At 36.5% G+C, this 72089-nt stretch overlaps 4 protein-coding genes across 5 annotated transcripts in view; 3 read left to right on the top strand and 1 right to left on the bottom strand.

Moving 5' to 3' along the window:
* Window positions 1-184: 184 nt before the first annotated feature.
* On the top strand, window positions 185-7475 carry LOC121407713 (plasmanylethanolamine desaturase-like). The gene is made up of 4 exons (XM_041598903.1): window positions 185-362; window positions 4148-4267; window positions 5724-5815; window positions 6339-7475. Exons 1-4 carry the CDS (start codon window positions 203-205, stop codon window positions 6816-6818), a joined length of 852 nt encoding a protein of 283 aa, XP_041454837.1. The 5' UTR covers window positions 185-202; the 3' UTR covers window positions 6819-7475.
* Window positions 7476-12015: 4540 nt separating this feature from the next.
* On the top strand, window positions 12016-21296 carry LOC121407712 (pre-mRNA-splicing factor SPF27-like). Its single transcript, XM_041598902.1, has 6 exons — window positions 12016-12173; window positions 16242-16405; window positions 16756-16917; window positions 18009-18102; window positions 19727-19764; window positions 20811-21296. The coding sequence occupies exons 1-6, from the start codon at window positions 12099-12101 to the stop codon at window positions 21022-21024; spliced, it is 747 nt and encodes a 248-aa protein (XP_041454836.1). The 5' UTR covers window positions 12016-12098; the 3' UTR covers window positions 21025-21296.
* Window positions 21297-24197: 2901 nt separating this feature from the next.
* LOC121407711 (gamma-tubulin complex component 2-like) lies at window positions 24198-53986 on the top strand. The gene is made up of 19 exons (XM_041598901.1): window positions 24198-24247; window positions 27346-27437; window positions 27927-28094; window positions 29396-29558; window positions 30547-30643; window positions 39480-39649; window positions 40322-40552; window positions 40995-41194; window positions 41768-41882; window positions 42546-42720; window positions 44695-44845; window positions 46382-46561; window positions 47291-47364; window positions 48317-48423; window positions 48916-48986; window positions 49431-49605; window positions 51524-51667; window positions 52398-52520; window positions 53226-53986. Exons 2-19 carry the CDS (start codon window positions 27385-27387, stop codon window positions 53502-53504), a joined length of 2676 nt encoding a protein of 891 aa, XP_041454835.1. The 5' UTR covers window positions 24198-24247; window positions 27346-27384; the 3' UTR covers window positions 53505-53986.
* Window positions 53987-56768: 2782 nt separating this feature from the next.
* Window positions 56769-72089, bottom strand: part of LOC121407710 (probable tubulin polyglutamylase TTLL9) — a 15503-nt gene continuing 182 nt past the window's right edge. The window contains exons 2-13 of one of the 2 annotated variants that reach the window (XM_041598900.1): window positions 69135-69181; window positions 68660-68743; window positions 66794-66905; window positions 65340-65459; window positions 64330-64464; window positions 63479-63619; window positions 61975-62062; window positions 61047-61168; window positions 60388-60521; window positions 59181-59294; window positions 58391-58515; window positions 56769-57183 (exon numbers count right to left, since the gene is read on the bottom strand). In XM_041598900.1, coding sequence (XP_041454834.1) covers window positions 57113-57183; window positions 58391-58515; window positions 59181-59294; window positions 60388-60521; window positions 61047-61168; window positions 61975-62062; window positions 63479-63619; window positions 64330-64464; window positions 65340-65459; window positions 66794-66905; window positions 68660-68743; window positions 69135-69181 — 1293 coding nt within the window. In that variant the 3' untranslated portion in view covers window positions 56769-57112. Of the gene's footprint in view, window positions 57184-58390; window positions 58516-59180; window positions 59295-60387; window positions 60522-61046; window positions 61169-61974; window positions 62063-63478; window positions 63620-64329; window positions 64465-65339; window positions 65460-65881; window positions 65997-66793; window positions 66906-68659; window positions 68744-69134; window positions 69182-72089 lie in introns of both variants that reach the window. The other variant, XM_041598899.1, reaches the window with a different exon arrangement.

Below are 72089 nucleotides of genomic sequence, written 5' to 3'. Positions count from 1 at the left end.
TACAAGGTTTATCTGGTTCACAATGTTCATAATAAAAATAAAATTGAAAACAAATTAGATTTAAAAAATAATCTATTTCCTATTTCATACCAAATTTAAGAAACTTCTTCATATTATAAAACGTACTGTCAGCAAAGGTCTTTGCAAATAAGTTTTGGCGCCCTCTACGTCATTCTTCTTGCATGTTTTGTCTTATGCAACCATGGCGGTCGGGATAAAGGAGGAGAGCCAAATCGTCAGCCAAATTCCGGCTAATTCTATGCCGGAAGAGAGCAATGTTCTGCCACCTGTTAGAGATTCTAATCCACGATGGGGTCCAGGGCACGCAGGAGCCAAAGAATTAGCGAATTTGTACACTGCTGGTAAGAATTATCTGGGTTTTATAAACTTTGTAACGTGAAAGGTTTCCGCCCATTTCGAGAGACTGAGACAGCGAGCCACTGACCCGACGCCCCCGCGCCGGGCGGACTGACCCATGGCAATGCCATGAATGTTGTTACTAGTACGAAGCGAGAGAGCTCGAGAGTGGGCTGGCTGTGCATGATTAATAATATGGTATTGGTAAACCGAAGCTTGCCTTCATTTCATTGTATCAATTCATTGATGTTCCACTACGTGACGTCTCGTACCACTGCCACTACAAAGTACAATGACTAGCCAACACTGCATTGGCTTGACCACTCGTTCTGATTAGAGTCTTTAGACAGCTGTCTGTTTCGAGGTAAAAGTATGGTCAGTTCCCCCCTGCGCGATTTTAGTAAAAGAAGATACGCAACGAGCACAAGCTTTACATATGCAATACAGGTATTCATAAAAAAAAAATCTGACTCAAAGTGGTGGAAAAATTTCGGCAATCCTGTATTTTAGGGGTCTAAAATTATTTTAGGTTGCTAACTTCAGTTAGTATAGAATAACGGTATACCTAAAGCCGGCGGGGTGTCACGATCACGTCATGCACGTGACCCGGGACTAGTCATGGCCGGGAGGGTGGGGGGGTATGCAATGAAGAAATAATAAACGGCCTGCCATACCCGGCACGTACGTACGCACTACTGAACTACCGTTAACAGCGGTCGTGGAGCTGTTGCCTGAACTGAAGTTAGCAACCTAAAATAATTTAGACCCCTAAAATACAGGATTGCCAAAATTTCATTTCATGTTACGGCCTCCAAATCAAATGCAGCCTTTCTCATCAAAATCCCTGAATCGTGTGCAAAGTGAATGAGTGCGCAGACATGGTACCATTTGTTTTTCAATCTGAAAATGACTGCCCGAGGTTTTTTCAAGAAATTCTTTTCTTTCATTTTTTAATGAGAAATTTGGTACACTTACGCTTAATAACATAAGGAACACTATTAACCAAAAGATTTTGTGAAATAAGAAGAAATTCATGTTAAATCTTAACTCAAATTGTTAGGTGCGCAGACTTGGGGCCCACCATCATATTTTTTCTTTTAAATTTCTCCTCGTACACAGACGGCTCGCTATCGTGCACCCACCATTAGGGGACTTACAATGCAATTTCCCCCCGTCGGGGCTCTTCAGTTTTTGTCTTTAAAGTTTAATGAAGCAAACTTTGGAAAATGAGTGTGACCGAAATGCAAAGTAATATTCCCTCTTGGCATTGCTTACCCCAAAAACGGGGAAAAATCAAGTTAAAACTAAAAGGAACAAAAACAGTGACTTACGTCGGCTGCGTCGCAACTTCACTTCCTGTTTTATCCAAACTTAGTACATAAACATATGGCCATTGAGTCCCCTGTACAGATTGTGCTAGAACTTCGGTCTCTGTATTTGGTGAGTGAAGCCAACGGAGTTCAGCTGAACAACCAACCTAACAGAGACCGAAGCTTTTGGTCTAGGTTATGATATAACCTTGTTCTCAGTTACAGCTCCATGTGTGGCAAAATAAGGGTGGCAATGTTTGGCTTATTTTATCTTTTTCTATGGGACAAATGCTTGATTTTCTTACACTGTCATTTTCCATTACAGCTATTCATCATATAACTTCGCTCTTTATGTAAATTTAATTATTTAAATTATTTTTTCTTAATTATAAATAGAGATTGAAAAATGAAAATTTTCTTACCACATTACTTTCCACCAATAGAGGGTGTACACAAAAATATGCACAAAATTCAAGTTTTTGAGCACTCTGGTGAATACAAAAATTATTCCCAAGTTATCAATGAAAAAAATAAATTGCTACTGTATGGAAATTAGTAATATTGGTCACAAAAGTGATATTTTTTAAAGTGTGTGCTATGTTCAGCATTGTCATACCGTAGTCCTACCTGTAGATTCCCCACAGGCATACCCCTCGATCCGCATGTAACGGAAATACAATAGCGTCGACCCTTGAACCGCTTATGTATGACGTACTTCCGGCTAGCAATGCCGTTTTGTTGAACAATTTATAGATAAAAATTATTATTTCACAAACACTAAAATTTATTATGTGATTATAAATAATTATTAGTATTATAACAATTATTTATGATTATGTAATAAATTTTAATACGGTGACAAAGTTATTTGCAAGCCAGCATGTGCGTCAATCACCAGTCACACAAGATTAATAAATCCACTGGCACTGTTTTCTTCGGAGGATGTTTTCAACCTTTTCTGATTTTTTTGGTCCTCGTTATGGTGGAGTTTGAGTCCACTGCGCCTTCACATTAGACTAAGTATTAAACCACCCAAGTGTTCATTACATGCTGCCGCGCACAAGAAAAATCAAGTCATAGAAATCGTGTGTTGTGGAAACCAGAATTGAAATCCCAGCACGTGCGACCCACTAGTTAGAAATCCACTGCCAAAGGCGGTTCATGGTGCGAGGTTAGTATACTAATACTAACCTCGCAATACGTGTGAGTACTGAGTGGTATTAAACTAGGCCTACAAATACATAGTGTCTATGGAGAAAAGGGTGCGCTGGCGTACCCTCCTCGATTACTCCTAAATTTGGTGTGTATGATACTAGCATGGATCCCAGGAAGCCCATTGCTTTGAGGTCAAAAGGTCAAAGGTCATGGTCACAGTGATATGTTTTCATCTAACCCTTGCAGTCTTTGTAAATGCGATAACTTTAGGTTAACATTACCTAGGCTATTATAATATGGTGTATGTGATAATGGCATGTATCCAAGGAAGCCTATCAATTTTGAGGTCAAAAGGTCATGGTCACAGTGACATGTTTTCATCTTTCCCTTCTGCAGTCCTTGTAAACGCAATAACTTTAGTTTAACTTAACTTAGGCTAATATGATTTGATGTGTATGATACTAGCATGGATCCCAGGAAGCCTATCAATTTTGAGGTCAAAAGGTCAAAGGTCAAGATCACAGTGACATGTAAACTTTAGTTGAAATTTACCTAGGCTCATGATTTGATGTGTATGATACTACATGTAGCATAGATCTCAGCAAATCTAACGATTTCAAGTTCAGAAGGTCAAAGGTGAAGTCGCCACCTTCCACTTGCTTGACCAATAACTCCATTTTGCATGTTACAGGCGGGTGTATTGTGTGCTCGCCTTAGCGACACTCTTGTTAATATGATTATTCTTCTCGTAGATAAAGTCATTTAACACTATTTTTCAGGTCATTGAAGCCTCTGAAATATCCCATACGTAATGCGCGCGAACTGTTGGACTTGCCCCTATACTTGATTTTTTGTAATCATTTATGCTATTTCAAAATGAGTTATATGTTTTGTATTAATAATTGAATTGTGGAAAACAAATGAATGAATGTGATGGTGTGAAGTATGGTACATGAAGGTGGAGGTTCTTCTGCCAATGCAAATTATACAGAAGAATTTACATACTGTATCAAAGCAACTTAACACAGGAGGCGATCTAAGCCTACATATCAAATTGACCAAAAAATGCAAACATAATCATTTTGCAGCCAGATTTGAATTACCAATTAACAAATTCATGATGTCTTTACCATTTGACTGATGATGTTCAAAAAAGTTCTCTGAGTTTAATTTTTTTTCCTTGTAAGTTAAGTCTTCTCTACTCGGTTTTTACCTACCTCACAATTGTGTTCCTGCCTCCATTTGTAAGTGACATCCATTTTTATAATGGACTTTAATTTTATTTCCATTCCATTTAAATTTCATTTCAAATTTTGTATTTCCAGGAAAGCGAAGGCAAGAGATCGTATGTGTTATTCTCTGTATGACTTTGACTCTTATGGCTACTTGTCAGCTTATTTTTCACTTCAGAATGGATAATTGGATGGTTCCGTTCATAGCTGCAGGTAAGAATTGATCAGCAGTCCATGACACAAAACTTCATTAATTGTTCAATTCATTTGTATGTAACATCAAACTTGTGCAAAATTCAGCCGCACTTTGGAGCCTAGGTATTTGTTCCATTATAAAAGTATTTTTATACGCCCATCCTATCAAATTAAACATTATAGTGGATTTTGAACATATTTTAGAAATATGTCTTGTGTAATCACTTATTGAGTACTCATTACATGTTATCATAATCATCATCGTTATTGTTGTTTGACTGTTGTCATTGTCATTATGGGCATTTCAGAACATAATACAGATTTAGAGATACATGAACAAATAATTGAAAAGAACAATAATTATAGCAATGCAACAAGGAAAATAACACCTGGGTGATACATGTATGTAGTTATAGAGGCTGTCTGGGTGTAGAAGAGGTGAACTTAATGTTAAAGGTCAAGTCCACCTCAGAAAAATGTTGATTTGAATCAATAGAGAAAAATCAGACAAGCACAATGCTGAAAATTTAATCAAAATCGGATGTAAAATAAAAAAGTTGTGACATTTCAAAGTTTCGCTTATTTTGAACAAAATAGTTATATGAACGAGCCAGTTACATCCAAATGAGAGAGTCAATGATGTCACTCACTCACTATTTTTTTGTTTTTTATTGTTTGAATTATACAATATTTCAATTTTTACGAATTTGACGATTAGGACCTCCTTACCTGAAGCACAAAATGTTAAAATAATGGAATTCCACGTGTTCAGGAAGGAATGAAACTTCATTTCACATGACAATGACAAGAAAATAAAAATATTTCATATAATATTTTTGATAATCAATATTCCTTTGAGTAATATGGAATGTACACTTATTGTAAATTCATGGCGCAATTTAGTTTTAAAAAGTACCATGCCTGTATGTATTTTATATGTGATTTTGTATTAATAAAACCATTTATCTATCTAATAAAATACAAAAGAAATAGTTCCTCATTTGCATATAACTATTTTGTGAAATGAAGCGAAACTTTAAAATGCCATAACTTTCTTATTTTACATCTGATTTTGATGAAATTTTCACTGTTATGCTTGTTGAATTTTTCTCTTTTTATTCAAATCAAGTTTTTGTTGGGGTGGACTTGTCCTTTAATATTAGCTGGATGTATAATAAGGCGCCTTTTTCCTGAGAACACAAAGTGCTCCTATTATTATCCTGCCTTTAGCTTTGCTGCCCATATATGTAGGCGCTCAAGCGTCCAAAGAATTTTTTCCTACCGGTTACCCATTCACCTCACCTTGGTTGAGTGCAGCACAATGTGGGTAAATATCTTGCTGAAAGAAAACAGTCCTTGGCTGGGAATGGAACCTGTGACCTTCAGATTGAGGATAAGAGTCATTACCTCTGGACCAAAACACCCCGACATAACTTAGTCGTCCTGTTTTCTTTTCTTTGATTCTATTTTGCAGTTGGTGGTATATTAACAGCAGACTTCTTTTCTGGATTAGTGCATTGGGCAGCCGACTCGTGGGGATCAGTTGAAATACCTGTTTTTGGAAAGGTAAGTCAGCAATAAATTACCATTGTGGGAGCTGGATGTACATTCTATCTTTGTAAAGAAAGCTACATCCACCTTGCCTCAAAAGTGATCATCTAAAATCAACTATATAGGAAGACAGTGTTATTTATATTTCTCCACATAAAAGAACTTTGGCATGAAAACACCCACAAGTGGCAATTAACTTCTTTGTGCATTCACAGGTACTCAAAACAATTGATTCATTATGAATCTCTGGGCTATAGTGCATATTGTGAAAGGGGGACGGTAAATAGTAAACAAAAAGAAATGTGTTAAAAAATTATAAGTTTTTTTCTATAACACCTTTATTATTCTATTGAGAGACAAATTATGCCTTTTGGTCATCTTGAACCCTCCCCTCCCCCACCAATCAAACATATCCTGATGTTGCCCCTGACCATAATTGGTTGGAAAAAATAAATATCAGCTAGCACTAGCAAACAAATATGTATGGAATGGTACATTAAATTTTGCTTGATGATTTTGATTCAATGTTCCCCTACAGGCTTTCATCAGACCGTTCAGGGAACACCACATCGACCCTACAGCCATCACCAGGCATGACGTCATTGAAACCAACGGTGATAACTGCATGCTGTCTCTCATAGGCCTCATCCCCCAGACCTACCTCCTTTACACCAGTTCCACAGAGACCATCCACCAACACTACGCCTGGCATTGCTACTTTCTCCTGTTAGCCATCTTCGTCACACTCACAAACCAGTTCCACAAGTGGTCTCACACCTACTTTGGTCTTCCCGGATGGGTCCAGTTCTTGCAGCGTTACCATGTCATCCTGCCATGTCGTCATCATAGGATCCACCACGTCGCCCCCCATGAGACTTATTTTTGCATCACCACCGGCTGGCTCAACTACCCGATGGAAGCTGTAGGTTTCTGGACTGGGCTGGAATCTATAATCACCTCCTTAACTGGTGTCTCTCCTAGGTCGGATGATTTGAACTGGGCTAAGAAATCTAATTAATCATACAACATACAGATTTTTCATTTCCTTTTTTTTTCAATAAAATGTTGGAAAATGTACTTTGTCAGGGAATTATTTGAATCAGCATGTGTTCCGTATAGTATTTGAATTGTATTATTTTTTTTAACAGGGGAAAATTTGTAAATTTATGATTGCATCAGGAATTTAAATTATCAAAATTTTAATCATTATGATCATTATTATTTCAGGAAATGTGCATGAACTACATACATGTAGTTACCATATGTATGGAGCTACATGTAGTGTGGTGAGGAAAGAAATTGTTTTCATTTGATAATGTATGTAAATTTGCATTTAAAATGAAATAGATGTTATTTTTGCTACATGTATTGCAAGGTGGTGGAAATTGATGTGTAATATGCTAGAACGTGTGGAATACCATTATTTACATTTAACAACTGCTGTCCGATCCCCATGTTACATTGTAACCAATTTAGGGAAAAACGAAACGTTTCTTGTTAAATGAGACAAAATTGTACGCGTCTCACTGCAAGTATCTCAATATTTCTTTCAATTTTGGGGGGCCCCAAGCAAGATTTCAACAGATGAGCCTACGTTAATGATAATAGGCATTTATATAGCGCCATCTATCTAGAAATATTCTATTCCGAGGCGTGTTATTATTACCCCGGCTTAAGCTCGAGCTGCCTTTCAGCGCTCATGCATTCAAGGAATTAATCCTGCCTGGTACCCATTCACCTCATCTGGGTCGAGTGCAGCACAATGTGGATAAATTTCTTGCTGAAGGAAGTTACGCCATGGCTGGGATTCGAACCCACGACCCTCTGTTTCATAGTCAGAAGACTTATCCACTGGGCCACAACGCTCCATACGTTGAGGAGAAAACTTGGTATAAATTATTGTTTAACTTTGTAAAGGTAATACCCCATCATCTTGAGTTTGGCTTTAGATTTAAATGCATGAGAATGGCAGGACTAAGCCTTATGCTCTACCTGGGTCTCCAAGGTATGTGGGTGGCACGTCTTTTTAGTGATCAGTCAATATGCTTTAATTGTTAATGGATGCAGGCTGGGAAGCTAGACACAGCCTTGCGCTGTATTGTACCGCTATTTGCTACTGGTGGTTCTATCCAACTGTGTAAGGTAGGTATTTTGATACAGCAATGGAAACTATTTTGGTCTGTTAATCCATTTATTCATTGGCAAAAGATGGATTTTCAGTGTGTTGAAAGTTGAAAGCCTTACATGTTTTGTTACTTTCATATTTTGAGAAGTATAATGTATATTTTGAGTGTATTCGTTTTTGTATTTTAAAAGTGATGTACATGCTGTGTACTTCTATAGTGGAAACTTAATATTATTAATATTAATGGATGTGTTCATATTCAAAGTCAAGATATTTCAACTACCTTGTATTTGAATTGATTTTGAGTTTGGCATAGGGCTGCACAAGAGAATGATAGCTTTGATAAGAAGACGTAGATGATATTGCCCTAGACGACATCACTTCTCACGATAGTGCAAACTTCCAACTTTTTTCGGGTTCAGGGGCAAGGGTCATAGCAGTCTACCTAACACCTTTTTCCTTTCCTAACTACTATCTTCATGTGATAGTACATCAGAAAGATGGGACATAATTTGTACATCAATTACATGTATTTAATACAATATGTGAACGTTACTGCTGGTGAAAATGAAAACAAATTAGTTCTGAATAGACGTTTTTTTTTTAAATTGTTTTGCTGTTTTTGTAATAGGCTAGTTAGAAACATAAACTATTTTCATCTTTCTTAACTCTGAAAGATTGATTTTTTACATTTGTCGTTCATCATGTGAAAACAACACATGATATAAAATGTATATTACTTCAAACAGTTTTTTCGCTTACCCTTTGGTGTAAAATGTTTATTTCGATCATAGGCAGAATATGTCTGTTTATATTGTAATTTCAATATGAATCGTCCCAATAGTGATCACAAAGGTCTATTAATGCTTGCTACGAGGATTGTGAATCAAGAAATTTCTGTCAATTAAATTCAAGCTAAATTTAGGACCCCTAATCACAAGTCTTGTAATCAATCGCAAATTTGCAATTGATAACTTGCGTGAATCTTGCATCAATAAATATTAACTTGCTTTACTTCAAGTTGGTCTATCACTTGTAAATTTGCAACTGAAGTTTGCAATCAATATTTTGGTGAATTTCCCAGCAGCCCTGTTTATTTTTGTCATTGATATGATCAACACAATGCAGGATTAGCTTGTCTTAAACTCATAGTGACTTGCTTGCATTGTATTGGTTTTACAGAGATACCTTCAAACTGTAGATAAATACATGTTCTCTCTGAGAACGATGGCAGTTGAAACTGTAGAAATTCACCTTGTGTAACTCAATAACCTTTTCAGCAATTGCTGTTATCTGTTCTGTAAAAATATGGATTTAGTTTTTGTGTTTACAAGATAGCTTGCTGTTTATTATTTTTTTTATCTTTTAAGTCTATAACATTGTAAGATAAGATTAGGATTTCAAAGATTTATTGACTTTACTGATTCGATTCGTTTTCGTATTGTCTTGGTGGTTGAGGTTGTGTTTCCTAAAGTCCATTATGCTGAGATAAAGATTCCATATTTATCTCTGTATACAGTTTACATGTAATGTTGTGTTTCCACTGCCAGGTCTGGCAATTAGATCATGTCATTTTAAATATTCAAGCTCTAAACTTGCTATTTTTGTGAGGATGCTTATTGTAATGTTCTTAACAAATTTGCTCAAAAAAATGTTGGTATCCTAATATGGGGAAAGTAAAATCATTTAAACCCCAGTGGAGTGTTTCATAACAGAATTTGTCATCTATACCGTGAAATCTGTTTTATCCAATTGTAATCATAGTGACAGACAGCTAACCTTCTTAGCCAATCTTAATCCTGTAAAGTGATAGACCAGACAACATGTCATGTAACGAATCCTACTTTGAATTTTGTTTTGTAGACATGTCTTCTACTTCAGCATAATTATGGGATCTATCATCCTTATTCCTAATCCTAATCCTAAGAGTGGAGATTCAAAAGCTTACAGGCTCACAGTCACACTAATGGGGCATTGCAAGAAACTTGCGATCAATTTTTTTTGCAAGTCTATTTTCATTCCTGAAATCAAGCATATGCTGTGCAAAAAATTGCTAATTTGCGATTGATTGCTAATCTGCTCCATGAAAAAATGAGTGTAATCTTATTTGCTATACTTAAAATTGATCAATCATTTGTAAAATTGCAACAGAATATTTGCAATTGATTGCAAATATTTTCTTGCAACACCCCCTAAGTATGGTTCACAAACAAATGCAAAAGGTGCAATATGCATTAAGTTATATGGTTTGGCCATGAAAGTATGATTCAGCATCTTTAATCAAATGCTTAATATGCAGCTGATTATATGTGTTCATGAAGTAGTAGATATCTATAAAGTGGAAATTTGTAATTTTGACGTCACAGTACAAGGTTGAATCTCTTGGGATCACATAAATATGTTTGGCTTGGGAGAAAATTCAACTCAAAACTGGTAGATGATGTGTTTTGCAAGTTTTGAAGTGCTGCTTGAGACTGCTTCAAGCCTTCAACTGTTATTGTTGCTATAATTTCACGATTGGAATTACTCCAAACTGGATGGTATGTCATAAAGCTATTCATTTGTGTATTATAAAAGCTACGCATAACTGGAACATGTTCTTAGGTGCTCAGTCAGGTACATGTGATATACATGTATCATTTAGCCTAAGATAGGGTCACCAGTTATGTGTAAACAACTGCAGTCGTCCCAAGATTAATTGACAAAGTACATGTACATGCGCGTCTTCGATATATTCTAATGAATTGAATGAAATAAATACAAGTGTGATGATTATTGATGCATTGTGATTTACGCGTAGATGACAGAAAGTTCTGAAAATATTCATTATCACACTTTATGAAATATTATACTTCATGCATGACTGATCAGTCACAATTTTCAACTCGGTGAAAAACAAAGGCAATTATTATCTCTTTCATATAAAATCAATTAATTGTATTTTATGACAGCCAGGTTAGAAGTTTTTTACTTCCAGCATCTTCTCCTTTTACTGCGTTTAATATGTAGAGTGTACAAATAATTCCTGTATACACTGTATATGTCGTACATGTACATTGTAATCAAGCAGTGAGTGTGAAATTGTGTGTCTATGAATCATTTTCATTCTGGTCATTTGTCATGGTTTACTAAGGGATACCAGAAAAATTTACATGACATTATTATTAAAACTTAATTCTGATTCACATAAATTTGCAGGTGTACATGTTAGAGTTTAAGAATTATGTCTGTGAATCTTCATGGAATTACATATTTAGTTTACCTTGTATACTGTCACTTTTTTTATTGAAAGAGATATAATATGTATCTCTGTGGTGTCATTATTTATTGCGATAGATTCATAGCAAAGCACAGGGTGCATCTATATTGATTGTAAATGTACTGTTTGTGTTTCATATTGTGCAAAGCACTTCAGTCGGGGGATACTGGACGTCTTTTAAATAAAGACTGATCATAAGAAATACCTGATTTTCATTTATTTTTTGTTAAAGTATTTTGCCCATCTGAGCACCCCCCCCCCTTCCCCCAAAATGTGAACGTCACCATTCCAATTCATTAGATCATAATTTCCCAAAATGGTAATCATGTGAATCTAGCCAAACACAGAATATTTTTTTCCAGGAGGGGGGGGGACAAAGATGGATAATTTCTTGAAAGCACCCCAAAGCGAGGGGGCAAAGCAACCAATTAGCTGGTCTTTGGGGCACTTCCAATTTTTAAAAGTGATTTTGTGCACATTGTTGGTGAATTTTGTGATAACTTTGAGTAAAATTTGCAAGTTTTCGTTTGTTTTTTTTTGGGGGGGGGGAGGCAAACCATAAGAACCATGAGTGTCGAGTGACGGTTTGGAGCTAGTAGTAGGGCTTGCAGGGATTTTTGTGGACAAAATTGGAAAATCAGTTAACTATGGTAATTGAGGTAAAATTCCATGATCTCAGATGCATCTGAGGCTCACGATTTTTCAATTTTGTCTGAAAAATTGGTAAAGACCGCAGAATTATTATTTTTCTCTTCTTCAAATTTTGCCCAAAGAAAGCCCCCCCCCCCTCAAAATTATCCCTTTTGTAGCGCCCTCTATTCTAGTGTTCTGCGGCGATTACACATTTTGTAGTGCAAACGGAAAGTTGAAAGCTTAGTTTCGTCGGCTTTTTCGTGATTCTTATCTGAGAAAATATGGCGGGAGAAGTAATAGTGGATGCCTTGCCCTATGTAGACCAGGGATACGATGAACCAGGAGTCAGAGAAGCGGTTGGTATTTGTAATTATCTCTCTCTCTCTTTTTGTCGTCTTTGCCTTCGCAAAACTAGACTGCGAGCGAAAGTGACTTCGGTCCCAGGTATTAATTTTGGTGTTTAGTTTTCAATTCAAGCCACATCTGCTCCTGCGACAATCGCTCCGGTTTTGATATCTCAGAGGGCATGACTCAGGGAACAAGATAGATTTCCTAGGGAAATCCATCTTTGTTTTGGTCCTTCTTTTATGAGACTATGGAGAGATGACTCAAGACGTCAATGATGAAGATTCAAGAAGTATATGACCAAGGTGACCAGATTTCACAAAATGAAATACGGGACAATCGACAAAGATCAGTACTAAAGAACGCTTCACAGTGTTAGACTTATGAAAAAATACAAAGTATTGGAAGGGAGGGTGAACGAAAGCATAAAGGAGAGAAAGGAAAGAGATGATTGAGAAGGAATGAAAATGATGGAAAAAGTAAAAATAACAGAAAGTTACAATATAAGAAGGATGAAAGAAAGAATAAAAGAGAGAAAAAAAAGTTTTCCGTCATTCTTTGATATGAATATCGAAAGAAAGAAAAGGAAAGGTAGAGGAGATGAATAAATGTGTGTAAGACAAAATAAAAGAGAGAAAGGAGAAAGAAAGAATAAAAAGAAAAAATGTTTCCGTCATTCTTTGAAAGAAAGAAGAAAAACAGGAAGGAAGGGAGGAGATAATGAAAAAGAGAACATAATGGAAGGAGAGAAAGAATGAAAAACAGGAGAGGAAGGGAAAAGGAAGCAAAGAAAATTTTAAGGAAACGAAAGAGGAAATTGGAAAGAAGGAAAGAAAGGAAAATGAACACACAGACAGAGAAAGGTTTAAGAAAGAAAGATATGGAATAAAGATAGAACGAACAAAAATGGCAAGCAGGAAGGATAGGGTAGAAAATAAAGAGTAAAAAGTTCAAACTTCAAGCAAACCAAAAAAAATCCAATCATCTTACAGAAATCATAATGTTATTTAGGATTTTTTTAGATATGTTTTAAAAATTTTAAAAAGTAAAATGTTCTAGAAATGAATAAAATTTCAAAGTGAAACATTGTCAAACTTAAAAAGTAGATGATATATCGCGGCATGGTACACACCAAGACTCAAAACGAAAGCTGAAGGTAGATCTAAAAAGTTATGAAAACTCAATAATTGTTCCTCCGATTACATCTCCTAATCATTAATCTGATAATCCACAATATAATTTTAAGAATTTCCTGCCTATCTTCTGATTATTTTGGTGGAAAAACTTTCTCATGTGAGATTGTTTGCACCATTGAGAATTGCTCCGATCCCACATGCCTAGCTAGTAGCCTGCCACACACAGGCAGGAGGCCAGTTTGCTTGCAATGCATTGGGTGAACAAGAAAATTGCCGCAGGACTTTACAGAAAAATTTTATGCACAAGTTTACAGTTAACGATTTTAGTTTTGTCTCTGCTTCGTCATCTGTTGGTTATTTAATAAAAATTGGTCACTTGTAAATGTATTAACTACATTTTGTTGAATATTCTGAAATACGGGAAAAATAGGCGTCCCGGGAAGGGTTTGTCGGGACGCCGGGACAAAGGAGCCAAATACAGGACAATCCCGGGAAATACGGGACATCTGGTCACCCTGTATATGACAGTATGCAGTATACATGTACATGTACTTGTTTTTACTTGCACGCTGTAAGCATTTTTTTTTATTGGATACTAGTACTAGTAATGTACATACATACACTTGCACACTGCACTTCACCAGTATGACAATACACCAGACGGTGGACTGTACTGTTTCTAGAAGAAGAAGATATAAAAAAAATCATCATTGCGTCCTCAAGACTAGAATAGGATGCAACTTCATTTCTGAGCCATTGATTTTATTTTTAAACAAGAATTCATCAAAAAAATGAGAAAAATATCATGACAAGACGGAAGAGATTTGCCTGATGTTTACCCCGCCATCTTGTTTCCTATTGTTCTTCGCCAATGTTACAGAAGCGTGCGTCGCATAACGTAAATCATATGATTTTTACTCTCACTAAGCCGCCTGGCTAGTTGTGTGTCCGGACGATCAATTTTAGAAAGTCATTTGGAAAAATTCACAAGCAAAGTTTCAGCAATTTTTAGTACAAAATGCTAGGAAATAGAATATAGAGAACAAATACAAGATGACTACAAAGATTGATTTCATATTTAGTGTAATCCAAAGACAAAAAAGAACTAGTCTTGGTCTTAAGACTCTTAGACTAAGTTAGACTGAGAGAATGCAACTGAGTCGGTGCACTTTTGTTTTTCTTAAGAAGTGAAGTGCATGTGTGTGCATGCATGCGCGATCATTGGGCTTACTACAAATAAATCAAATGACTATGAATCTTTGGTAGTGTGACCTATGGTAAGATGGTAAGATAGATTACAGACATTGCAATATGCTTTTACAGCTAGAAGCATTAATAACTGGAATGCTTTGCCAGAGGAAGCAGTTTCTGGTACTAGTGTAAATGGATTTAAATCTGCAATCGAGAGGCACTGGAAATACTATCCATTAAAATATTCACCATACCAGAGACAACCCTTCATGACAAGGGGCAAATAAGCTTCCAGCTTTATGTCTCGACATCCAAGTAAATGATTGTAAATCCAAGTAAGTAAGGTGTCCTAAAGCAAGCTATGCACCACTCATTGCACATGCAACTTCAATGGCAAATTGTGCACTCTGTGTGTCTATGTGGAACTGTGACTGCAGTGTGACAAGTTCACTATTCCTGTTATACAGAGGCTGCAATAAAATCATTAAATGCAGAGAAAACTCGCAATTGTTCATAAGTTTGGAGCTGTTTCTATTCACTTTAATTTCATATTTTCCTATAATAAGGCACAGGCAATGCTATTTCCTTGCATGATAAATCTAGTGCGTAGCTTAAAGACCCCTTTCACCATCAGGCGGCGAAAACAAGATGTGAAAACTTGGCAGGATTTTGTTCTTGTGAGGTTATATATTTTCTTCTTGGGTTAAAGGGATGGTCCAAGCTGAAAGTATTTATGAATAGAGTAGAATTCACTGAGCAAAATGCTGAAAATTTCATCTAAATCAGATATGAAATTTTATAACAAAGTTATTGAATTTTAAAGTTTAGCTATAAAACAGTCATGAATATTAATTAGTTGGGCTGATGATGCCACCTCTCCACTTGTTCTTTTGTATTTTATTATATGAAATTAGGTTTATTCAAATTTTTTCCTCCAAGAACTAGAAAAATTGAACTGACAACTGATTTTAAATTACGGCTGCAACTTATTTCATTATAAGAGAAACATTACTCACACAAGTATGAAATAATGAAAAAATATGATATTATGTAATAACATAAGAAAACGGAAAGTGGAGATGTGACATCATCAGCCCATCTAATGAATATTCATGATGACTGTTTTCACAAAATATTGCTAAACTTTAGTTTAAACTTCAATAAATTTATTATTTATTATCTGATTTTGATGAAATTTTCAGCATTTTGCTCAGTGAATTCTAATCTATGTATTAAGATCTAAATATTTTCAGCCCAGATCATCCCTTTAATATTTACCACAAATTAGAGTTAGACAATGGCATTCATATATTAAATTTGCCATAATTTTTATCGTTTGTAAACAAAGTGCGTAGCTTTAGGTCCCCTATCATACAATTTACTGATTACTTTGCCGTTTGGAAAGGGCATTGACATTCTTACTTAAAAACGTTCAATTTCAAGAGGATAGCTTTCATATATAATATGTGACAGGATTTATTGACACTTTAATCTTATAAGATTTGTGTAGACTGAAGTATTAGGTTTGTATTTGCAAAATTAAGAATTAAAGAACGCTCATCATTGTTGATTGTGAACTAACACGGATGCATGTTATGCCATCGTGCTCTGCACATCAGGGGCTTATGTAAGGCATGCAAGTGTATCAAGATTGGAGCTTTGATTGCTACTAGATCTACCAGTTCTATGGCAATTGCTGATGCACAAACTGTTGTTTGAATTTTATTGGAATTGTGTCATTTCTCTTTGCAGGCTTATGCCCTTGTAGAGGAGGAGACCAGGAGATATCGTCCCACCAAGAACTACCTAGAGCATCTGCCAGCCATTGACAGCACTCCATTTGTCACTGAAGTTTTGAAGAATGAATTTGAAAGGATGGCCATGAGGCAGCCCATGGATATGTTAAGCATGAAAAGGTACGAGTATGGTGTTGGTAATGTTATGTACCAGCATGTACCAGGGTACATAATTTAAAGTAGGGAGCAAAATAATTTTTAGGAAGATTGTTAGTGGGGGGTTTTGCAGCCCTGGGTTATTGAAATCGAAAGTTTGTGTATGTTTAATTAGGTGTGGAAGTTTAATTGACAAAAAAAGCAGTTAAAGTCTAATATTTCCCATTTTATTAAAAAAAAATGATTTCAACAAATTGTGTATCATGTGGGTAATTAGATTTTCTTAATCTGCATCCAGTACATCTACCAGTGGTTCTGTGTGAAAGAGGTTTTTGAAACCATTTTCTAAACTTGCTTCGTATCTTCCTCTAAAGATATGAGTTGCCTCCCCCTCCCATCGGACGCCAGAATGACATCACAGCCTGGGCAGAGTGTGTCGAGAACTCCATGGCGCAGTTGGAACACCAAGCCGAAAGAGTGATCAACCTTGAACTTCTCCAAAATTATGGCAGCCATGCCTGGAGAGCACACAATGAGTAAGATCATGAACTTTTATTGATTTTGTTGCCTCCACGGTCAAAAGTAAACATAAACACTCTTACAAATTTTTTTAGCTGAAAGCACAATTTGTAATGACTTTGTACATGCAATCATATTTTCCAACAATTTTGGGTCTGAAATGCATACACTTAAAGTTGCATCAGGAATTTCGTAGTTTGTAACTGCATACCTGGGCATCACAAATTTGCTTCAAAAATTTTGCGAGATTTAAAAAATGTTGAGGAGGCCATTACACCCCCCCCCCCCCCCTTGTATCAAATATTTCATATCTTTTGCTAGCATGAAACTTAGTATGGTTAAAATCCTTTCACTCATTACATCTACATCATGCTAAAATCACTTTAAAACCAAGAACAATAGACTTTAAAATGACAGGATACGACAATTAGATATAGATATATTGTCTTGGGACTAGGTGAAAGTGCTTAAAGGACAAGTCCACCCTGACAAAAAGTTGATTTCAATAAAAAGAGAAATATCAAACAAGCATAACACTGAAAATTTCATCAAAATCGGATGTCATGTAAAGCAAGAAAGTTATGACATGTTAAAGTTTCGCTTAATTTTACAAAACACATCCTGGTCTGTATGCAAATGAGAAGACTGACGATGTCATCCACTCACTATTTCTTTTGTATTTTATTGTATGAAATATGAAATATTCTAATTTTCTCTTCATTGTCAAGTGATACAACCAATACAACAATAAATTCCTCCCTAAACATGTGGAATTAGCATTGTTTAATATTATATGGTTCAGTCAAGTTGGTCCTCATTGTCAAATCTGTAAAAAATGAAATATTGTATAATTCAAACAATAAAAAAACAAAGAAATAGTAAGTGAGGGACATCATCGACTGTCTCATTTGCATGTCACTAAGTTGTGCACATCACTGTCATGTGAAAAATAAGCGAAACTTTAGTCCTCCAAATGAAATTTTCAGTGCTATGCTGGTTTGATTTTTCTCTCTATATTCAAATAAACATTCTTCTGGGGTGGTACTCTTTTTTTTTCTATGTGTAATAATTTTTCGTCTGTCTGTTTTTTGTCTACATTTTTAACCAGCATCCTGGTGAAGATGGTAGAAAGTGCCCAGCATCAGCTACAAGACATCAAGAAACAAATCCAGGAGGTCAATTGGAAAAGAAAAAACAAACAGGTGTGCAAAACCTTTAAAAATAAAAGCATATTCTAAGAATAGTAGGAAAATGTGAAATTAACAATTGTCACACGGGTTGTGCATTCGCTGGTATTTAGCAGAAAGTGCACAAAATCTAATTTGATTATTCATTGTTTAAAGAACTGTCATATTTAGTCCATTTTAAAGATTGAATGTTGCATAGAGATGTTGTAGATCAGTGAATAAGTGTTTTCTTATCCACATGGGCCTTTTCACTTAGTAAAGGAATTCATTCACATGTGAGGTTTAATTAGTAACATTTAAAAAAATATTGTACATAGTTTTATGATAGTCACTACTGATGAGGAGGTTGCTGAAGGATAGTAAAATAGTGATAAAGGGCCATTCCACCCCAACCAAAAGTCGATTTGAATAAAAAGAGAAAATTCAAGCAAGCTGAACATTGAAAGTTTCATCAAGATCAGATTGTAAAAGAAGAAAGTTATGACATTTTAAGGTTTTGCTTTAATAATTTCACAAAATATTTGCATAGATTCTGGTTAGTATGCAACTGATATAAGTTATGACATGTTCCATTCAGTATTTTCTTTGTATTTTGTTACACAAATATGAAATACCTTGACCTTTTCCTCATTGTAATGTGAAATAATTGTTTGATTACTCCCTGAACTTGTGGAATACTGGAATTGCTCTTTTTTTGTATTCTGTGATTCCATGAAGAGTCCCCTTAATGCCAAAATATGCTAAAAATATGATAAAATTTATAATTCAAACAATACAAAAGAAATGGTGATGACATCCACTCTCTCATTTGCATATCACTGTGCTGTTCCGTGAAAAAATATGCAAAATTTTAAAATTCGATTTTTAGTATGCTTGTTTAATTTTTCTCTACTCATTCAAATCAACTTTTTGTTGAGGGTGGACTTGACCTTTACAGAGGTACATGTATTGTCAGCTGTGCATTGACATAACATTGTGAACACACGATGCATAGAATGACAGAAAATAAAGAATTCTGGTTTGATTTGGAATTACTAAAAAAATCCTTTTGTCTTACTTGAAGAAACAATATGTTTGTATATAACTTGATATTGAAGATTTCCTCTTAGTTATCTAATAGCTCAATTGTTTTCTTTTTTTCTTTCTCATTCCTTAGTTTATTTATGCTTATTTATGGACAAGTTTGTTTTGCTGCATATTAGCAGCATTTTTATTGAAATCACCCCCCCCCCAAAAAAAAAAAAAATCAATGCTAGGTAACCTGTTCCTTTGACAGTGCCCTGACACTCCTCAGCAGCAGCTATTGTAATCTGTATGCAATTCCTCATTAAGATACATCTAATTAGAGGGTGGTGACCAGCATTGTCTCAAAAGAAGACTGTTAATCTCTCAAAAATGTACATTGTAAAATCCAAGTTCAAGTGGTTCAAGTCCATTGTAGCATGTGCCTTTAGTCCCGGCCTTTAGTAAGATGTTGATACATTTGCTACTCTCCACCTAATTGGTTGACCCAGGTTCACTTATAGCTGAAATTATGTTTTATAGGGCCCCTTGATATTGGACAGATTATCTCACTCATTTGCTTATTTCCAAGTTGATGTCAGCATGAATTTTCTTAAATTTTTGCTTTATAATCCAGACTGCTTCAGGACCAGAACTCGGAAGATTGCAAGAAAGGTAATTATTTAATTTGTAAATCTTAATGACCATGCTGGTTGGATCAGTTAACAACGGCAAAACCAAACCTCTTGACATTTTTAAAAATTATATATCTTGGAAAATGATAGCTTAAATCTATGAAATCATTAAATACATAAAAATGTTTAATGAAATATTCATGGTCATCCTCAGTCCTGTTTTTTTTAAAAGAACCATTGAGTAGCATAGCTTCAACCTTTTTCCATTACTTGAGTAACTATCATGAGTATCATCAGAATAATTTTGGGGTATCGAGTGACCAAGGTCTTGAAATCAATACATAATGAATATCTTCTTACTCTACCCAAATAACCGTTTGAGGGTTCAATTTCAAACTTGGTTTATGTTGTGATAAGGATCTGATAAGTTTTGGGGGTCACAAGATAAATATCACACTGTTCATTCTTTGAAAATAAATCTATGTGTAATATTTTCTGATCTATTGGTGGCAGAGTCCGAGATGTGCCAGTCCAGTGCAAAGACCAGTGCACGGAATACAAATTATGCAAATTCATTGCTCTTATACTCCTGTGCCATTCCGTTTTGCTAAATAGAAAATGTGTCTGTCTCAACTTTTCTGCTGGGAAGAAAACATTGTAGCGCATTCCTCCAAAGCAGAAGGTCATTCTATGAAAATGTTTATTTTATGTGAGTTTTAATAGTAGACTTTAATTATATCAAAAAAGAAAAAAATGTAGATGTTGTCTAATAATACAAGGTTTATCCTAATAATTGCAAATATGATTTATAAGGATAAACCTTATATTATTTGATGAAATCAAGATTTTTTTTCTTTATGAATACATATACAGAAAATGCATTATTTATTTGTTCAACTGTCACCGTGTCTTTTGGGGGGGGGGGGGCACAATTACCTCTGGTTATTATTGACATGATAACTGGAAATGATATTGTCAGATTTTACACGTATACCCGCATATTTTGTTATTTTTTGTTAAAGTCCATTGAGCAGTACACCTATGCATATAATGCTAGGTAACATTTCTCCCTTTTTTTCTGTGTAGCTGGGCTGGTTTGGTGTCCAAGAACTACGAGATAGAGAGGGCATGTCTTGAGCTGGAATATGATACCAACAAACTCAAACACCAGGTGGATTCCTTGAAACCCAGTACTGACACACAATATGGACAAGCTAATCGCCAAAACGATGATGTTGATATGGAGGAAAGTGATGAGGATGAGGATGACGATGACGATGAGTATGCTGCTTCGAGATGATACTGTGGAAGGGATTCTTCCAATCTTTTGAAATATTTCAGTGTCATTGGACTTTTTGGAGAATGACAGAAGTAGCTATTTATTCCCTCCGTTGGAAACAGATATTCTGAGTGTTTATGAGGATAGATGTAAAAAGTTTATTTTGACTTTTAAAGATGAAATTTAATTCTGTCTGTGAAATGGAATAATGGACGACACTGTCTCAAAGTGATTGAGAAAGGCTGTTTGTAATACACCTATGAATTGGGGGCTTACTATAAGGCAATGGTATCGCCAAAACGATATATATTGACTCAATTCTTGTGAAGATAACATTCACTGCACTGCACTCAGATAAGCATGTATGGGACTAAACCAATATTGTTGGCCAGACACTTTCAGCATCATTCTATTATATTTTGAAATATTAAGGCAATTAAAAAGCAATCCATAACAATTATCACTTCATTCGTCTTTATCATGAAAATAATTGGATTGCTCACAAGGATTACTGGGTATTCCATCTTTCCAATAATTTTTGTTTATCTTTAACCTTTTCTAGATGGTTTTTTTTTAAACAATTTTTTTGCTGAGGAATCAGTAGGACCCAACCTCACCACCCCTGCTTCAGATCTCAGTTGGAAAAGGTCTGATCAACACAAATGTTTCAAAGAGACATGTTAAAGATAAATGCCTTTTGTGGTGACGATCTCGAAATGAGTTCGAACAGAATCCTATAAAATGACCACCCCGGTGTTTGAATGTATAAATAAAAAAAAATTGTGCCAAGTAGCTCTTGAAGAAAATACATGTATGTATTTATGAAAAATGAGCAAAATAAGCATGGAATTCCATAACACATTGAGTCTTTTTCCCAAAATATTAATGCACTGTCCCACATACATGTATGCTTTTATGTGTTAGTGATCATCAGAATTATTTGTTTTTGGCCAAGATTGGATGATTTCACAAAGATAGTGTACGTTAATGTACTAAAACAATAGATCTGATTTAAAAGACTCTCATGAATTAATTTTCTGCTGCAACTATTTTTTGCAGCATCATTTTTTTGTAATCTATGTATTATGTTTTATGTATATTATGTGCATGTACTTTCATTTCAATATCATCTTATTAAGAATGAGGTGTTTTCATGGCATATTTATTGCAAATGCAATTTCAAAATAGCCTGGGCTATAAAGATCTAAGTAGCCTTAAATGTTAAAGACCCAGACTGGACCCAAAAGTGAAATTCACAAATATACATTACCATATACATCATATACATTACCAATCGAAAGCTCATATACTATTTACACAGCAATGCAAGCTTTATTCATCTTTATCATTTACCAGCTGAGTATTCTATTTCAGAATAGCTCTAATAATTACCAGGCTTCAAAAATATGCTTTCTTATGCTTTCACTGGCCTCAAAACCGTGACGCCATGCAGTGTTAGAAGCGTTGTGATTCCATAGGTTTGTATGCCGAAAAAGTGGCTGATTTTTCTGCTTTTCAGATTATGCATTCTATTATCCTTACTTCTATCACATAGAGATATCTTTACCTGCAAACTTGGACTGATCAAATCTACAGTTGTAGTTGATTTTTTGACCATATTTATTTCCCGCTTATTTTGCGCAGCTTTCTATATGCATTCAGATTAGATTACACATAACAATTTTTCCTGACGTAGCATTTTTCAATTATGTCCAATAAGAGCCAATCAAAGAAATTACAAAGTGCTTTGTGAAGACTGAAGAGTTGTATGTTTCCATTCATTTGAGCACAGAATAGTTGTTAGTGCCATTTTCCTCTGCAAATTGAATTAAAAATCATATAATCTGGAAAAAAATATATATATTTTCTTCGTACAAACCTATGGAATCACAACCCTCCTGACTTAATGTGACTTACATAGTTCAATGTTTTTTGTTTATTATTTGATTGCATATTGAGATATTTTGAAAGGAAATACCGGTATGTGTATATGTCAATCATTTTTGTTGAGAACTAGCTTCATTTGGATTAGTTGTAATGAATCCAGTCCTGCTGTAAAAGACTCATTTTTATGCTGTAAATAAATTTTGTATGAAACTGAATCATTGCAATGTTTAACTGTTTTGTCTTTTTTCATTTCACTGATCACTATTTTTATGGTGATCACAGTCAGAGCTACATGTAAAGGGGAATTTCACCCGAACAACAAAAAGAAAAATAGAGAATAATACTGGTTTTATTTTGTGACATCACAAACAAGTAGCTCCTCCAGTAATCTGAGTCCCCCAATATGTCATTCTCTCAAAAAATTGGAAATGATTTTTACGGTGGATGAATTATCACACACATTCCATACCCAAATCTGTAAGAAAAATATTTGTATTCATATGTTAAAAAATATGGAATGTATGGAATTTGAAGATTCAGTCTATGAAAGGATTTGGATGATTATTGCCTATATCACATATTTGCTCACCTGTTTTATCATGGTCGTCACCCAACGGTAACTTCCATGGAATCTTTGATTCTGATAGGCTGCTGTTGAGCACTGCTGTTATCGTATGATTGTGACCGGTCGATGGTAAAGATATCAAACAGGAACTTTTTATTAAACAGGGACCTGTAATTAATTACAAAATAAGTTGTTAGGAATTAGTGTTCTTTATGGCTTGACCTTGTGTGATAATACGATCAGACTTTAAATTTAATACAAATCAAAAATTGATTGCATGGCACGGGGTTGCACCTCGATCCGCACCCCCCCCCCCCTCCCCGTATTAACTATAGTAACAGATGCTTGGTGCTTCTTGGCCAATCAAAATCTTGGAAAGATTTTGTATCAGACAGTGGCATATAAAGATCACCAAAAATACTGAGGAGGCATGCAGGGGAAAATTTAAAAATCAAACATGTTTTTGACTTTTAAAATTCTATTTTGATGGATTTTGACATAATATGAAGAAAATAGCTTTCCCTTTCATTTTCTCTTTTTTCTCCTTTATTTGAATGGTCATTTCGGGTCCAAGAACCCCCCCCCTTCTAAATAAAAGAAACAAAAAAGGAATACATACTGAAACTATCCTTTTAAAAATAAATAAATGGTAATTTGCGAAAAAAATAGTGGCCATGCATTGCATCACGAATCAACCACAACAATTTTACGTTAAAAAAAACCCCGACAATACATGTATGTGAACGAGGATACTCTTCTAATTTGATGTTTCGCCGCGAATACTTTCATCTCGTAAGTCAAATTTGTTTTGTTTTTGAAGTTTGAATTAGGGGCTAATCAGGATTTCGTTTCACATGTAACCATTTTTAAGTTTCATAATGAAGTTCAGAACATGGATTTTAAACCTTTGTATCGAATGCATTGAAATATAGGATTTACAACGGCCGAAATTGCATGTTTATTGCATAGGCGTAGTAGCAAATAAAGTAACTAACGTGAAAAGTGGTTTATGGGACCGTAGGCGTAGACTGGGAAGTCTTGTCAGTCTGTCGGGCGTTATTCCCCGCGCGAGCTGGGCGGCTCTGCTCTGCCGGCCGAGGCTGTGCTTGAGGCGAAAGCTTCGATCGATCTCTATACGTTGGCTTCACTCACCAATAAGAGAGACCATGGAGACCGAAGTTCTATCTCGATCTGTATAGTTATTCTATTCGCATTATCATGATTATGAAGCGATGTTAACCAACAACTCTAAAAATTCATCCCGTAAACACGTTCGTAGACGTAGTGCATAGTCATTGTGGACGTTAGTGAGGTAAAACCGATCGTTTAGAATGGGATTGGGATGGCGGGGCGTGTTAGCGATGGCACAATACAGACACAATGTACGGGACGACCGAGTGGTTAATTAATACAGGAACGACACTGACAAGGATTTATCACTCACGAATGGGTTACTTCGACGGTACAATACAGTGACAACCTAATACTCACTAACCCAGGGCCAGGGAACTGGGCGGGAGCCCAGGATCTTATGATGTGTAAAGGCATACTCACCTGACAAGCGTGAAGCTTGAAGTATGGTCAAAATAATTCTCCAAATAAATAGTTATTAAACAGAAATCAAGCACCACGATTATATGGATGAAGGTCTAACGAGTGGCAGTTTTTCTGACAACTGGGCACAGACTGGAACCTCAAAAAACGAAAAGTTCTCTCCTACCCCCGTCTCGATCGGCCATTTTTGTTATGGAAACAAAAACGGGGGTAGAAGGAGAGAACTTTTCGTTTTTTGAGGTTCCAGTCTGTGCCCAGATGTCAGAAAAACTGCCACTCGTTAGACCATCATCCATATAATCGTGGTAAGTGCTTGATTTCTGTTTTAAATTTTAACTATTTATTTGGAGAATTATTTTGACCATACTTCACGCTTGTCAGGTGAGTATGCCAAATTGCACGTAAGATCCTGGGCTCCCGCCCGCGTTGCGGGCGGGAGTTCCCTGGGTTAAATACTCACCTGACACTTGCACAGACGATGCGATGCCACACGGTAGAGACCACTCACACAACTAATGATTTCTTTTTAATAGTTTTAGTTTTTAAAAAAAAAATGAATTGGAAATTATTTATAAAACTGTTTTTATCGCTTACCTCCAAGTCTCAACCAGGATACTCCGTTCGATCCGTCCTTAATACTGCGGTGGAAAGTACGCAAACAACAATCGAAAAGCAATTTTTCGTATCGAACATTCTCAATTCAAGTCGTCAGCGCGTAATAGGAAATTGTACCAAAAATCAACAGGTTGCATCTCATGTATATACTTATTGGTAAAGTACGCCATCTTTTGACAAGATGATGAAAGTGGATTGAACGAGCAAGAAAATAATGCTGATCGCCTAGAATGCAGCTAGCTTGCAACACCGTAAACAAAGGTACGGTAGGCACTTAAGAACCAAGTTTGAAAGGACACTCGTAAAATTATGTCACTCTCGCGATGAATATTCATTAGATCCTGGTCGTGCGTGTTCAATACAAACTCTCTGCATGCATGCACTCGGTGTGTATTGAACACGCACGACCACGATCTAATGAATATTCATCGGCGAGAGTGACATAATTTTACGAGTATCCTTTCAAACTTGGTTCTTAAGTGCCTACCGGCTTGGTGAATAATATCGCGCGCCCTCTTTAGGCAAAAGTTGATATCAACGCTGATCAAGAGGCATCTACGTGAAGATCACGAAAAATGCTCTTATTTTATTAAAACAAACAGCAAAGAGAATTCAACAAACGATCCATATGGTTCGGTAAGTGTTATAGAAAAATTATAAGTCATAGCTATGATGTAAAGTCATAGTTATTTTAGTGAAAATGGTGTGAAAGATTCGCGTGCACCAGGTGCATATGAATCCTTCACACACGAGACGATTTGAAACCATGAGTGGGTAGAGACAGGAACATATAATATAAGCAGACTTCTAATAACAGACCATGGCGCCGAGTGGGGAGCTTCTGGGATGTCCTCAATGGCGTCTCGGGGTCTTCTCTCTATGGTGTCTGGATCCACATACACGGTATAGGCCTAGCACTGTGCCAGTAACATACTAACCTCGCAATATGTGTGAGTGGGATAAACCAGGGAAGTGGGACTCTGGGAGTTGAGCGACAGCCGAAGTAAGTCATGGTTTTTTTTCCTTTTAACAATTTTATTTTATTTATTCCCGTTTTGGTGCGTTTCAGGCCAAATCGTAATCTTATTTTTTTGGTCCAGTTCTTTTATATTTATATGAAATAAAGACAAAAATCAATGAGCCCAGTCGGGGGGATTTTGCATTGTTAGCCCCCTAATCATGGCAGCTGCAAGATCGTGAGCCGTCTGTGTATGAGGAGAAATAAAAATGTAAATAAAACTCGAAACGGACGACTGCCAGCTGTCTAAGGCTGGGCCTGCCCGCCCTGGCTCGATCAGGGCTGTGCCTCGCTTCTCGGACTTCCTCTGTTCCTCAGTTGTTAGACCAAAATATTCTTTCATTTCATTGGGCGCTAATGCAGTTTTGCACCGGCCGACTTCGAGCAAATTTCCCCACCAAATGGCATTTGCAAATGCAGGGGGGAGGGCACTTGCATCAGTAACGGGCGCGGGCGCTGGTCAGAAAATTTGAATCGTCCCAGTTTGTTTGGGACTGTCTCAGTTTTCAAAGATTTCTCCACACAAAAAATCTAGGAAACTGATTCAGGAGAATGAAGTTATAGACTCTACTTAGTTTCCTAGATTTTTTTGTGTGGAGAAATGTACCATTTTCAACATGTATCATTTTAAAAGTGTGCAAGCATTGCAAAACCCGTGAACAACTACAAACTTAATTTATTATTTTTTTTATTACTTCTCCAGATTTCCAGATGATTAAATTTAGACCTTGATCATTTTACAATGAGTGAATTTAAGATACATCATCTCGTCAGTGAGCTGATGAAACACTTGGGGTAAGTACATGTACAACGAAACAAATTATGAAGAATTTTTTCTTTACACTCTATCTAATTGTTAATTAAAAAAATATCAGGACTTTTTTTGTAATTCACTCTCCATACTGAAGTAAAATCCCAGTTTCTATCTATTTCAAGGCTAATCAAGATGTACCACCAAGAAACAGGCTTCCTGTTAATGATCATGTGAGGGATCATGGGGACTTAAAGCTAGACCAAGGAACATCGTAGCTACCTGGTCTTAGCAAAAAATGTATGGGATTTCCCAAAACCCTATGCAGGACACTTAATTATCAATGAAAAAAACCTATGCAGGAAATGTTCTTGAAGCTTCCATTACAGCCTCTATAATTTGCCAAAACATCTCTGGGGCAAGTTTCATGAAGTGTTTGTCATTGATTGCATCTAAAAAGTATTGTCGTCAGCCAATCAAATGCAATAATTTCATAAAATGAGCTCATGTTCTCTTCTTTTCTGGCTGACTAGGACTCAAGGTCAAGAAGGTCCAGAAGTGTACACAGATCTCCTGTTGAAGAATGTCACTCCCTACATAACCACCCAGGTATCCTCTCATGCTGCCAAGAGGAAGATAGCAGAGTTTTCAAGGTCACCTGCAGAATTCCTCAACAAATATGATGAACTCAAATCAAAGAAGTAAGGTTCTATGGCTAAATCACTTGAAGAATTCATTTGTATTTTTTTAATTTAGCATTCTAGAACTGAAATTACTTTCTTGTCAGGAACTTGGGCATTGCTAATGTACTGCCCTTTTCCAATAGCTCCAATAGAAGTTTTTGTCTCACCTGCATGGCAGAGTGAGCCTATAGGTGCCACTTTTCCGGCGGCGGCGTCAACACCAAATCTTAACCTTTTGATTAAGTTTTTGAAATGACAGCATAACTTAAAAAGTATATGGACCTAGTTCATGAAACTTGGCCATAAGGTTAATCAAGTATTACTGAACATCCTGCCTGAGTTTCATGTCACATGACCAAGGTCAAAGGTCATTTAGGGTCAATGAACTTTGGCCGAATTGGGGGTATCTGTTGAATTACCATCATAACTTTGAAAGTTTATGGATCTGATTCATGAAACTTGGACATAATAGTAATCAAGTTTACTGAACATCCTGTGCAAGTTTCAGGTCACATGATCAAGGTCAAAGGTCATTTAGGGTCAATGAACTTTGGCCAAATCGGGGGTATTTGTTGAATTACCATCATAACTTTGAAAGTATGTTGGTCTAGTTCATAAAACTTGGACATAAGAGTAATCAAGTATCACTGAACATCCTGTGCACATTTTAGGTCACATGACCAAGGTCAAAGGTCAATGAACTTTGGCCATAATGGGGGTATCTGTTGAATTACCATCATAACTTTGAAAGTTTATGGATCTGACTCGTGGAACGTGGACATGATAGTAATCAAGTAGCACTGAATATCCTGTGCGTGTTTCAGGTCACATGAACAAGGTCAAAGGTCATGTAAGGTCAATGAACTTTGGCCACGTTGGGGGTAATTGTTGAATTACCATCATATCTCTGTAAGTGTATTGGTCTAGTTCATAAAACGTGGAAATAAGAGTAACCAAGTATCACTGAACATCTTGTGCAAGTTATAGTAGTTTTCAAAGTCAGCACTGCTGCTATATTGAATCGCGTGATGCAGGTGAGACCGCCAGAGGCATTCCACTTGTTAAAAATTCTAAATCACTTTATAACCTAAGTGATTGACAGTAACAGACAAATGGAGTAATGATATAAAAGACAAATGGTCATGCTTAATCAGTAATAAATTCAACAAAACCTGTTCATCAAATATGGTTAGAAATAGGAATATCACACCATTTTGAAGTTCTTTGTGGCTTGTCACAATTTTCAGTGCTTTAAAAAAAAAATCATTTGATTCAAGTTAATACATGACTGTACTTTATGTTCCTGTTTTGTCCGGCAGCGTACGAGATTTAGATGCTCTGGTCTATCTGCTTTCCAAGCTGTCAGAAAATAAAGATGTGGTATCAACGCTCAAGGACAATTCTGAGAAACTTCTCATGCCAATGGATAAGATCAGTCTTCCGGCCCCTGGTACCAAGATGTCAGAGGAAGAAGTTTCAGAGGTAAGCCTAATTTGGTTTGCTTAGTTCTGCCCATTCTATGTTGTTTAAAGTCTAATACTTTAAACAACAAAGTATTGTTTAAAGTATGTGAACCGGTGTGTGAACACAACAGTTCACACACTGAACCGGTGTGTTGGCTCAGTTGGTAGAGCGTCCGTCTCACAACAGGGAGGTCGGGGGTTCAAACCCAGCCGCTTCAGACCAAAAGACGTTAAAAGATGGGAGTTGCTGCTACCCTGTTTGGCGTTCAACAAATGAAGGGATAGAGCCTGTCGATCTGGCGCTGCACGGTGGCTGCCGGGCCCACGATCAATTGGGCAAAGCAAATTTTCGGAGTATTTAATTTCATGTCTATTTCGAACAATAAATTATGGATTTTCATTTTCATTTTCAATACGAAAGTTGCAATAATGACTTTCACTATTTCACCTGATGTGTTTTTAATTAAATTGCTCTTTAAAAAAAAGAAACTTATTAGATTAGGTATTCGCTTTGCTACTGTATGCATGGAATATCACTTTATCCTATATCAATTTCTTGATTTTCTTGTTATTCGAAAAATTATTGTGATTTAAGGAGAAAAACACAGTGGCCCACACTTGGAAGTCAGGTGTAATTTCAACTGTTCTAAATTAGTGGTTTAAATAATGGATAGCCAATTGTGACATGCATCTCTCATAGTAGAAGTTCTATTTATCAGCTCATTTGACACTCAAATCATTCTTTACTGTCTGGGAATGAAAACTGTTTTTTTTACTGTTGTTTTTACCACTAATTATTTATGAGAGAGCACTGTAAACATAAAAATGCAATGAATTAATTTTTGACATTTTGGGCTGTTTGGCAGAGTTGTAGACCATGGTTTAAGTTAAACTAAACTTCAGAATATGGACCTGTGCATACATTACTGTTTCTTCATAACCTAAACCCTGTGTGTCTTTGAATTACAATAATATAAAGCATCTGTTTGTTTGTTTGTTTGTTTCAGCTGCGTAACCAGCTACTTGCGGTATCCTCCGCTGCATCAAGCCAAGCTTCAGAGGTGTTCAGGAAGATGATGAGAGAGAAACAAGCCAAGAAAAACAGTAAGTCAGTACATGCTTGATGGAGAATCATGTTTTATTTGGATACGATGTACAAACCCTCACTTAATACATAGCATTGTATGGCAGGACATTCTTTGTTTATAGACACACAAAAACAGCAAAAAAAAAAAACAATGAGGGGAAAACACTCCTCAGACATAAAACTAACTGTACACACACAATTTTCCTTCATTTAAAACAGCTAGTTTGTAAATGGATTTCTGTCTTTTCACAAGGTTTTTATATTTCCAAAGTAACAATTTCTTAAATTTGGATACTGCTATAGGTAGTAGGGGAAAACTATATCAACCGACTTTAAATTGAAGAATAAAGGGATTTAGTAAATTCTACAAACAAAATAATAGATAATTTTGTATTTTATTAAAGTCTATTTTCATTTTCTGTGTTGAAAATGTAAAAACATACATTAGTATATCCAAGTCTCCGATATGCAGTAAAAAAGCTAAATTTCCGAAAATTGAATTTTCAAGTTTGTGACTAAAAGTAATATCGATTTGGAATTTCGACCACTTAATAGTTGCATATTAAAGTTTTCTAGAAATTTTTGAAGCAATCCCCTTCTTTTATTTAGTTTTATGGTAAATCATGCATTTCACAAATTTTCATTTTTTGGGGAATTTTTTTTCAAAATGTTACGATACTGCAACAAATAACAATCACGATGTAATTTAAATTTTCCTTTTTTTTATTACAGGAAATAATTATACATAAATAAAACAAATAATGATCTTACATAAATCTCTTGAAGTGTCCGATGTAAAATCCCGAAGTGATGATGCTATATCCAAGTATTAATCCAAATGATAAAAATCCCAGTTGACTGGCGAAAATTCACAATGATGGCGATGATGAAACTGATGTTGAAGTCCGATGAATAATAAGAGTCACTGCAACGAGTTGAAATGTCCGTGAAGACGATGTTGATGATGATTAACAGTCAATTTCAGCAATCCATGGGTTGAAGCGTGTTCATTGAACAGGTTGATGATGTTGATGATCTCGATGAGAACTGATAATTTCTCAAAATAACTGCAAACAGTTCATTGATGCATAAACTGCTCTGATCTGATCTGGTGAAGTGATCTCATATGATGTGATGTGATCTCCTGCTCTCATATGATGTGATGGTGTGATCTAATATGATGATGTGATGATCATCTTGAAAAATCTGCAGCTTTATACTAATTACAAGTGTTCTAGATCATTCTCAAATTTCGACTAATCTACAAGCTTCTAGAATTGTCTTCCAAAAGAACTTTCTCCTTTCAGGAGCAGTCAAAATCCAGAACACTCTTGAATGACCTCATTGAAATCAACAGTGTAAACAAAATACCTAAGCCTATTCATTTCCACTACCAATACAATTCTATTGTTTGGCTTTTCCTTATTCAACAATAAAACTCCTTGGCCTTTAAATAGGCAAGGCCTGCATAATAAAAGACATCCTGGAATGTTCTTTACAATTCTTGGCTATCCTTAAAGGGAAATAACTAATAGATGAATGTAATTGCTTTTAAATTCTTCTACAATTATTCTTATATATAACACCTCCCCCACCGGAGAAAAGAAAGCTTTACCGTAGTAAAGGTTTCTTTAAGATTACTTTTTCTTTTAACTGTTTAAAGTCATCTTGATAAATCATTTACAGTTATCGTGTACAAAGATATAGTACTTAACGAACATGTTAAAATAAATGAACATCAAAGATGTTTTCTTCAAATGACACACTTGGTCAAAATCATGAATAATTTCACTTTTTATACTCTTGATAGAGCATCAGCAATTACATTATTCTTTCCCTTTATGTGTACAATTTTCAAAGGGAATGGTTGGAGCATTAGGCTCCATCTGTACAGTCTTTGATTCTTTGTTTTGAATTTCTCCAAAAACACAAGAGGATTGTGATCTGTATAGACTGTAATCTCTCCATTGGTTAGATACACCTCAAACTGCTGAAGGGCTAGTACGAGACTCAGGGCCTCTTTTTCAATAGTTGAGTACTTCTTTTGAAACCGATTGAGTTTCTTAGAGAAGTAGCACACTGGTTTTTCGATGCCTTCTTCGTCTTCTTGGAGCAATACTGCTCCTACTCCAACATCACATGCATCAATTGCTACTTTGAATGGCTTTGTGAAGTTTGGAGCTGCCAAAATAGGCTCATTCACCAAAATGGCCTTTAATTTCTCAAATGATCTTTGACATTCGTCAGACCAAACATACTTCACTTTTGCCTTCAGCAGGTTTGTCAGAGGACTAACCACAGTACTGAAATTTGGAACAAATTTCCTGTAGAAGCCACTCATACCTAAGAATCTGAGCAATTCTTTCTTAGTTGTGGGAATTGGGAAGTCTAAGATAGCTTGTATCTTGGCTTCTCTTGGTAGCACTTGCCCTTGACCAACCACATGACCAAGATATGTGACCTTTGCCTTGGCAAATTCACTTTTCATCAGATTCACTACTAGATTGGCTTTGTCCAGCCTGTCAAACAGTGCTCGCAAATGATTCAGATGATCATTCCAAGTATCACTGTATACTAGGATGTCGTCAATGTATACGACACAATTGTCAAGTCCGGCAATCACTTGATTTGTCAACCTTTGGAAGGTTGCTGGTGCATTTTTCATTCCAAAAGGCATGACTTTGCATTGAAACAAGCCTTCAGGTGTAACAAAGGCTGATATCTCTTTGGCTCGGTCAGTCAGTGGCACTTGCCAATATCCTTTAAGCAAGTCTATCTTTGTGATATAGGCAGAATTTCCAACCCTATCAATACAATCTTCTAACCTAGGAATTGGATACGAGTCAGTCTTAGTTACTGCATTTACCTTTCGGTAATCAATGCAAAATCTCTGAGAGCCGTCTGGCTTTGGAACCATTACAATGGGAGAACTCCAACTACTCTGACTCGGTTCGATTATGTCATTTTCTAACATAAACTGTATTTCCTTATTCACCATTTCCAACTTGCTTGGATTGAGCCTATAAGGATTCTGTTTGATAGGTCTTACATCACCTACGTCTACATCATGTACAGTTAAAGGTGTACGACCTGGTTTGTCTTTACATACATTCTCATATTCTCTTAACAGGCCAGATATATCATTTCTTTGATCTTCAGGCAGGTGTTTTAATGCCTCATCCATATTTCCTAACATCTCTGAGTTAGACAACTTTACATCACATGGTTCGTTCTTAGATACATCTGTATAAGACAATTCATTATCTGTCTTTTCATAGCATTCTTCATGTACATTTACATGTTTTTCTTCTTCTTTGACCTGTGTTGTACCTATTGGCTGACTAGCCTCTCGCTCAAAGTATTCTTTTAACATGTTTACATGACAAACTCTTTGAGACTTTCTTCGATCAGGGGTACTGATCACATAGTTGACATCATTCAATTTCTTTTTGACTATGTAGGGACCACTAAACCTAGCTTTCAAGGGCTCACCTTGCAAAGGCAACAACACTAACACTTTGTCTCCAGGCTTGAAACTTCGCTCTTTTGCATTTTTATCAGCATGAGCTTTCATTTTTCCCTGCGACTCTTTCAAGTGTTCCTTAGCCACATCACAAGCTTTTGAGAGCCTTTCTCTAAACTTCGACACATAGTCTAGAAGGTTTACATCATCATCCTGAACCATAAACCTCTCTTTGATAAGCTTTAGAGGACCCCTAACCTCATGACCATAGACCAATTCAAATGGACTGAAACCTGTGGACTCATTTGGGGAATCCCTAGTTGCAAACAGTAGGAATGAGATCCCTTTATCCCAGTCATCGGGATAGTCTTCACAATAAGCCCTAATCATGGTCTTCAAAGTCTGATGATAGCGTTCTAACGCTCCTTGGGACTGTGGGAGATATGCAGAGGACTTGATCTGCTTTATTCCCAACTCCTTCATAACTTGCTGAAATATTCCTGACATGAAATTTGACCCTTGATCAGATTGAATTTCCTTTGGCAGACCGTACCTAGTGAAAAACTGCACTAACGCCTGCACCACTGTCTTTGCAGTGATACTTCTCAAAGGTATCGCCTCTGGAAACCGTGTAGACAAGTCCATAATCGTCAGGAGAAATTTGTGACCCGACCTCGTTCTGGGTAAGGGTCCGACACAATCAACAAGAACCCTAGTAAAAGGTTCATCAAATGCAGGAATTGGTATCAATGGAGCAGGCTTGATAGAAGGCTGTGCCTTACCAATAATCTGACATGTGTGACATGTCTTACAGAAATGCACAACATCTTTGTGCATCTTAGGCCAATAGAAATGCCTCATAATTCTATCTTCTGTCTTCCGAATACCGACATGACCTGCCATAGGTAACTCATGAGCCATTTTCAGAATATCTGTGCGGTAACAAGGAGGAACTACAACCTGGTGAATTATACACCAATCTTCATCAGCTGGTCTCCGGGGAGGTCTCCATTTCCTCATCAAAATGTCATCTTTGACAAAAAGCACTCAGGAACCTTATCAGCCTCAGCCTTAGAACATGCTTTTTGTGACAAGCTTTTTAATTCTGGGTCTGCCTGTTGTGCCTGTACAAGGGAGGATTTACTAAACAAACTATCATTGTTAGCAACAGAGCCTTCAACACTATCCCCATTCAAATCCTTGAAAAAGGTTTCAGCTAACCAGACATCAGTACTCTCCTCTACATTAGCAGATTCCGCATCATCCTTTTCAGCTCTACGAGTCTGAGACCTAGTAACAACACAATCCGGGAAAATCCCTGGAAAATCTTCCTGCAACAATTCAGTTTCAGCTACCTCAACAGGCTTTTCCGAAACCACTGGAGATGCAACAACTTTATCTCCAGCCAAGTCGTTACCTAACAAGAAATCAACACCTTTCATGGGTAATTCTGGAACGACACCAACAGTCACAGGACCACTAACTAGGTCACACTTTAAGTCGACCTTATGCAAAGGAACCGACATGAAATTTGGGCCAATACCTTGAACTAAGACGTTGGCATTCTCTGAACTCTCTGGAGGAAGAGCCGAATCCCCTGGCACCATCAGGGACTGTGCAGCCCCTGTATCCCTAAGGATCACCACTGACCTACCAGCAGCACCAGTCAAACAAGGGGATACTTCACCATCATGCAAAAAACTTCTAAAAGTTTCATCAACCTGCTTGACTTTATCAGCAAATACCAGAGAAACACTCTCAACATCTTGATTGGGCTCTGATGGAACAAACTCCATCGAGGGAACACTTGTTTGCTTGACAAAACCCATGTCTTTCTTAGTTTTGGTTGGCATTCCAACCAATTTCCAACATGATTCTTTCAAATGTCCCGATTTATGACAATGAGTACAAATTTTGGAACTACGACTCTCAGACCTTTTGGTTGATTCTGTGCCCCCACTAGCCTGATTCTTGTTAGCGTCTTTATCCTTACTTGCATATTTTCCCTCACTAGGTTTATTGTGGGATTTAAATGACCGTTTTCCTTTCTTTTTCCAATAATTCTTGAAAGGAGGCCTATCTCCACTACCTCTATGTGTGACCTCAAATTCATCAGCTACTATGGCTGCTTTACTGACTTCAGTAACTCTATGGTCATCTAAGTGAGATTTAATGCCAAAAGGAAGACTCTTTTTGAATTCTTCTAGGAGGACAACTTCCCTAAGGTGAACAAAATCTTTGTCAACTTTCAGTGATCTGTACCACTTATCGAACATCATCTCTTGTTCCCTAGCAAATTCAACATATGTCTGGCCTGATTGTCTTTGCATGTTCCTAAATTTATGTCTGTACGCTTCTGGTACCAACTCATATGCATTGAGAATTGTTTCTTTTACTGTAGCATAGTCACATGATTGCGTTTCAGAGAGTGAAGAATAGACTTTTGCAGCCTTTCCAACGAAAACACTTTGAAGGAGAAGAGTCCAGTATTCCTCGGGCCAATTCAGTCTCTTGGCCACTTTTTCAAATGACACAAAATATGTATCAACTCCCTCTTCATCAAATTTTGGCACAAGGCGAATGTTCTTCGCCACATCAAAGCCTTGGGGAGATTTATCTTTAACAGAGTTAGTATTAGTATTTGCATGAGCTAACTCCATTTCTTTCAACTTTAACTGGTACTCCAATCTCATTTTCTCCATTTCAATGTTTTCTCTGATTCTTTCCTTTTCAATGTTTATTTTCTCCATTTCAAGGTTTTCTTTGATTCTTTCCTTCTCAAGGTTTTCTTTAATTCTTTCCTTTTCCAATTCAATGTTTGCCAGTTGGATCTGAGCATCCTCTGACATATTGATAGAAGTTTCAGGCTCCTCTGTAAGCTTCATGTGACTAGCTAACAAGTCAATTATCTCTGCCTTCTTTAAACCTGGGGCTAGAGATACACCCAAATGATCACAAACTGTTATCAAATCATCCTTCTTCAGTGACTTCAAATGATCATATGACAATTCTGTCATTGCAAGAAATTCTTCAACATCAAATGTAGCCATAGTGAATATACACAAATACAAGCACGTAATAACACAGTACAGTATATTCTAGAACTTTCCAAAAATTTCCAAAATGTTTCCAATTCAAATTGGCTTTTGTTTCAAATTGACTTTCGTCTCAAATTGGATTTCGTTTCCTGAAAAACTGTTTTTAGTTTCAAACTGCCTTGGCTTGTACAAATTTGGTTTTCGTTTCCCGGACAACTGGTTTAGTTTCAAATTGGCTTGTACAAATTTGGTTTTCGTTTCCCGGACAAGCCCCCAAAATTATTTGTTACGATACTGCAACAAATAACAATCACGATGTAATTTAAATTTTCCTTTTTTTATTACAGGAAATAATTATACATAAATAAAACAAATAATGATCTTACATAAATCTCTTGAAGTGTCCGATGTAAAATCCCGAAGTGATGATGCTATATCCAAGTATTAATCCAAATGATAAAAATCCCAGTTGACTGGCGAAAATTCACAATGATGGCGATGATGAAACTGATGTTGAAGTCCGATGAATAATAAGAGTCACTGCAACGAGTTGAAATGTCCGTGAAGACGATGTTGATGATGATTAACAGTCAATTTCAGCAATCCATGGGTTGAAGCGTGTTCATTGAACAGGTTGATGATGTTGATGATCTCGATGAGAACTGATAATTTCTCAAAATAACTGCAAACAGTTCATTGATGCATAAACTGCTCTGATCTGATCTGGTGAAGTGATCTCATATGATGTGATGTGATCTCCTGCTCTCATATGATGTGATGGTGTGATCTAATATGATGATGTGATGATCATCTTGAAAAATCTGCAGCTTTATACTAATTACAAGTGTTCTAGATCATTCTCAAATTTCGACTAATCTACAAGCTTCTAGAATTGTCTTCCAAAAGAACTTTCTCCTTTCAGGAGCAGTCAAAATCCAGAACACTCTTGAATGACCTCATTGAAATCAACAGTGTAAACAAAATACCTAAGCCTATTCATTTCCACTACCAATACAATTCTATTGTTTGGCTTTTCCTTATTCAACAATAAAACTCCTTGGCCTTTAAATAGGCAAGGCCTGCATAATAAAAGACATCCTGGAATGTTCTTTACAATTCTTGGCTATCCTTAAAGGGAAATAACTAATAGATGAATGTAATTGCTTTTAAATTCTTCTACAATTATTCTTATATATAACAAAAATTTCAATTTTCTTATTAAAATCTCAGCCGAATTACTTTATCATCACCCATGATTAGTATCAACTTGTAGAAAATTTATTTATCTTTTATGTGACACTAATTTTGTAGCAAATGGATGTTTGTATCGAAATCTATGTACGAAAATCCAAATTCCATGAATATGGCGGCCATTTTGGACGCCATCTTGGATTTGAACCCCATGGGAAAATATTTAGTTTTGGGAACATCAAAAGTCATTTACTAGACATCTTAAAGATAACAAAAATGTAGGTTAAAAAAAAATTCGGGTGCATGGGAACCCTATCTCCCTACTAGACTAAGGGGGCTGAAGAACCAATTTTGCTATTAAACTACTGCCAAGCAATGTTTTTATTGGGTATAGTACTGTATCAGTGTACATGCATTGGCTGGTCCATAGTAGAATTGCTGATCATCAACTACTTCCTCAGTTTTCACCCAATGCTAATGGGTCATAGCATCCACATTGGTCTTTTAGTGAGAACGTCCTAGACATATTTTTTAATGCGTTGGAAACTGCATTGCCATGGTGACAGTATGTCATGGCAATAATGACTACGTCATTGGATGGGTTTATTAATCACCTTTCAGGATAATTCTAGTTTGAGATTTTTGTTTTAAAATCGATAGGGCAAGCTGTTATGATAATAGTCTGCACTTACAGGCCCTGCCTGATGTGTGGCATACTGGGTGTAGGCATCACACCCTTACTTTGCCACACATCACTACCTTCCTATTGGATGAGGATACTGATTTTTTTTTTAATTTATGTAAGGCAGGCCCTCTTGATCTGGGCTTCATATTAAAGTTGCTATCAATTCCAAAACTTTTAATTGCATATAATTTGTATGTGCCTCCATATAATTTTCAACATGCTCATTATCAACCTTTTTAGAACTGTTTTGTTTTGCAATTGATTGTAAACTTTGTGTTTCAGGCCTGTGGAGGGTCCATTTGCATCTTAGTTCTCTCTGAGACTGGTTTCATGGAGCCTGTAATTGAAAGACAGTTCTAGAAATGTATAAGGAATGTTGGCAATCAAACCATATCATTTTACTAGCTTATAAAGTTTGTAACTTGAAAGATTTGACATAAGGTATATTTTCAGTAAATCTTTTTGTCACTTTTCAGCATCTCTGAACCTCCCCGTCCTGTCCCCTTGGGTTTACGAGCGACCGTTCCTCACGGGGGATTTCATCAAGGTCTCTAGGACTACCATAGAACCAGGTGTGCCTCTGGGTACCCTCCCTCTGGGCATGCAGGAGACAACGATAGTCCATGATCTGCTCACTGTCTTATTGGTAAGTTCAATATCATCTCCTCCTTCCAGTTTTGGCCAGGGCAGACCTCTGGGTAGAGTAATTTAGTAAATTTGTAATTTTGTTCAGTGTTGAAAAAATGAATCTGTGAAGAATGAAATCAGTTTGTTGTTGCAGGAAAGCTTGGGAAGTAGCCATGAAGCAAATGAAATATGTAACCTTACAAATGTGTGGGATTAAATTGTGATCACATGAATTTGATGGATTCACAATACGGTGCGCCATCTATCTGGTGGCAGTGGACAAGCCAGTTTCTAGCTGTTAGGTCGAAATCACATGCAGGCTAAGAAATGAAAACTGTATGATAAGTGGAGGAAGAATTCACTGAAAACGGCCTAAATTCTCAAAATAAATCTACAGCAAATTTCTCTCCCACCTCCTAGACCCTGGTAAACGGCATAATTTTATGCAAACCGGCTTAGCTGCATTGGTCAGTGCATGCATATACACTTGCCTGTTCAGCTGATATGTCATCTTTTTTCCCATGAGGCATTGCGATTTTCGGCCTGTCCGCTGCAACCAATAGATGGCGTACCGTATTGTGAATCCACTGAATTGATGATTGTATCTCCAGCATTCCAACATATTGATGAGCAAGCATTCATTTGGTATACATGAACATTTGCCTTTTATTGTTTTCTACCATCTATTTAGGGCACAGAAGGGAAATACATCCTTGTGAGGCCATCTCAAGACAGATCCACCACACCTCACACATTCCAAGTTGACCGTTCCCTGGACACATCCCTTCAAGAGCTGGTCAATCGAATCCTTCCCATATGTAACAACTACTCCACCGTTATGCACTTCATTGAGGACAAGTCATCCTTTGAGTTTGGTGTCGTCAACCATGCGCTCTGTGGGGCTATGAGGACATTAGTCAAGGTTAGGGATTGGGATGGGCTGTGATTTAAGGCGGGAAAGAAATTTTGAGAGATAAGCAAGATTTCCTAGTGTGGAAGATTGGCATATTCATGTATGCAATTTAGAAAGGTTACAAATGTGAATTCATGACTTACTTGCATTAATTTTTTATTGGTATGGTTTGGTATTTTATTTTCAACAAATCTTTTCCACATTTAAAAGTTTGTGAATAAATTTAGGTTATCAATACCATGATCCATTTTACTTGATATGTTAATAAATGGTGAATTAAAAATGGCACCAAATTATGTCCTTTCCTCATGCCAGTCTCTATTTCCCATGGCAAAAACTAAAAAAAAAAAAGATCCATGATAAAACTGAGGTCAACACAGATATGAGCTCATCTTATTTTACATTTAAAACAAATACATCTAGTCAGTGATCTAACCCTTATTCTTGGTAGGAATACAACATCTTAGTTGCCCAGCTGGAGCATCAGTTCAAACAAGGCCAGCTTCCCCTGCAGAGGTTTTGGTTCTACATGCAACCATGCATGCAGACCATGGAGATACTAGCATCCATATCATCATCGGTAGATAGGGGAGCGTGTGCTGGAGGGTCGGTGCTTAGCCTGCTGCATGAGAAGACTGTTACCATGATAGGGTAAGGTGTTAAAGTCGGTTTGTCTTCAAGGGGAGATAGATTGCCAACTGTTGACTCCGAACTCGGAAAAGCAATGTAACTCCTTTGGGGTCTGTAAGATTTTATCAGTTTTATGTTAGATAATGGCCTTCAGTGGAAGTGTTGATGGCTCATTCACTTTATACATGTACCTCATCTTTCAGTTCCTGTTCAAAAGTGAATGTGCAGGTGCAAAACAAGAGTTATGCCCTCAGCACAGGCGGCATTACATAGGAGGCAACAGCCCTCCTGTGATTTCGAAGAATTTACCCCCCCCCCAAAAAAAAAAAAAGAGGAGGAAAGAATAAAAGAAGAAGAAAAGGAAAGAAATAAAGAAACATTATTAAAAAGAGGTTTGGGGTCACATAATTCTATGTAACCCTTGTGATATACCGGTAGGATCAAGACAAATGAAATTACCTTTAGTTCAACTGCCCCAACCCCCATCAAAATACCCTCTTACTACCCCTGGCCCCAACTCCATACATTAGTTTTTATTCAATGGTCTGAAATTAGTGTAAGATTATTGTTATGACTCTGTTTTTATGTGTACAGAGACATGCGAGCTCAAGAGCTTTGCCTGTTCCTGACCCAGTCAGCCTGCGCGCCATACTTTGAGATCCTAGAGAAGTGGATTTACAAGGGAATCATCAAGGATCCATACTGTGAGGTAAGCATCACAGAACTGGGCCCGGTGCCTAAAACAGAGCTGCCAATCAGTACGTTTTTGGTGTATTTAGTACGTTTTTGCAACCAAAATAAAATCGTAATTTATTGAGAAATATCATCTATATATGTCTCTATTTCATAAAACTTTCACAAATATGGTTATTGGATGAATGTTATTTTAGGAAACTTGTTTTTTCATTTTGTTGAAAGTAGGGTGAGACATACACATGTTTCAATGCGTTTTTTTTTTCATCTGCAAGAGCAGTGCGCAATTTAGCTTGCATGCAGCTTGAGCGCCGTGATCACAGAATACACTTTTCCATTCCCAGAGGTTGGCAGGTCTGCTAAAAGTTCTGTTATGATATTGTTGCCATCCAATGATGACTTCCATGAAGTCCTTGCTTTTGCTCGAGTTGGTTCAAATTCATTCTTTCAAGGAAGGCTATTCAATATTTGTTTGTTTCAACATCTTTTTCATATCAGTTATTTTGTATGGATATTTTTATGGTGGAAATAATTCTGAATTGAATTTACTTGGGTATAAGTTTTCAAATAAGGAAATTCATTATAAGGTGGGGCTTGTTTATCTCTAAAAACCAATTCTAACACACACTATCCTGCACCCCCCCTGTCTGACTAACTGTCTCTGTCTCTCTCATAAAAGTTCATGATTGAAGAGAATGAAGCCCTGCAGAAGGAGAAACTCCAGCAGGAATACAATGATGCCTACTGGGAACAGCGCTATACCATCTGCAGAGAAAGGAGTCCAATCTTCTTGGAGACGATTGCTGATAAGATCCTCAGGACTGGCAAATACCTCAATGTTGTCAGACAGTGTGGTGAGTAACAAGTGCATTACACATTTTAAAGATAAGCTGTCTTCTTCAGTTATTATTAGTTTAGGTCTAGCTTCACCATGGTATTTCATAGCCTCTACGACCAGATATGGGTATCCGCTCCAGGCTTCATTGGGGAGTAAGCCTACGTTAGTAGATGACTTGTATTCCCCAGAAGCCTCCAGGCTACGACCGAAGCTTTTGCCAATTTTTGGTCTGCAGTACTAGATCGACACAATTTTCAATATGTGGGACCGGCCTGAGCGTAACCAGGCAACATGATGCCATTAACTGTTTTCTTTATTAAATTATGTCAGAATCTTCATTAAAAAATTGAAGCCATGAGGCCATAATTAACAATAGATTGATTTCTCTCTGAAATCTTTAATTACTTTGTGCATTTCCTTTTGACATTTTTTGCAGCTTCAAAATTTTATTTAAGATGTAACCCATGAGGTCATAATTAACAATAGATTGATTTCTCTCTGAAATTTTTAATTACTTTGTGCGTTTCTTGCAGCTTCAAAATTTTATTTAAGATGTAACCCACAGTTGGGGATTGGGAAAGCCTCTCTGAAGGACTGCTTGTGGCAGAGCCGTGGCTGTGACATGTTTGTTAACCCTATCTAGGGGGGGGGCTCGGAGGCCCCCCTCAACAAATCGCGCGATATTTTCACTGCGCAAAATTTTTTGACCGCGCCGCTCTCTGACTTTACTTTCAAGTCTTGCGCAACTTTTGAGACCAATTTGTGTCACCCGGGTACGTGGTATCGAAATTACGCAACATTATGTAAGTGCATGTCAGACCAAAAATTGTTCAAAAACGTGATTTCGTGTACAAAGTCAATGCAAATTGTGTTTTCCAAAATTCGTAAATGCATGATTATTTTTTAGTTTTGCTGGTCCAAATGTATTTATTTTATGCTTTTTATGATCACAGAAGAGTCCCCAACAAATTTCATTGAAAAAACAATGAAAAACAAAAGGTAAAAAATAAAGAAATGCATAAGATATTGCAAAAAAACAATATAATACATAAGAAAAAGATTTGATATCACAATTTTTTTCATGTACACTTGCTAAGACCACCACAAAGAGTTTCTATACCAAGAATTGGTACATTTGGAGCTTTATTTAGGGAGTTAAACTAAGGAAAAAGTATGATTTCGCATACTAATTACGCATAAATTAGCATAATCACCTAATAGCAATTCGCATAAAATAAATTACTATACAATCTTTTAGATTATGTCCCAGGCAACCCGCGTGCCAATTTTCGGCGCGATCGCACGTTCAACGGCCGGGGGGAGGCCCCCCCTGCCATATGAACTCCCAAAATACCCCGGCCTAGATAGGGTTAATATGCTACCAGCAGCAATATGCATATTCATTGCACTATATCATTGATAGTTATGCAAGCCAAAAGCTCATGTCTCACCAATGTTACGTTATACTGCACTTGACAAGTAATGCAAGTGTGATTGAAAGTCTTATATACATTGTAGCATAAGACTGGTGTGTTAGCTCAGTTGGATGAGCGTCTGTCTCACAACCTGGAGGTTGGGGGTTCAAACCCCTTCCGTATCAGACCAAAAGATGTTAAAAGATGGCAGTTGCTGCTACCCTGTTTGGCATTCAACAATTCAAGGGAATAGAGCTACGTCGATCTGCCGCTGCACAGTGGCTTCCAGGCCTATGATTAATTGGGCAAAACAAATTTTCAGAGGATATCTATTTTGATTTCGGTTTCGCACAATGAAATATGGATTTTAAATTTTGGGAGGGAAATTCGTTAAGAGAATGGCAAATGATAGAATAACAAAAGTACTATATTTGATTACTTCAAGAAAAACAAAAATTGTCTGTTGATGTGAAAATATGTCTTGATAGACTAAAATTATGCAATATGTGTTCATGAATGAATGTTTATGTTGAATATCATTTCATGGATCCAAACACTGTGTCTTCCCTGTACAGGCCATGATCCAAGATGTCCAAATGCTGAAGAGATCCTGTATACACTGAAAGAGAGACAATACGTGGATCAGATAGACAAGGCATACCAGTATGCTAGCAAGCTCCTTCTTCAGCTACTCATGGAAGAGAGAGAATTAGTCCAGAGACTTGGGTATGTGAAATCAATCAATCAAATACTGTGTGCATTTTGCCTTTGAAGCTGTTGAACATCAATTGCAGGTCCCAAAGTCAATTACATGTCTTGCAATCAGTTACATATTTGCAATTGATTGCTGATTTTATTTTCATCTTGCATCATAAAGTGTAGATTAACGTGAATTATCTGTCATAGTTAGTTACTCATTCATGCACCAAGAAGCTGATTATCATGAGCACATAGTTGTGAAATAATAAAAGGGTATTTATTCATCATTTAGGGTAAATGGAATTTACTGTTTATGTTTCTATGTCTTTTCTATCTCTGCTGCCCTAGAAGTTTGAAGATGAGAAGAGGGATCTCTAAAATCTGTGAAAATCAGAATTTCTGTGGCCGTAAAGGGTTTATTTTCATGACCTACCTGTTTTTAGAGGGTGGGGTCATATCCAAACATAAAACACAGTTACATCACCTCTTAGAAAACCGAAATATATGAGTTTTAGTGGTGGTATAACTTTATGACATATAGCACAAGTTATAACAGTATTTTATTCAAATTTTCATGATATCACCCCAGATGGAAATAAATATTCATATGTCATAATGTGTGCAATAAACTTTTGAAATGTTTTAGATATATCTACCAGTTGTTTTAACAATCCAGATATCAATTTGAACAGAATGCAGTGAGACAACTTCATGTACTACCAAATAGTTATATGTATGAATAAAATACATGTACAAGTGATTCTGATAGAAATTGTGTAGAGTCTGAGAGATTTACAAAACAAGCATAGCATTCAAGCCAGCTGTTGGGATCGGGCCTTTTTTTCAAAGCAATAATAATAATACACTCTCCCACCTGCTGATCTGTGTGGGCGATCTTCCATGTGGTCAGTTTTCAGCAATGTCTCAGAGTTAGAGTTCTGAAAATAAACAAGACCTTCATTTAGCTTATGGTGACAATTAACCTTAATTTTAAAGACTTTCTCAGGAAATCATTGTTGCTGCAACTATACCAATATTTTAGGCTAGTTGTAGGGCAATTCCATGAAATATGTATGTCCGACCCCCTATATGAGGGACCTTTATGAAATTTTATGTCTCTGATTTCTGGTTCTTTTGACAGTCTGTAATGTTCTCAAAGGACCATGACTTGGTCAGTTTATAAAATGAAGTAAGACTTGAAAAAAATGGGGGTCGAACGTACAGAAAGTTTGATCATTTTATGGAATTGCCCTGTATATATATGTTGGGTGCGTCGTGGTCTAGTGGTTCTGACTCTCGCCTTTTAAACAGTCGTGGGTTCAAATCATATCCATGGCGTGTTTTTGTTCAGCAAGAAATTTATCCACACTGTACTGCACTCAACCCAGGTGAGGTGAATGGGTAACCGGCAGGAGAAATTCATTGCATGCACTGAGCGCCGGTGATGGTAGCTCGAGCTAAAGCCGGGGTAATACTAGCATCGCTTTGCATCCTCTGGCAAAAAGCGCTTTATAAATCCAGCTATTATTATTATTGTTATTATATACATTCATGTATTTACAGTTCGATCAAGCGGTACTTCCTCCTGGAGCAAGGAGACTTCTTTGTTCATCTGATGGACATTACAGAGGAGGAGATGAAGAAGAGAGTTGATGATATCATACCGAGCAGACTAGAATCTCTTCTAGAGCTGGCTGTCAGGACCAGTCAGGCTAACTCAGACCCTTTCAAAGATGATCTCAGGTAACTTTAATACCTAGTAGTAGGTCAATGTCAAGGTCATAACACCTCAGTCACACTTGCTCTACGGAGGCCATACGGCTAGTCGAAAACAGCAGTTTTATTCATTTAAAAAAAAAGGCTTAAAAAGGCTGTTTTGACTCGCCGACAGTCGCCGTAGAGCAAAAGTGACTGAGATACCTGTATAAGAGCTTTTTTTTCTTAATTTTCAAGATAAATTTATCAATCAATATTATGTTAAACATGAATGTAATTGCTATTCAGAAATTAGATGAGTATGACATCAGGGTTACTGGGTCAAGGTTAGTTTAGTAAGAATTTGTTCATTAATGAAACTTTGTTATGAGATGGTTAGGGTTATCACAAATGAAATGAATAACAAGGTTCTCATTGATATTATAAATGATTTTTTTTCTCTCTTTTTTTGAAAAATCATTCATCTCATGTAAATCAGCACTTTTGATATATCAAATTGTGAATGCAAGCGAAGCAAACAGATGTATTCTTTTTGTTTGCCAGTTAATATCAAGAAAAAAGCAAAACAGAGATGCTGTGCAAGTTTTACTACATAATACATTTTGTTCATTTTATCTAATGGACTGTTTTTTTGTAGTGCCTTGCAAATTTACATTTTTTCTCCATTTTGAAAGACACTGTGCTTCTTTATTATTAAACCATATTTTATGAATGGAAAATATGCATGTATGTCTGTATTTTTTCTGTACATTATAGAGTTGATCTCCTACCTTATGACCTCAACACACAGCTGCTTAGAATCTTGTCCATTGAATCCAGACAAGAAAAGGGTAGGTATTATTAGGTTTAGTTGCATGTGCTTCAGTGAAAAATTGCTTATGTATAATTGCACTGATTACACAATAGTCGGTAGGTAGGTAAGTCTCTGATGCAGGTTATCAGTGATATGAAAATTGTGTTTTAAGCATTGATTGTGGAATTTAAGCATATGGATGTTTCATAAAGCTCCTCATAAAGTTACGTACATCTGGAATATGTTTTTAGGTCATCACTCAGTTACATAGGATATCACTTGGCATGAGAAAGGGTTACCAGTCGTGCGTAAAGTCATTCGTATCTTACGAACTGCTTTATGTAACACCTACCAGGTACTGCAATATAAGTAGCATGTGATAGGCCATTCTCATTATGTATTATGCTGTGTGCTTGTGTGTTAAGCGGTAACTTTCAATTCAATTCGTTCTTTTATTATTCAACCATCAAACTTGCTTTCATCTGATATTTGTATTGTTACTTTGAAACTTCAACAGTTATTTCTGTCAGCAGTTCCTCAGCTATTACGGGATGATGAAGTACCTTGCATCAGTGTGAAGTCCCACAGTGAATTAGCTGCCATTTGACAAAACAATTGATAAATAATTCAAATAAAACAGAGTGGATATGATCCGGGGCCCTATAACACAATGTTTAGCAATCATCGTAGAACATGTTTTACCGGTATATGATCGATTGCATTGACTACAATGGACAATGAGTGTGAAAATCATGCATGTGATGAATCACTAACCTTCGTGTAACAGTACCCTAATCAAAGGTCAAAGCTACAAGTCTTTGTATACCACATGAAAATAGCTTGTTCCTATGATGAATGAACCACCCTTGAAAGATGAACTTCAACTTGTCTCTCTATTTTAACATACATGTAATTAATGTGGGATGATCTTAGAGTTTTACTTTTGCTTGTCCTTCAAGTAACCATCTTTTTCCCCTCATATCTTTCAGCCATGCTTCATGAAATGGACCCAACAGAGCTGAACATCTCTGGTTTAGAAGCCTTCTCGTTTGACTATGTTGTGAGGTGGCCAGAATCACTCATTCTTAGCAGAAAGGTATGTTATATCAAACATTTGTTTTAACAGTATTGCTGTGTGTGATCTGAAAAAAAGCTAAACAAGGAATTGGGATTTTGTTATCGTACCTGTCTATACAAACCACATTTGTCTGTGTCCTGAAGTCAAGTTTAACATTGTCTAAAATTATGAAAAGTTGAAAATATAAAATTTTGTTAATAAGTCGTCTAACTACTGTATTCTTCCCCATGCTGTAATATTCCAAGACAGCAATGATAGAATTGCGCACCAAATATGCTTACAAATTGAAGATATTGTGGTCTGTCTTGCTAAAAACATTTGGATTTATCACCTGTAATGCATCTGAAATGATCTGGATTTGATAACCTTTCAATTTTCTTGTTTTCAATTTCATCTATTTTCATAAGATAAAATATATAAGCAGTTACAGAGTAAAGATATGAAATGATTTTGGCTCTTATATTCTTTAATATCATTTTTTTTCCTTTCAAATTCCCCTCCCCCCTCCAGGCTTTAACCAAGTATCAGATGCTCTTTCGACATCTTTTCTACTGTAAGCATGTTGAAAGAACACTGTGCAAGTAAGTAATATTAATGAAATTTTTATTTGAATTTGAAAAGTTTTTGTCATATGATGTATATCGGCCATTTGGCATGATATAATGGCAAAGTAGATGCTTGGAATTTTCAATCAGTGTATAGTGTATTATGAGATTATACAGTATCTCTTCTTATGACCTCTTCAAAAGTATCTTAAAAGACATCTGCGTGATTATAAACCTTAACTAATTTTATGCCATTAATAGCGCTTTGTATCCTCTGGAAAAAAGGGCATGAAAATCAAATTATTGTTATTAGAATGTATTACATTTGGTATTTTAACTAGTGATATTACTTCTTTATATTAGTGGCACAAGTAAGAATGGAGATTGATTCTGAGCATTGTATTGAACTGTATTTTCTAAGTCAGTTAATTCGTTATTTAGTTTCTTAGATTTCATTTTACAAATTTCTCTCTTTCTCAGTATCTGGCTGTTGAACAAGGAAGCGAAGCGGTTCACTCTCTATTCGTCTCGATGGTACGCAGTGGCCTTTGCCCTCCGTCAGCGCATGCTGCACTTAGTCCAGAACCTTCAGTACTACATGATGTTTGAAGTGGTTGAGCCCCACTGGCATATATTGCAAGACAACCTGAGGAAGGTATGTTTTGATGTCAAGAAAAAGAATTGTGTCCACCTGTGGTAGGTGATTGCCAGAGGCAGTGGCATGTATTCTGAAGTCCAGTTTAACAACAGTATAACTCTGTGTTGAAATTATGGGAAGCAAAAATATATTAACAAATCTCTGTATCTCTGTATGGTAAGGTCCCCCAATTCTGCGCAGTCCCACTTGTCTGCGCACATGCGTATCTGCGCAATTCTAGAAACAGAAGATGCGCAACGACCACAAATTATACGCATGCAATACATAGAAAGGTATTCATTAAAAAAATCCAACTCAAAATGGTGGAGAAATAATGGATTTCCGGCATTTCATGTGACAGCTTCAAAATGCAGCCTTTCTCATCAAATTCCCCAAACCGTGTGTAAAGTGAATGGGTGCGCAGACATGGGGCACCATTTTTTTGTTCAGTCTGAAAATGACTGGCCGAGGTTTTTTCCAAACAAACTTATATATTTCTTTCAAATTTTTATGAGATTTTTGGCACACTTATAAGAATATAAGGGACATAATCAACTGAAAATTTTTGTGAAGTAATATTCATATTAAATATTAATTTAAATTGTTAGGTTTTGCAGACTTGGACCCCCTTCATATACTTCTTATCTTTACTATTTTGTTTTCCCTTGCTTCCGCGATGAAGAAAAGTACTTCTTTCAGTTATTTCCGAACAGTTATGAATGATTTATGAGTCAAATGATGTGACGAGTTGAACATGTATTAATAGAGATTTGTGCCACAATTGGCCATCCATAGTTCAACCCTCTTGTTTTCTTTTTCTCCAACTAAATAGCTGTTTTAGGGATCAACTTTAAATTTGGCTTAAGTATGCATGTATGTACTAGGGGTGATGATGACCCAAGAGGTTTTAGGAATACTAAGCTCAAGGGTCAAAGCTTACAGATATCAGTGAAATATTATGTTCTTGCAAAAACTAAAGAAACGTTTGAGGGATCAACTTTCTAATTGGCCCAAGTGATTGAGTTTCAAGAATTAAGCACATGGGTCAAAGCTCACAGAGATCATTATAAACATCTGTACATTGAAATATCTAGTTCTTGCATAAACTGAAGATCTGTTGAAGGAATCATTTAAGCTTGGCTCATGTACTTAAGTATATGTGAGCAAAATTAATCTGATCAGATTTTGAGGTAGTGAGGTCAAAGATCACATTCAACATTACATGAAAATGTATAGTTATTGCTAAGATTAAAAATCTAATCAACGGATGAACTTTAGACTCGGCCCTTGTATTCATGAAGGAGTGACAAAGATGTGGATAGATTTGGGGGTCATGAGGTCAAAGGTCACAGAGACTACATTTAAATGGTCCATTCTTGTGATGGGTGAAAAAAATTGTTTGACAGAGGGCAATGCTGTGAAATAATCAACCTTTTTGTACATCCAACCCCCATTTTTCTCAAGTTTTACTTCACTTCATGAAGTGACCAAGTCATGGTTGTTTGAGAGCATTACAGACTGTCAAAAGAACAAGAAATCAGAGATAGAAAATTTCATGAAGGTCTCACATACATTGGGTTGGACATCCATATTTCATGAAATTGCCCCAGATCAACGTCGGACATTTCTGAAGTATGCATTTGGGAGTGACAATGATCTGGGCTCCGTAACACAAAGGTTAGCGATTAATTGCTATAATTGAAATGGCCTATCAAGATCATTGTTGTATGCACATTTGGCTTCACAGGCTGACTAGGAACCAATCAGAATTGTTCTTTTAAATTAGTGATTAATCGCTAATCTTTGTGTTACGGAGCCCTGATCAGCTATTGCAAGATTATTACAAGTAGTCTTTTTTTTCATTGTGTTAATCTTTCCATGTATTTTATATTGAGTGAGAGAGAGAGAGAAGAAATAATTGTTTTCTTCCCCCTAGGTGTCCAACATAGATGACGTCTTGTCACACCACACCGACTTCCTGGATAAGTGCCTCAAGGATTGTATGCTAACCAATCCAGACATCATTAAGAATGTCAGCAAGCTCATGCTTGTATGTGTCACCTTTGCCAACTGCATACAGGTAGGTCAAAGCCTGGAAGGTCATTGAATAGGTAACTTGCTGATTAGTCTAGATTCCGTTTTGTCTCGTCCCGCCTGGTGTAATCCTTGTTAATATTCAACCAGTTTGTCTAATAAACACGTACATGCACATGTCATGGACTAATGTCAACTTACTGGGCTTACTGTATAGAAAGTAGCAATTGCTTTTGCTTGACGTTTGCTTGATTTCGTATGCATTGAAATGAGCAAATGTTTTTGCTAGTAAACTCAAGCAATTGCTAACTGCTCTTGATTCAAGATTACAATTTTTTATTTTGCAATTGAAATTGAATGATACATGTAGGTATATGGAAATACACAGTAGAGTTCCACGCACGTGACCTAAATCTATCTGTTACTCCTCTTCTTCTTTTTTTTAACTTTAATTTCAGATTTTTGCTTCCCCTTTTGTTTACTACATGAAGAATCATCGGGGGGGGGGGGGGGGAGCTATCAGTCCCCCTGCTCCTGTAGCCCCATTAAGTATTGAGTATAATACACAAATCATTCCATGTTCACATGTTTTCATGGGCATTTGGCTCAATGGGGGTAATGGCTCAATCTATAAATTTATTTGCCAAATCTCATCTATTTGACCATATAGCAACAGCCATAAATCAGACATTCATTTCTGTTTCAATGGTACGATGATGTGTGAAATTATCTAGCTATAACAGGCCGTAACAGTGAATTTTAACTTTTTTATACAGAGAGTTACACAAACGATGAATGTTGATGCAGAGGTTAGCTTGCTTGTCGATGCTGGTACCCCACCAAAGAGTGATAAGGACAGGGATAAGCAGGACTCTGAGAGAAGAAGGACAGTCTCAAAGGTAACAAGTTTAGTGTGGTGTGCCGTACTGGGTGATTTCAAGTCTGTGTTGGCATTGGTGTTGAAATTTGGATTGCTTCCCCTAGCTCCAAAACTTATTCAGAGTTTGTAAAACTGATCCAGATCACACATTATTGACATCTCAACAACTAGTGAGTGACTTTTCGGGGCCATCTTCAATTTATGTTTGGTGTTTTAATCGTGTAAAATTGTCCAAACACCAACACCAAAAGGTCAACACTGGACTTGATATCACCCACTGGCCACTAACTAGACATTGGTAGTACTGCATTTTACCATTTGCACTTGCATTATGATTCAAGTTAACATTTATACTCTGGAATACCCCCAGAATCCCTCAGAATGACAGTCGGTATTTTCTGAAGAGGGCTATCTTTATGTTCAAATAATTTCCTGTAACAATTGATGAATTAATGAGTCCTCTTCAAACAGTGGACTCATGAATAAAAAAAGCATACTTAACCGTGGCAACAGGCATCAATTTGGCTCATAATGACAAAAGCATGCATCAGCATTGGACACGTTTTAATATACGCAGTAAATAAGCATAATTTATACAGGAAATCTGCATGAACCATGGGTTCAACTGATGGTTTTAAAAAAGCACCATTGTGAATTTGGGCCATTATGTCTGCCTTACAACGAAAAATATGTTCCAATTTCCTATCTTCCTCTCTCTCTACAGGTGGTGAGTGAGCACATTGAACAGATCAACGCCAGCGACGACTTCGCCAACACCGTCCACAACTTTGATTCCAACTTCTCGTCGCTTCTCATTTCACTCCTCGACAAGTTGAGCCTGTTCAGCACGGCCAACTGCGAGCACAACATGATGAATATCATCCATAGGTTAGACTTTAACGGTTTCTATACGGTCAGGCTGGAGAAGCTTGCTGCAGAGAGGAGCATGGCCGCCCATGGAGACGAGGACTTGATGGATGTAGGTGGGGCAGAAGCAAGATAGACGGGCCATTTCTTGAACTGGGGCCTATTTCATAAAACCTGTTACAACAGTTAAAAGCTACTGAAATCCTTCAATCTGATTGGCTGATAGTACATTTGTTTAAATTGTGTGCATTTGTTATTATAACAAGTCTTTATGAAATGGGACTTAGAAAACTGGTTGTAGCTTATTTATAACTTGAATTTTCGCATTCCTGTGGTATCTATACTTCGGTATCTGAAATAGAGCATGGGCCCGTTTCAGAACACAAAAGCTAGCATCACCAAACTTTATGTTCCAATCAAATGGCTTTATTTCAGTATAACAAATGCTTGTACAACTATCTTGTGTAACAGCAAACATTTTTTAAAGGATTCTTGTCAGGATAAATTGTTTAGATGATGTTGCTCATAGCAGTGACAATAGTCCAGGGCTCCGTAACACAAAGGTTTGCGATGAATTGCAAATGCGAAAGAACCGCACTGATTGGTTCCCGGTCAGTATTTTAAACAGAGCGCGCATGCAACGATGATCCTTGATTGGTCATTGGTATTTAGCGATTGATTGCAAACCTTCGTGTTACGAAGCCCTGGTCATGGCCTTCTATGTTTGACGATATATATTCAAAATGGAAATCGGGGAAATCTGAATAATGCTACTACAGTATGTCTCTTGCATGATTTTTGGTTCCCTCATGTGCACAATTGTGTTAATATGTGACAATGTGGGCCACAAAGTGGCTCAGCTCACAGATTTATGCATAGGCAAAGTATGATCATGCACTGTCACGTCATTCACTTCGTTGTCATTAATTGGGGCTTTCAGTCAGACTCCATGATGATCTGTGAATTTCCGTTCGTTATAGCCAAAGTGTGCATGCATATGCCTTTTAGGCGTAACCCCTTCACAATCTTGTGACATGTGTGCTCCACGTTACTTGGCCCAACAAGGTTGCATAGTGTTTACGAATACTTAGCAACAATTTTCTCCAAAATTAAACTAAGAATTCTAATATTTTGGCACTGAACTTCAAGCATTACCTTACACTGGTCTGCATATTTCATGACATGGTGCTACGTGACGCTATTCGATGCGCAATCTACTTGTGAACAAATCAGGGCTCCCAAAATCATGCAAATGTCATGTATTGTGACATATGTTAGCAGCTCCCCCATATCATGTAATGGAACGTGATTCTTTCATCTTGTTGAAGGGGTTGAAAATTACAAGTTTGGAAATCTGATGGAGCTGCTCTTTTTGAAAATTCTTTCATCTGACATTCACCAATTTTCATCTAACATTTACCAATTTTCATTTTTCTGCTTTTTAACTTTTCATCAGAGGGGTTGTCAATTCCGAGCCAGATATATTTGTGAAAGTTTTTCAAGGCCATATTTGCACATATGTTTCAGTGATTATTTCTATGCATGTCTGCTTCTGATAATATAATTTCCCTACTTATAAGTTATGGGGCAAGTCTACACCAACATAAAGTTGATTTTAATAAAAAGAGAAAAATCCAACAAGTATAACACTGAAAATTTCATCAAAATTCAATGTAAAATAAGAAAGTTGTGGCATTTTTAAGTTTCACAATTTTACAAAACAGTTAATGCATATCCTGGTCAGTTTGCAAATGAGGAAACTGATGACATCATCCACTCACTATTTCTTTTGTATTTTCTTATATGAAATATTCTAATTTTCTCCTCATTGTCAAGTGAAACAAAGATTAATTCCTCCCTAAACAAGTGGAATTAGCATTATATTGATACTAAATGGTTCAGTCAAGTTGGCCCTAATTTTCAAATCGGTAAAAAAAATGAAATATTGTAAAATTCACAAGGTAAAAAACAAGAAAAAATGAGTGAGAGACATCGACTGTCTCATTTGTATGTCACTGAGATATGCATATAACCGTTTTGTGAAAAATAAGCGAAAATTTAAAATGTCATAACTTTCTTATTTTACATCCGATTTTGATGAAATCTTCAGCATTGCGTTAGTTTTATTTTTCTCTATTGATTCAAATCCACATTTTCTGGAGTGGACTTAAACTTAAACCGATTTGATGCACACATTACAAGAAAGTGATATATTGAAAATGGTTTTAATCGTACCTTTCGAATATCAACATACAAATCATTTCACATCACTTATTGGGCAATTAATTAGATTTCCATCAAAAACCACTTTTAAGGCAAAAATTATGTTTACATCCAGCTCTTAATACATGAAAATTTTCACGGCCAGTCAAAAAATAGCTGTCACTTTTGATACCATATTAAATGTACGTCAATGTAGTACGTACAGAAACGTACAAGTTTTCATTTCTTTTAATATATTGATGGGAATTTTTCTTATGAATACTGTAATATGATCAAATATTGACAAACAGAGGGGTAGCTAAAACCCATATTATACCACATGGACAGCCAAAAGGGCCAAAGTTAAAAGTTTGAGAAATATAATATGGCAATTATAAAAAAATGTAAAGAGAAGTCGGAAATAGATCTAGCTTCAAAAATATGAACACTGTAAATACATGTATAAAGCTTAACTTCTGTTCAGTTTTGCATTTTTTTTTCACAGAAGCTATCATAATGTACAATATGTATATTGACCAGTACTTTTGTAATTATTAAAAGGCTTTATGAAGCTAAAACAACTGCACGAATGTTGTGTTAATGTGTGCCTCAATACCTTTGGCAAGTAGTCTCATAAGGAATCTAACCACTGTTATCGCAATAATCTACTCCTCACAAGCTTTATATGGTCAATATGGTGGATTCACAATGCGGTGCGCCATCTATCGCTTGCAGGGGTAGACATCAGGCACAGGCAGTGCACAGTGCTATGTGACTGGTGCTTCAAAAAACGAAAACCATATGGCAAAAGTGGAGGAAGAATTCAACTAAAAAGGTTTAAATTCCACTATAATTACTCCCACTTTCTGGACCGTATTAATAAACAGCAGAATTTCATGCAAACCGACTGAACCGCGTCGGCCAGTGCAGCAGCATATCGCATACATGCGTGCAACAGATGTCAACCTTTTCCCATGGGGCATTGCGAATTTCAGCCTGTCCATAGCAAACGATAGGTGGTGCGCACATATCGCATACATGCGTGCAACAGATGTCAACCTTTTCTCATGGGGCATTGCGAATTTCAGCCTGTCCATAGCAAACGATAGGTGGTGCGCTGTATTGTGAATCCAGCGAATTACGATGGCACAGCATCTCGTTTATGAAGAGAGGACTGGGTAGAAATCAGAACCTGAGCTCTCAGGGGGAGTGGATTACATTTTGCTGGTACCAGATAATACACTGTGAATGTTTATCCATATAAGTGCATCTTTGGGGCCCAGCAGATTGAATCAGACATTCCTTTACCTGATTCGGACCAGAGACTTCTTATTTATCTAACTCTATCCCATGATCAATGATGACTATAGGAGGTATCTTCCATCTTAAGTGGATGAGTTAACACTTATCTACTCAACAGCATCAGATCTACTGATATCATTATCTAGGAGTTGCATTGCACAAACTTCATCTGACTTCAACACATAGCACACAGGCATAAGGCAATTTGGAAACAACAGTCTATTCAATATTGAGATGGTGTCACGTTTTGCGTTGAGCAGCTAGCTGTTTGAAGAGTTGCCTAAGTTGTCTCTTCCTGTCATTGTGGCAGCCTACAGCAAAAGAAAAGAATGAATATACATTTCAATTCAGCAAGAAATTTTCTTCATTCACTTGAAGTCAACTAGTCAGAATTATGGGAGAAACCCTCTACTAATTGCAGCATGATTTATTTCATCACAGGAAGATCCCCTAAAAGTCCCCCCAAAAAATCCAAGCATGAGATATTGATGCTACTAACTTAGCTGTCATAAAGGTAGAAAAAATAGATTTTTCTATGATGCATGTTTGCATAACATGCAATAAGGTTGATATGTTTGCAGTTTTCATTAAATACAAAATGAACAATGAAATTATCATGATCCTTGGTTCAAATTATCTGGATTATTTTTCCTGAAACTATAGTTTATTGCCATACTTGGATTTCTTGGGACTTTTAGTATGATGTATAGGGGTCCTTCCTGAAATGCACTGCAGTGGAATAACCTGAGCCCTATATTTACTGGACTTTATCCCATACACAGTAAATGAATCCTATTTTATCCAGTAAAAATATGAAAATATTAAACAGATAAAAAAGAAGTTGGAGGAGTGAATATCAACTTGCTTTGAATCCAGCCCCTGATCACTGATCTAATAACTGAACTTGTACCTTCCTATATATTGATTTATTCACAACCTTGCCACTAGAGGCCTGGATATAATATGGCAAACACAATAATAATATATTCAATTTTGCTGCTTTAAACCTGTCTCATTAAAGTTAATGAGTAAATAAGACTCTTCTGAGCCCATCTGATATTTTCTATTCTAAATAAATTTCACTTCATATAACCAAAGCCAACAACATCATTTATTATCTATGAACACACATTTTCCCCCTGTAAAAAAAATAGAAACATGTGAAAATGAGAATTCTACAATAATAATAATATATGTGATTTGTAATGCGCCAAATCCACTCGGCAGATTGCCCAAGGAGCAGTGAAAGAAGAAAGAAAGAACGAAAGAGAACAGGTACAAATATAATAGTAATAGATCCAGGAACAATTAAGAGTAAGAGGCATTGAATAGACGAGTCTTAAGGTAACGTTCAAAAGTATCAAGAATGACTGGTGAACCTTTCTAACTCGCTAAATAATCACCACTGAATATTCAATAGTGATATCATTAACCACAAGAAAGTATCACCAGTCGTTCTTAAAGTCACTCTTTGACTTGATACGAACAGCTTTATGAAACGGTCCCCCAAGTACTTACCAAGGAATGTATTTGTTGAGTATGATGGAGGACTGATACAGTCCACACCGCCCTCTTCAGCCATGACGGGTCCATCGTCCCACATCAGATCAAATCCTCCTATCCGCTTCTCTTTACCCATCATCCTACAGGGGAAGGAGGCAAGAATCAGATACTGATACAAAAGCAAATGTGGGGGCTCGAGGCACATGAAGGCAAACATTATAGCAAATTATTGCTAATACCATGGTCACATTTACTCTACGGCGGGCGTACAGCGAGTCGAAAACAGCCGTTTTATCCATTTTTGTACAAACCACCTCTATATGTAGCTCGTACATAAACTGTGAAAACGGCTGTTTTCGATTCGCCGTACGGCCGCCGTAGAGTAAATGTGACCAAGGTATAACCCATCATGTGTTTTCATGTTCTCATTGATGTAAACATGACTCTAAAACACAAGACCCCAGATAAAGCAAAATGTCACGTTCTTATCACCAAAATGTAGCTAGGAAAACATGAGCAAAGGCATTTCTTCTTTGCAGCCTAATGTAGTTGAATGACATAGGGGTTTGCCCATGCCTGTGGTTGTGTTTGAAGCAATGCAAGCAATTGCTATTGTCATACCTTCAGCAAAATGACTTAATCATATAAGGCAATGTGTGGAGTTATAGTACATCACATGTGACAAGGGTAATAGACACATGTTTATGAATAGCAACCAAATGTTAGCAAATTCCCCATTAAATGTAAAACTTGAGATTAAATGTAATTGAATACATTCAAAGGGAGAATTTTGGAGGTAACATACCTTCCTTCCATATCTATGATGTGAAGGACATCTTCCAGGAGACCAAACTTGAGGATGTAATCTTCTTCACTGCTTGCCGTTAGTGACGGAGATGCATTTACCTCTATCAACCAGCTACAAAATTAATATCAAGATAATTTAAGGGATGTGATTTAGAAATATACAAATAATGAATGTTTATGAGTGTAATGGATCTTTTCAGCTATTCATCAAATGAAGTATTCTGTCCATTGCACAATTGAAAAAATATTCATTATTCGTTTTATATGAAAAATAGATCATGGTCGTTCCAAAAGACATTTGGAAACATACTTATTTTTGTTGTAGTGTTATTGTAATATTGGAGAGCAATTTGTATAAAGTGCATCGAGCAATTTTAATTGATTATGCGCTTTATAAGTACAAATTTATTATTATTATGGTCAATTGACATTTATGAATTTTGATACATTAGTGCATACAACTTTGGAGCGCAGTCTGATGATTGCCGCTAACAGTTATACACGCTGCAAACACCAGTATGTATTAGTGCTGGTGGTTTGGGCGAGCGTGCAATATCCAAAAATTGCACAATGAATTGATTGAAATTGCATGAATGATGACAATCGTGATGTCATTGTAAAATGAGCTGAATGATTGATATCAAACAACCAATCACATGACAAGGATCAATCAAGATGTCACATAAACAGATACAGATTGAACTGAAGGAGAGAGAGAGGTAGGTTTAGGGTTGGAAAATGAGTTGGTACGTGCACAGCTGAGCAAGGTTTTATACATAGACCAGAGCACATCACATGGTCCGAAATTACTTGCTTTTTGCATCCGTACTCTATCCAGCATCAACTATACCAAAGAAAGATAGAGTACCGAAGTGTGACGTACCTGTCATGACAACCAACCAGCTGGTTGTAAACAGAGTCGCAGCTGTACACATTTGTATTTCACAAATCACCGTCATTCTGAGGTTGCAAGGGATGAAATTCCATTAGCAGCCATTTTCTCCTATGAGAAACACGCTCCGGGTTCATTTATGACATAACCCTACCCTTTTCCCGACAACGAATCAAAATTTTGAATTGATAATAATCTTCAATTTACCAAAATTTTCTAAACAGTACCCCTAACTCCAACACCACATCCACTGTATTTGACTGGTTACCCCCCCCCCCCCTTCTTGAATGTACATAAAGTTTAAACTACTCACGGCTTAAGGTCTTGATCTATAAGGATGTCATAACCATAGAGCTCAAAGCAGTGCTTGTCGTTGATCATAATCTTCTGAACACTTTGGAGGCTCTTGATGAAGATGTCATTCATATTCCGAAACATCTGTTCCACCTACTGGGCTATTTGATGTTTTATTTATCTCATTTTTTTCTAAATTTTCAACAAACCAACCAAGAATGAATATCTCTCTATCAACCAATCTATCTATCAACAGACATATGCATCAACTATGTATTGATCTATATTTCTATCTACCTACCTAGCCTGATTTCATCTGTCTGTCTGTCTATCTACCTACCTCCCTCCCTACCTACCTACCTACCTATCTACCTATCTATCTATCTATCTATCTATCTACCTACCTACCTACCTACCTATCTATCTATCTATCTATCTACCTACCTACCTACCTATCTATCTATCTACATCTATCTATCTATCTGTACGTCTATCTGTCTGTCTTACTATCTCTATCAAAGAAACAATCTATATCTATCTACCTACCCAACAAGCTAGAACTGATTTACCTATCTCCCTCTCTATCAAAAAACATCTATCTACCTACCCAGCTCAATATGTTTATCTACCTATTTGTACCTTATCTATTTATCCATCCATCCATCTACAGATACCTACATTTTCAATGCCATGTTTAGCTGTGAAGTATCTTTTGATCTGAGGCATGGACCACTTACACCCCTTCTCTGCGTCGTAGTCAGGAGCAGTCTTCTGGATGGCTACATTGGTCAAATGAACATCTAGAATTAGTTCTAAAGTTAAGGCAAAACGTGTGAATTGGGATGTTTCAGAGTCACGTTTCTTGCTTTGTGTACCTGGAAGGAGTACATCAAGATAATTTCAAATGCAAAAGTCTAGAGCTGTCTTAATGGATGGCTACATTGTCTCAATTTAACATTTAAAAAGAATGTGGAAGTTAGGTACAGCCAGGGGTGGATCCAGGATTTTCCTAAATTGAAGGTCATTTTGATTGAACCAAACTCATTGCTAGTATTGAATACAGTTCTAGCCTTAAAGGGGAATCCAACCGAAATAAAAACTTGTTTTTAGAGGATAAAGAAAACTCAGACAAGTTGATAGGGGAAAGTTTGAACAATATCGGACAAACAATAAGAAAGTTATAAATTTTTAAAAGCTGCAAATATTGTTAATCACTATACTCATGGTGACTTCAAATTGGCCACATATGTGATGTCACAGTGATGCAAGGCAGGGACTACTCTTCTATGTACTCCAATACATGAAATTGTTAAAATGTCATTTTTTCCAAAAGTTTTACTTCAAATCATATTTTTCTTTCATGAGGACTTAAAACAATATACTACCCAAGGTATATTTAGATTACTACCCAAGTGGAATGGGTAATGAAAGCCAATATTAGGATGTGGATGAGGAAACTTGTTTTCAACTGCAAGAAAATGCTAAAATTCTATGACAAATTTTCTCTCAACCAATGAAACGGCACAATTTTCCTAGGTGACAAAAGTAGCTTGGAACTTTCATTGGTAACAAGTTTCCCGAAGCAGCTCTTGTTGAGAAAGGATACAAGCATCATCGATGGAATCAAGAGAGAAGCGAGTGTTGGAAAACCTGGCAAAGCCACTCCGGTATAACCATGCCTTCAGAGGTATGTACTGTCAACAATAAAAAATAATAATAAAAATTAATCAAATTTCATTGACTCTAAAGCAGCGATTACATGCTTGAAAAAAAAAAACAATGAATGCTTTGTTGCTTCCTATATGTATGTAACAGAACTCAAGGTCAACAATGGTGGATATGACTCCAACTCCCCCCCCCTCCCTCAAATCAGAATTTCCCAAATAAAATCATAAAAAATGACAGACCCGACTTCACCACTATATACAACTAAATATTAACCGATTAATTGGACCTTGCCTATATATTTTTCCTGAAACTGTATTATCTTCATCTTACATGTAGCTACTAAAAATGTCACTATTATGATGAGTAAGGGTGTGCACTCTTTTAAAAAATGCAGAGTACTATTCAACATGCCTGTTTTCAATGTAATATTACATATTTTGCAGTACCAAACACTTTTCCATTCGTTTAGAAGATGGATATGAAAGACATGGTTAATGAAATAAGTGAAGTGATGGTACAAGCTAATTCCTGACAATTTTAGAGGAACAAAACACAAATTTACACCCACTTTCCAATTTCGGGGCAGTTGAAATCGGTAATGCATGGTTGATCTAAATCCACTTGGCAAAATTTCCAGATGGGCCAGCTTTGATTTGGTAAAACCAGCTTGGCTCAGATTTCATTTTGTCTAATTGCCAGGTCTACATGTAATTACAACTTTGACTAGGTATGGCTAATTATTACTTGGTTTCATTACCATTTTGTCTTGGCCAAATAGAAAGACAGCATCTGACCAAATGAGATAGTAAAACTAGAAATAAGACAAAACTTGCTAATAGGCCAAGGGGTAATAAGACAAAATGTTAATGATACAAACTCTATGCAGACAAAATGAATTTCAATTCTTACTTACTCCAAGTCATCACAGACTCAGTGTTAGCATACAATTGTCCCACTAAAATAATAATAGCCAGCTTTTATATAGCGCTTTTCCTAGAACGGCTCAAAGCGTTTTACAGCATATCATTACCCTGGTCATTGGATTCATTTCAATCCCGCATGAAAAGTGCACAATTTCCACTCCCTGAAGAGCATTCCTTGCATTCATCGCAGCCTCATAATGGCGCTTGCAAATTAAAAAATACAATTACTTTCGCATCCTACCGGGTACCCTAGGTAGAGAGTGGCAACGTGTGGATTAAAACCTTGCCAAAGGATGCTAGACCGCGGTGGGATTCGAACACACGACCCTCTGTTTACAAGGCGAGAGTCAGAACCACTACACCACATCTCCTCCACGTGAAATGGCCAGGGGTGGATATAGCCGGATTAGACACAATGCTTTGGACAGGCCCACAACAACGAACCAACAACGCTTGTGAAATTGTAATTTATCTAACCCGGCTTGATCTACTCCTGGGAGTGGCTCATATTAGACTTACAGAAGTTACTAGTACATAGACTCTGAGATCAAATTTCCTTCCACCAATAAGGTACGGCTTCTCAATATACTTGGACACGATGTATGTCTCCACTGGCTCCTTGTCATCATTTTTCTCCTCTCTTGGACGGTACGTGTCACTCTGAAAAATAAAATAAAAAAGGAAATAATGGAATTTCAATCCATTGCTTGCAAGATAAAAACAAATTACAGTAATTTGCACTAGTGGAAGGTCTTGGGTCATTCTTTTAACTAAAAAAAAAAAAAAAATCTATGAAGAAAAGAGGTGTTTATTTAAAATATGCTGGATAAAAAAAGTTTCACTCTACTAGTAATACGGAGGGGGAGGGTAATCTTCAAACTAGGAATGGTCAGCTCCTTTCAGACTATGTTAATCATCGCTATGTCACCATAGACAGAACCATTTTCGTAGTTCACAAAGGTTTAAATTGCTGGTAGATCTAAGGAATCACTAGAAAATCTAAGGAATAAGGGAAAATATGGGGGGTGGTCTTCTCGATGGAATTCTGGACCTAATCATGAAGGCTGACAGGAAGTAAGACTGTGTCTGTCATGACGGAACCCCGGAATTCAACAGATCATCCAATCAAATTCTGCAATGTTTCATCCATTCTAGTATTTCATTGAAACAAGGGTTATGACTTTTATTGGTAGGGTTTGTCATGTCGCTGCAAGAACACCCTTATCACCACACATTTGCACATCCAATAAGCGCAAAAGCACCCATAGCAGCAAGCACAAGTGCATCGCATAATGGCATTTCTGCACTGATGTGGTGCATGAAAAATATTTTGCTAAGGGCGTTCTTGCACCGATACAAGTTTATCATACCTTCTTCCAGTCTGTTATGTCCTTGAGTTTCCTGAAGAGAAAGATGCCTTTGCCTTGAGATTTAGCCACCGGTTTCATGATCCAAATAGAGCCAGGATACTTCTTAAACTCATCCACAAACATGTGATACTCCGACTGCAATGATATGGAAAGATTCGTACACAGAATGTGGAATTATATACTGGACTTCCTTTATATGGTAAATAAGATTACATATGGTATAAGTGTAAAATACTTGAACCATACCATGTCCTGAGCAGCAATACCCCACAAGAAAATGTGATTAGGTACCCATGGTGAATATGTGTGCTTCATATAATATTCAGTTAGGCTGTGCTTGCTTGATAAGTCATTTTCATTTCACGCTCCATTTAATGCATGTAGATCATTATTGCGCCTGTAAAATATGATAAAATGCAACTCTTCAAGGGTGATATTTCGAACATTTTAGACTTTTGAAATTCAGATAAATATATTGTATTGTACATTAATTTCAGAAGACTGGCAAATGCTCTCAATTTTCATGGATGCAATGTGAACTTGAGGATCTAATACATCCTAGACGAATTTGCCTTTTAGTTTTTTTACTAAGATATAAAGTTCAAAGTTTACCAGCATTTTTGTTAATAATAGTAGACTACCAAAGTTAAAACAGATTTTTTTATCTAACATATAGATCTAGTCTAACATTTATACAGACTCCATTTGATTCATCAAACAACACATATTGCTACATCTCATTTTATAAAAAAAAAATGTGTGGCTCTCATTCATGCCATGGTTCAAATTAGCTCATTTGATAAATTCAGAATTTTCCAAGGCCACTGTGCTGCTTGTCATGACTTCAGGCAAGTACCTCAACGAACTCAGAGGTGCTCATTATCTGTTTACATCACTTGAAAAGTGCATGTAGATGGATCCATGATTTGATAGCGGGGAGTGGGGGGGGGGGGGCACATACTCCCCATTCCCACATCCAGAACCTGCATATAGTTGCAATGTAAACTTACAGGCAGTTCATATGTCATCGGGAAAAAGTCGCACTTTGATGCCTCTATCTTGCCAGCCTCTCTTTCCAGCATCTTGCGATGTCTCTTCAGATTCTTAACCATCAGGTTCTTCCTTGTTAGCTGTGGTGATTAGAATGACAGGGGATGGCAAAAAAATTATCATTGTCTGTTTTTTCAAGGATAATTTACTTTGTTTTGTTGATTTTGTATAGAACTCAATTCAAGTAATGGTGTTCAGCAGATCTCATAAAGTGGGAAATAAATATTCATTTGTTGTTGTTTTTTTCTCAAAGGGCAATCTACTTTAACTCATTTGTTCTAAATTATGATGGTTGATCTAGAACTCAATTTATTGGGCCCTTTTGCAACTAACGGTGGCTATTTTGTACACAATGTAGGCAAATTGCCACTCATCCTGTATAATCAATTTCACTGTGATGTTAGATCGATCTACATGTATCTTTCAATACTACACCATGAGCTCAAAAGTGAAAGAAAAAAAGTTGACAATCAACCTAATGATGTTGGTTCTGTTTTCTTACCTCATAATGATTACGGAAATGATTGATGCGTACATGGTCTTGCATGAAGCATTGATCAAAATACTCCTTCATCCAACCTCGATCCGCCCAGAAGATATCAAAGTCAGTCTCTTCTCTACACAAACATATATGTACTTTCATTCATTCAACCCCTCCTGTGCCATAATTTACTTCTCTTTTTCTTTCATGAAAAGCTGTTTATTCAGAAGTTTACAACATTCACTATCAGATGGTGATTGATTATATGAGAAAAGGGCAATTTCTGGAAAATAAAAGTTATCCAACAAGTACCGTACCCTTTTTGGACAATGACACAGGAGTGGTCAAATGCATTCAAAAGTAAAATAGTGGCAAAAAGGAGCAAAAATTACACTTTATAAATGTGGAAGCAAACAAATTCTGAGAGTGCTCACAAACAAATCACACATTTTTCCCAAATAATTTGCAAGCAGATTTGTGGTGAATGAGGCGTTGGAATTTAGTTTAACCGGGAAAAGACCATGCTATGTGTTTAAAAGTAAGAATAATATAGCCCTAGAAATACACACAAAAAAACTATCGGCATAGAAATTGCTAGTGCTCCAAATACCAAAAACGTTCATTTGTGCAGACAGGATATAAAAATAAAATAAATTCCTTTGTTATTAATGAATAATGGGTTGGGGCAGGTGTATAAAAAAATAGGAGGGAGGATAATGCAGATAGTACTTAAGAAGGTGCAGATCGAGGGTAGGTTGATCTAAATTGTTAGTATAAGTAGATTTTTTTCTGAATGTTTGAAATCTCTTTATAATCCTCTTTGAATGGATTGAGCAAATTGTAATCAAACAATTTAGACATCAACTTAAAGTGAGTTTTTATGCTCCTTTTTGCCATATTTTGCTTGAATTTTTCATTGATGGATGGACAAACCTCAAAGTGGTTTCGAAAGTGGTTTATCCTGATGTGCTCCTTGAAGTAGTTGCGATCAAAGTGTTCCTTCATCCAGCCCACATCAACCCAATTGAAATCAACCTCACCCTCACTGCAAAGGATAGAGAGAGGATCAGGAGGGGTATGTTTCACAAAAATCTCCATACAACCACACACGATTTTACAACTGACTTGAACGTGAACATGCTAAAATAAATGAGGTTCAAAATCGCATCAAATCAAAAGGTTCAATTGAAAACAATCATTCAATCAAGTTATAGGTATTTTAGACATATTTTGTAATAGTCATATATTTTTGCATTCTAAAAGTGCTGCACTCAACCCAGGTGAGGATAAAGGGTACATGGCACTCTGGATGAATGCCTTGAATGCCCAGAGTAATAGATCTAGCATGCTTTTGTATTTGAACATCACATTCAAGTTGTCAGTAAAATCAAGTTTAGCCAAGAAAGAGAATTATGAAACACTGCACATCATACAATAGTTTGTGCTCTAAAATGCAATTTTACAATATCATCAACCAAGAGACTTACACTTTGAAAATTGGAAATACTGCAAAAGTCACCCAAGAGTGCAAAACAGATTATGGTGAGAAGTGATATTTTTCTTGCTTATTTGGCACCATTTATTGTTGAATATGCTTAATGCGTGATCAACATGAGACATTGTTTGCAAGAGAGCAACACTCACTTTGCTCTGAAACCCAGATGTGGAATATGTTCAACATGTGATCAACATGAGACATTATTAATGTTTGCACGAGAGCAACACTCACTTTGTGGAATATGTTAAACATGTGATCAACATGAGACATCATTAATTGTTTGCAAGAGAGCAACACTCACTTTGCACCACATGCCTGCAAAGTCAGCTAAGCTCTGGGAATTTAGCTCAAACAAGAGGGTGAAATGGTATTGGGAGCTGCTTGCTGCATTGCAATTCAGCATGTTTTTGCATTAGTCGTCCAATACCATGCATGAAAAAAAAACAGAAGTAACAGTTCTGACTTTAAGGAGGATATGAATGATATGGAGAAATGGTGATGAAATTGTTACTCGTACAGGAATGCCCACAACACCAAAAGCATGCGGGGAAAGCAAGGGTAAAGAGGCATACATAAAACACCCACACACTTTGATGATCAAATTATTTTAAAGTCCTCAAAACCAAAAACAATTCAATTGCAAATATACTACATATTAACCAAAGAGTAAACCACCTAGATCAAGACCTACAATTATTCAACGAAAATGGACTTTGATTTTTATACACTTTGGAAAGTTAAGTTAGAAGTTACGGATATTATTAAATCTCTTGATTTTGTGACATGGGAGTAGCTTCCTCACATGTCTTGTGTTATAAAGGAAATCTGAAAATCTAAAATGAATTGATCTGTATATTCCATATATCATAGACACAATACCTCAAACCCAGTTAGTATATATATGGGGGAAAATCTTTTCAGTCATACCTGAACCCTTAAAAAAAAGGAAAGAAGTTTGTAATACCTGCCACAAGATCAGTTGCTTGCATGTGATGATGTCATAAACAAAACTCTACAAAAATTCATAGCTCTTTCTTTTATAGAATTTTTTTTGGTCGAAACCTTCATGAGTTTATTTCTCCTTTGGATGACTTGGAACTTTTAAAGAAAAATACTTTATTTGGTTGCTTGTCATATTTTGAGACATAATGTATCTTTTTTTCTGGAATAGCCTCTGTTTTGCTTGTTATGAAATTGTGGAGACCTAAGTTGTGTGCACCCTTATTTAGGAAATTCTGGATCTGCCATTCTCCTCCCACCCCCCCCCCCCCCCCTCCTCTCCTTTCAGGGCTGATACTTACTCTCTAACCTCTGTCCATCCTTTAGACCGCAGCACATCGCTGATGGTGTTTTGTAGAGAACATTTGAAGCGAATAGGTCTGTCTCTGCACATTGAAATGGAGATGCAATACTTGATTAATGAATGAAAATATGGAGGAAACTGCCGTTATGAATAAATTTAGAACTACAAATCATAGTTAACTTTCGCTTTTATCACCTATAGTATTTTGATCCGAAATTGATTGTTGATTTAGAACAATTTAAGAAAAAAAAAATAATGCCTTGAAATAGGCGAACACCTTAAAAAAAAAACTTGAGCACTCAGCAGAGTGGATTTGGCACATCATTAATTACTATATATCTATCATTATTAGTATAAAGGATTAACTTTTTAAAACTCAAATAATATATAGCTTTGATCTCAACTGATTCACAATTTGGCATTTCCATGTAACTAGTCAATTTTATATGAATGAAATAAAACATGATTCTTACCCTATTCCCCTTGGCCGCTGTGTGGCATATCTGTATGACTGATTAGTCTAAAGAGAAAAAAATCAAGAAATCATGATTTATGTTACAACATTGGAGGTTTTGCCTAATGACAAGACAAGTGGCGTTAGTGCAGGTTATCTTGGGAGGTACAAGGTTATATATTTAATACCTTTTACATAGCCAGATATGTTGTGTCTGTGGTTTTCACATGAACCATATGTGCGCAGTTAGATCTATCATGCATACTCGAATAGTTCACCATCAGAAATAATTGACATTCTTCAACCTTGAAGTTTGAAAAAAAAATGTTCTTACCCAAATCTTTGTATGAGATGACAGTATCCACAAATCCTCTCATATGACAAACTTTTCTCCTGAAATAGTTCCATTTTAAAGTAAGAACGTCATAAATTATGCACTTCTGGGATGGCAAAGTAATGATGGGTATTGCAAATCAAAACATCCAATATATTTACTACACAGTAATATCATGCATGCACACACATACACACACATGCACTGATCGTACACAAAAGGGCATTGACTCAGCTGCATTCTCAAAGTCTCTGTTTAGATATATGTTAAGGTGCCAGCCGTCTAGTCTTTATGCTTTCAGAATAGAATCATCGCGATTAGATCCAAATTTTTAAAAAACAATTTGATACTAAAATTGGCTAGTAAAACTATTGGTAACTTGTGCTGCTCAGGCAGCTTGGGACATTTCGTTTGCGGAGTGGGAGTATCCCAAACTGTCTCCCAACTAAGGTAGCCAATACTGTACAGACCGAGAGTGCAAGTTGAACTTTGACTGCACTAAATTTAGTTTTACTGGATTTTTAACCAAACATGCAATATTTCAGGGAATTACTGTCTAACATGTCTAGGCCTATGGATTGAGATCAGATGCCAAAAGACACCCTTCAACATTGCAAATAATTTATAGAACTATCTTGGTCAGGCAGCCATCAGTGACAGGCTAGTGGCACAGCTCAGCTGTAAAAAATAATGCAGAACTTCCAGTTCCAGAACTTGCAGAAGTTGGCAGACACAGTCATCGTTTGCGTGCTAAATAATTCAACATGCAAACGATGACTGTGTCTGCCAACTTCTACCAGTTCTGGAACTGGAAGTTCTGCATTATCTTTCCGGAGTAAAAATTCCCCTTTTGAGTCGGGCCATGCACTAGCTAGGCTAATATTGGATATTGGCCTCGACTAAGTGAGATAATTTAATAAAGTACTTCAGCCAAGGCCATACCAATGCCATACCCCATGGCTAGAATTAAGGCGAATTTCACCTTGAAAATGAGTAAAAACATCAATCATCAAAGATTAAAAGGTCTACGGCCTACATCACTGGCCTACATAGACAGCTGGCAGCTAGCCGTCTGTTTTGAGCTTTTTTTTTAAACATTTTATTTTAGTTCCCGTCGTAGACGTACACCACTCATTCAATGGACAAGGTTATGATATAACCACTTGTTCACTGCTACCACCCTGCCTGTGGGGAATCTACAGGTAGGACTATGGTATGCCAATGTGGTACAGAGCACACACTTTAAAAAATCATTAAAATATCACTTTTGTGACCAAAATTACTAATTTCCATACAGTTGCAATTTATTTTTCATTAGTAACTTGGGAATAATTTTTGTATTCACCAGATCGCTCAAAAACTTGAATTTTGGGCATTTTTTTTGTACGCCCTCTATTGGTGGAAAGTAATATGGCAAGAAAATTTTCATTTTTTGATCTCTATTTTTAATTAAGAAAAAAATAATTTAAAGAATCAAATTTAAATAAGAGTCAAGTTGTATGAATAATAGGTGTAATGGAAACTTTCAGTGTAAAAAATTCAAGCATTTGCCCCAAATAAAAAGAGAAAATAAGCCAAACATTGCCACCCTTATTTTGCCACACATGGAGATATAAGTGAGAACAAGGTTATATCATAACCTTGTTCATTGAATGAGTGGATATAACCTTGTTCTCAGTTACATCTCCATGTATGGCAAAATAAGGGTGGCAATGTTTGGCTTATTTTCTCTTTTTCTATGGGACAAATGCTTGATTTTCTTACACTGACAGTTTTCATTACAGCTATTCATCATATAACTTGACTCTTATGTAAATTCAATTCTTTAAATTATTTTTTTCTGAATTAAAAATAGAGATTGAAAAATGAAAATTTTCTTGCCATATTACTTTCCACCAATAGAGGGCGTACACAAAAATATGCCCCAAATTCAAGTTTTTGAGCGCTCTGGTGAATACAAAAATTATTCCCAAATTACTAGTAAAATATTAATTGCAACTGTATGGAAATTAGTAATTTTGGTCACAAGTTATATTTTGATGATTTTTTAAAGTGTGTGCTATGTACAGCATTGGCATACCATAGTCCTACCTGTAGATTCCCCACAGGCAGGATGGTTGCAGTGAACAAGTGTCGTACACAGGCGGCTCGAGATCGTGCAGACGCCATAGGGGTTAACAACATGAACAATGCAAAATCCTCCCGACAAAGGCGACAGGGCTCATCGATTTTTGTTTTTATTTTATAAAAATATATAAAAAGAACTGGACCAAAATAAGGATGATTAATATTAGGGTCTATTCCGTTTTGCCCTGAAATGCACGTACGGGAAAAAATAAACTTAATCAAAACTTTTAATATTAAAACCAAAACTAAAAAAACAAAACGTAAAATTGGTGATTTAGTCTAGCTTTACCATGTTTACCGTGGGAATTCATAGCCTCTACGGCCAGATATTATGGGTATCCGCCCCAGGCTTCATTGGCGAGTAAGCCTACGTTAGTAGATGACTTGTATTCCCCAGAAGCCTCCAGCCAGGCTACGCCTACGACCGAAGCTTTTGTCAATTTTTGGTCTACGGCGCCTGGCGCCTGCGGCCTACTACTAGATCGACACAATTCTCGATATATGGGACCAGCC

This window comes from Lytechinus variegatus, chromosome 2, assembly GCF_018143015.1.
Source record: "Lytechinus variegatus isolate NC3 chromosome 2, Lvar_3.0, whole genome shotgun sequence".
NCBI classification, from domain to species: domain Eukaryota; kingdom Metazoa; phylum Echinodermata; class Echinoidea; order Temnopleuroida; family Toxopneustidae; genus Lytechinus; species Lytechinus variegatus.
The sequence above is the reverse complement of the archived record's forward strand: the minus strand, read 5'-3'. Positions and strand labels throughout refer to the sequence as shown.

Bases quoted from the DNA above. Each gene is read 5' to 3' on its own strand.
- LOC121407712 (XM_041598902.1), top strand. From the start codon at position 12,099: ATGGCGGGAGAAGTAATAGTGGATGCCTTGCCCTATGTAGACCAGGGA. The intron at 12,174-16,241 runs GTTGGTATTTGT...TTCTCTTTGCAG, and splicing joins AACCAGGAGTCAGAGAAGCG to GCTTATGCCCTTGTAGAGGA. The intron at 16,406-16,755 runs GTACGAGTATGG...CTTCCTCTAAAG, and splicing joins GATATGTTAAGCATGAAAAG to ATATGAGTTGCCTCCCCCTC.
- LOC121407713 (XM_041598903.1), top strand. From the start codon at position 203: ATGGCGGTCGGGATAAAGGAGGAGAGCCAAATCGTCAGCCAAATTCCG. The intron at 363-4,147 runs GTAAGAATTATC...TTGTATTTCCAG, and splicing joins AGCGAATTTGTACACTGCTG to GAAAGCGAAGGCAAGAGATC. The intron at 5,816-6,338 runs GTAAGTCAGCAA...GTTCCCCTACAG, and splicing joins AAATACCTGTTTTTGGAAAG to GCTTTCATCAGACCGTTCAG.
- LOC121407711 (XM_041598901.1), top strand. From the start codon at position 27,385: ATGAGTGAATTTAAGATACATCATCTCGTCAGTGAGCTGATGAAACAC. The intron at 41,195-41,767 runs GTAAGGTGTTAA...TTATGTGTACAG, and splicing joins AAGACTGTTACCATGATAGG to AGACATGCGAGCTCAAGAGC. The intron at 41,883-42,545 runs GTAAGCATCACA...CTCTCATAAAAG, and splicing joins TCAAGGATCCATACTGTGAG to TTCATGATTGAAGAGAATGA.